At 41.7% G+C, this 72,089-nt stretch overlaps 2 protein-coding genes across 4 annotated transcripts in view; one reads left to right on the top strand and one right to left on the bottom strand.

The window, feature by feature from the left end:
• Positions 1-4,839, top strand: part of SERTAD2 (SERTA domain containing 2) — a 15,530-nt gene extending 10,691 nt beyond the window's left edge. Inside the window, exon 2 of the mRNA XM_048935872.1 lies at positions 3,423-4,839. Within this exon, the coding sequence (XP_048791829.1) occupies positions 3,427-4,377 (951 nt within the window). The 5' untranslated portion in view covers positions 3,423-3,426 and the 3' untranslated portion in view covers positions 4,378-4,839. The remainder of the gene's footprint in view (positions 1-3,422) is intronic.
• Positions 4,840-17,689: 12,850 nt separating this feature from the next.
• AFTPH (aftiphilin) lies at positions 17,690-61,657 on the bottom strand. Of its 3 annotated transcripts, none has more exons than XM_048934753.1 (10): positions 61,526-61,657; positions 48,247-50,053; positions 39,289-39,440; positions 38,643-38,769; positions 38,266-38,322; positions 36,196-36,318; positions 29,486-29,546; positions 27,818-27,901; positions 23,868-23,991; positions 17,690-18,889 (listed from the first exon to the last, which is right to left on the bottom strand). In XM_048934753.1, exons 2-10 carry the CDS (start codon positions 50,020-50,022, stop codon positions 18,745-18,747), a joined length of 2,649 nt encoding a protein of 882 aa, XP_048790710.1. In that variant the 5' UTR covers positions 50,023-50,053; positions 61,526-61,657; the 3' UTR covers positions 17,690-18,744. The 3 variants fall into 3 exon arrangements, with proteins under 3 accessions (XP_048790710.1, XP_048790709.1, XP_048790711.1); XM_048934752.1 differs by having other exon boundaries at positions 61,446-61,651; XM_048934754.1 differs by lacking the exon at positions 27,818-27,901 and having other exon boundaries at positions 61,446-61,651.
• Positions 61,658-72,089: the final 10,432 nt, after the last annotated feature.

Below are 72,089 nucleotides of genomic sequence, written 5' to 3'. Positions count from 1 at the left end.
CAATGCTAGCATTTCTCTGGCTCTGAGGCACGTGCGATCACCCTAAATGGGCAAAAAAGCAAACTGCATCTTTCTCAGCAACAATGGTTCAGCTTCTGGGTCTGGATCTTCCAACTCTGGGGCCAACTGGCGGATAATGTTGGGGAAAATCTCCAAGTCCTTTCCCACTCCCCTTCTCTGGATAAATTCATTTTTTTCCATGGCCTTTCTTCAGCTTTCGAGTTCCACACACCCCAACAACATTCAAAACTAACTTGTGTACCAAACCCCTGTCCCTGTTCCGTAGGACTCTGACGTCCCATGCTTAGAAGGGTGCAGTCTGGTCTGTTCTCACCCCAGTCTTTACCCAGCCAGCTCTGTAAGTTCAGTGCCTTCGTTCTCCTGGCAGGAGCTCTGGCTGGAGAGGTTTAGCAGTGAGAGTTTTGTTGGAGATGTTTGAGCTTGCAGCTTGTTTTTATGGCGTGTGATGCCTTAAGATGTACAAAAGGGATCTCTCTAGCATAGGCACGAAACTGCTGGTAGGAGGAGGTGGTTTGAACTGTAAAGAATAAACAGGCAGTCCGAAACTGCACAATTACAGAGATCCAGAGAAAAGCTTGCAAGGCTCAAAGCATGTCTGTTCTTACTTGCATCACTTGGTCTGAAAAGATGCGGCCTCCTTGCTTCGCTTGGAGTGAGTAAAGTGATTTATGGAAGCTGGAGGAAAATGTTTTTACAATTCCCATTTGCATGCTGGAGAAGAAGGGAATAAAGTAGAACTCTACAAAGCTGGGAGCACAGTGGAATTTGTCTCAGCCCCCACTTGGGAGAACAAAACCCTCCTGCTTGGGCTGCAGTCCTGCTTTGTGCCTTTAATAGTTAAATGTTTTTTTAGAGAGCTTTTCTGGGGAGAAGAGCACTGAAGACTGCGCTGGAGGTTAAGTTTTGAGTTCTCCAGGTCCGTTTTGTCTTTTCAAAGGACAAGCTCTGAGCTAAGCTACGTGAAGATCGAGTGAGATGTGAAAGCGTGACAGTCATACGTACAGGAAACCTTGAATCATTTCTGAGCTTCCTGGAACACGTCGTAGAGAGCTTATCGTTGTGTTTACTAATGATGATCCCATCGCTGTTGGCCGGCTTAGAAAATGTCCAGCTGTACCAGCACCTCCATCTTGGGCGCGCGCGGCAGCAGCCGACTCACTGGGGCTCTTCAGAGATGTGTCCCCAATGATACCATTCCGTAACCAACGTAGGGAGCAGAGCACGGCCACGGCAATGGTGTTTCCTTTATCCTGGGGAAAAAGGTTGGCTTTGTGCAATGAATATTTTTGTACATTCCTCGCACAGCCTGACAAGCTTCAAAACTCTCGCAGTCCCCGAGCCATTAACAAATCTCTCTTTAAATAGATAGGACGCTGCGGATGGAACGTCGGTATGTCTGTAGGACAGAGTCTGTCTTTTTTCAGGGGTGGAGAGAGGAGGAAGGGGTGGGAAGCTGCCGGCCCTCTTCGTGACCCACGGCTCCTTTAGCGTGTGCTGGAGCCCCGTAGGACCTGGGATTCGCGCTGGCCTCCAGCTGCCGCTCTTGCCGTGTTGGTCGGAAGTCACAGGAGGCGCGTTGGCCGTGAATGTTCGAACAGGAGATCCTCCCCAGCAGCCCCGGCACACGTGCGTGGCTCTGGAGTAGGCCGTGGAAGTGACAGCAGGGAGCGGAGAAAAACCAGAGCCCGGCAGTAGTGCTACATTTCAGAGGTTTTGCTCACCCGAGATTCCAGGCGCGGGGACTGCTGGGAGCTGGCCAAGGCGCTTGGATCGCAGCCTGCCTGTTCCTCAGCTCCGCCGCGCTGCTCCCTCCCCCCGCCTTGCTTTTTTTAATTGCATAATATGCTAGAAAATGATCTGGGTTCGGGACTTATTTTTAACCAGAAAAAGGCTCACTTCACCCAGTCTGATTTGGGATTTTGCATCCAGCAAATGCTTTCTGAACCTCATCCCTTTTTCCATCGAAACCCCGACTTTTTTTGCCCCTTTCCCTCTCTCCCATTTTGTGAGGGCTCTTCACTTTTCGGTGCTCCGCAGACGTTCCTGTGGCTGTCTGCATGTCCTTAGCAGTGCTGTCTGCTTGTCTGACTGGGTTGCAGTGACCAAACGCCTCACACCCGCCAGGCTCAGTCATTCTGTGGGCATGGGTCCTGCTGGGGGAACTGAGAATGGTGCTCCAATAAGGAAGGCATGTTGTGCCTTTGTATGAGAGCTGGGAGGCAGCTGTGTAATGAAGCTCCTGGTTCTCCAGTCCCCCCCTGGTCAGATGCACAACACGGGGCTATGCCTGTCACCATCCTGAGCGCAGAACGCGCTTTGGTTTGGGAGAAGAGAAGCCACCCGGGGCCTCTGGGAAGCCCGTCTGGAGGTGGTGAAGGAGGGGCTGAGGAGAGGATCTCAGCTGCCGTGTGACAGCATTTCCTGCCCCCACCAGCACAGCCCTCCCACGCTGCAGCAGGCAGCGGTGCCCACTGAGCCCTGTGCTGTGCAGCCTTCCTTCCACGGGCCCGTCCCCAGCGTGGGGCTGAGGCTGTGCCTCAGCTGGGTGCCCCGTGGCTGCCCTGCACCTGGAGGGCTCTGTGATGGAGGTGCCCGTGTCCCCACACCCCATGCACTGCACTGCACTGCCTGGCTCTGGGGCCCCCACTGCGGCAGCAAAGCTTGCACAGAATTAACTTGGCCATCAGGCTGAATGACCCGGCGGCTCTTCTTCTTTGTCTGTAATTTGTCTAATTCTGTGATGAAGGAAATAACTGCATTTCCTCCTCCAGACGTGTAGGCCGTATGCAGTCATTTAAATAAACCCACGAGGTCAGAGATGCACCTATCTGAGGAGCTCAATTCCCAGACTTCGCTGAGGTCTCTCTGTTCCCTGAGGACTCTCTCAGTGCATGACTGCTTGAGCCTCGTTCCCCTTCCCCCCATGAACACAGCTTCGAACGAAAAGGGAAATGACTTGCAAGAAGAGTGTGCCGTGTTTCTATGCCCAGCAGTGCTCCTGCAGCAGTCAGGAAATTCTAAGGTGCATTTAACAGTCTGTAGGTTGCAGATACGTGGGACCACGCGCTCCGTCACATGTGCCAGGGGAAAACCTGCCACCAGGTACACAGGGGCTGGAGTTTTCCAGGTGCTGCTCTAGTTCCTGCTTAGGATTTGCCAGCATAGCCACTCTTAAAAGTGACAGAGCACAGAGTTCAGGTTGCTTCCGCTTCCCCACTGTGAGCAAAGGGTGAGTTTTAAGCAGGCAGCTCTGTGTGCTCGGGCTGACGAGGAGGGCACGGTTTGTCCGGGCTGCCCACACCTGGACGGGGCCCAGGGATTGATTGGGTAACTGCTTGGGTGGAAAAGGAGAGCGGATTTCAGCTTCGCTGTCTTCATCAGTGCCTTCTCCTTCCTTTCAGATATATGTTGGGGAAAGGAGGAAAGCGGAAGTTTGACGAGCATGAAGATGGGTTGGAAGGCAAAGTGGTGTCTCCTACTGACGGTCCCTCTAAGGTGTCGTACACCTTACAGCGTCAGACTATCTTCAACATTTCCCTTATGAAACTTTATAACCACAGGCCATTAACCGAGCCAAGCTTGCAAAAGACAGTTTTAATTAACAACATGCTGAGGCGAATCCAGGAAGAACTCAAACAAGAAGGCAGCTTGAGGCCCGTGTTTGTGACCGCGTCGCAGCCCGCCGACCCTCTCAGCGACAACTTCCGCGAGGCCCAGCCGGCCTTCAGCCACCTCGCCTCCCCGTCCCTGCTCCCCACTGACTTGGTAAGCACTACGCCCCTGGAGTCCTGCCTCACCCCGGCCTCTTTGCTCGAGGACGACACTTTTTGCACTTCCCCGACCGTCCAGCACGACGGTCCGACGAAACTACCACCTCCTGCTCTCCAGCCAGTCAAGGACAGCTTCTCCTCAGCCTTGGATGAAATCGAGGAGCTCTGTCCCACACCTACCTCCGCAGAGGCAGTAGCAGTAGCAGCCGAATCAGCCGCCGGTGACTCTAAAGCCCACCCCTGCGAGTCCAGCGTTCCCAAGCCCGAGGGCGTCGCGGAGAGCAGAACGGCCGAGTCCAAACTCATGGAGCCGCTCCCTGGCAACTTCGAGATCACGACTTCCACAGGTTTCCTCACAGACTTGACCCTGGATGACATTCTGTTCGCTGACATTGACACGTCCATGTATGATTTTGACCCCTGCACGTCGGCCGCGGGGGCTGCCTCCAAAATGGCGCCCGTCTCGGCGGACGAGCTCCTAAAGACGCTGGCGCCGTACAGCAGCCAGCCAGTAACTCCAAATCAGCCTTTCAAAATGGACCTCACAGAACTGGATCACATCATGGAGGTGCTTGTTGGGTCTTAAAGCGTAGAAATAGAGCAACTCTCTCTCTCTCTCTCTTTTTATTTTATTTCTTTCGTTTTAAGTACCAGTATATACACTCGGTAGTATTTCCATCGTCCCTCCCACCCGATTCACAGCACTGTGCATGCGTCCTTGCTTGCCTTTTTGGAAAAGAAAAGGATCACACTAGTTTTTGCTTCAAGCAGAGTTGGAGTGCCTTCATCCATGTACGACCACTTCTAATGTATTTTTTTCCAAGTGGTTCCTCAAGGAAGACCGAATATCCGGTAGAGGAAAGAATACGTATTGTAGACAATGTTATGTTATTACAGAAAAAAAAAAGAAATTGTACAAGCTAAGCACAAGGATTATGTTGGGGAAAGCTGTAAATTGCATGTGCATATTTGTCTATTTTTTCTATAAGTTTTATTGCGAGAGGTTAAAAAAAAAACAAAAGAATTATTATTTAGATAATCTCAATACCATTTTAGCCCTGTAGAGGTTGACTCAGCAATTCAGCCTTTTGGAGGCATTAACCCGCTCCTCTTTAAGTGTTGCATTTACATGGCTGTTCAGAAACTGCTGCCCAAATTTATTTTATATTTTTGTACAGATTCTGCAGTTTATGATATTGTTTTTTCTAAAAACAAATGCTGTTTATACACACGGAAAAAAAAAAAATAGCTATTTTGATAGGATTTGCTCACATAGTTCCTGCATAATTCAGATGTACAAGAACCACTTGTACTTTTATACAGAGTTGTAACGTTTTATATGTGTATGGTGCAAAGAGAAAATTAGATCAAATAAGCCTGCGGTCGGTTTCCCTGAATGCAAACAAAACAAACCAAGTGCTTTAAGAAAGGGCTGGCAGCTGCTTCTGCAGGAGCCCCGCCAGCGTCCGCTCCCTGCTGCACCCACTGCGCACTACTGTGATCCCCAAACTCAGAGCCATGTCCTCGTCCAACACGGAGCGGTCGGCAGGAACCAGCTGTGGAACTGCACCCGGCGGTGCCGGCGCTGCTCTCCTTCCCCCCTTGGCTCCGGAGGGGTCGGTGCCGCCGCTCCGTGCCAGCAGCACCCGCGGGCCCTTTCTTGGAGCACCTCTCCTTTCCTCGCCCCACCTCACTGTGCTAAGTGCTGAAAAAGGCAACTTCAGTATTACTGCAGTGAAGCTCATCTCTTACCTGCACTGGACGGACTCGCTTTCGTATCCATTGCTGTTGAAACTGGAGCCAGTCGCGTTACATCGCTCGGCATCTCGTATAGGGTTGGTTTCTCGTATCGACTGCGTTACCTGCTTTACACTTTATAGACCTGTTTTACAACAAATAGACACAGCTTTCTATGCATGGTCCCGCCCCCCGTCACACCTGGCAAGTCTCATTACCGCACCGATTGCATTTTCTGGGTTCGTCGTGGTGTACATTTAATTTAAAGACAAAACGTTTGCAATGTATCATGCCTGTTGCTGAAGTCGCTGTGGCATTTTAGTTTTCTGATGGTACTTTAGCTGTTGAGCGCCGGTTACAACCTATATTGTTGACATGCCTATGGCTTCTTTAGGAATAACTTTTATATTTATTTAAGAAATTTTAAATTATGTTTGACGTCATTTGGCAATATTCAGTCAGCTCTGCTCCCTTCCTGTCATGGATGAAATTGGGTCTCGCTCGCCTCGGAAGGAGGCGGCTTTCTATAAATTGGCACTTTAAACCAGGCCACGTGTATTTATTAGCGTAGAGATAGGTAGCTAGAGCATAGATCTGCACACAGACAGCGTAGAAGCAAACGCGTTTTGCAATGAAGGAACTCCTGACGGAAGCAAAAGGCACCGATCACCGGCCGCCTCTGCGTTCCTCCGCCTGCAGAGCGGGGCTGGGGGCAGCTGCCCTGAGGAGGGTTTGCTTTCCTTTATTTCCGAACCAAACTCAGCGATGCTGACGGATCCGGCGGACTCGACACGTAGGTGATCGCTTCCACCGCAGCTGCTGACCAAGCACAGCGCAGGGACCACGGCAGCAGGAGGGCCCTCGCTCAGCCGCAGCCCCCCGTAGCAGCTCAGCCCCTCTCAGAGCAGCGCTGGGGACGCAGCGGTGCCCATTGCACAGACCTGGAGGCACGCAGCACCAGCAGCCATCTCACACCACAACGCGCCTCGTGCTCGCATCACCGTGGTGAAAAACCACTTGGGAGCACGCCGGAGCTGCCCTTGTTTTTTGGGGGTTATTTACACAGCCAAACAAACACCATATGTTAGGCAGCAGTTCGCATAGATGCTATTTGGGGAGCGCTGTGCCGTTGCTCAGGCGCAGCTCGCTGCAGTTTTGTGCTCACAGAAGAGGGGATGAGCACCAACTACACCTCACCCCACACAAGGCAGCACTGCAGCCCAGGTCCCAACAAGCAGGAGCCCTGTGCCAGGCACGGAGAGTGACATTAATGTGCAATGAAGTGACAAGAGGGGAGCAGAATAAAAGAGCTTTGGATTTGAAGTTTCTTTTTTTTTTTCCTTTTTTTTTCATAAATTATTTATTCTTTTTTTTTTTTTTTCCTTCCTTCTGTAAATATATTTATTTTATTGTGAAGCTAACAACATCTGGATTGTAACATGTACAGAATGTATGGTAGGAATGTATTCTCTTGTAGGAATGTAAATCTGTATGAACAAGGGTATGGGAGCCAGATTCAGAGCAAACCAATGGAGTTGCAGGCAGGACAGGGATGGGTCACAGGACATTTTTTTCCCCCCTCACTCTTTCTAATATGGGTCCGGTTGCTGGAAATCTGCAAAACAAAACAAAACACAACACTGTAAGAAGAAATTTGGACTTCAGGAGAGGTTTTTTTTTGTTTTTTTTTCTTTCCTCCCCCCTCAGTGCTGCATGATAACAGCCTGGGTTGGTGAACACCAATGTGACGAAGGCACAGCTGGCTGTTAGGGCAGTTACACAGCGAGCAGCCCCAGCCCATGGGACAGGCATTCACTGCCCTGGCACACGGTGAGCTGGCACCAGGGGCAGCTGCTTGGGTTCCCTCCCCCCCCATCAGGTTTTGGTATCCTGCTTCTGTGCAAGTTGCTTTCAGTGCTTCTGTTCATTAACAAGACCGAATGTTTTTCAATAAATTCGTTTTTTGGGGGGTTTCTTTTTAAGCACTTTTTCTTTTCCTGAAAAAAAAATAAAAAAATAAAAAAAAAACAACCCAAGCAAACCTAATGCAATTCTGGATCCTCTTACAATACAATCGCTGATACAACCCCCTTCAACTCCCACCTAATGCATACAGGCGTCCGTAAAGGCCAAGATTCTGGAAAAGGTGTAAATAGTGTGACATGTTCAATGCATGGGTGTTTGAACAGGGCTTGTTAGTGTCGAAAAAAAAAGAAAAAGACAAAAAAAAAAAGACAAAAAAAGGCTGTACTTCCCCTTCCCCCTCCCACAGACCTTAGAGCTGTGCCTTTTCTATGCAATATTACAGACATATACATCTGAAACCAGATTACTGTATTCACATGTAGGTATGGGCTGTAATCAAAAACAATTGGACAAACGTACATGGAAATGAGCAGTCTTACTTTTGTAGTTTTATATTATACAATAAACGATTAAAATAAACGCCGGCTATTTTCCTTTCCCTTCGTAAAAAGGCACGGCCGGCTGGGCAGAGGAGCAGCGGGCAGGGATCGGGATCGGGCCGCCTTTAATGCGCGGCACGCGCTTCCGTCGAGGGCACGAAATCCCAGCGGGAAGCGAGCGATACCTTCCGCACCGCCGCCTCGTGCGGCCCCGCAGGCGGCCGCAGCCGGGAGCTCTCAGCCCTTCGGCCCTACGTGCAGCAGGCACAGCGGTCAATCAATGCGATCCGTCCCCCCTCCCCACCCTCCCCCCCGGCAGACGCGGACCCGGCTCCGGGATGCGCGGACGGGGCTGAAACGCAGCCGGCAAGACACCGCGCGGGGGGAAACCTAAAGCCACACGTAATGCTTCGTGGAGCTCCTCTGGCTGCAGGGCTGGGGGCTGCGGGCTGCCCTCCTCGTGCCTGTGCACATCCCGCATCTCCTCTCCGGGCAGCTCTGCTTCCAGAGCTCCTCTCCTTTTGTAAGCGCCTGCCTTAGCTGCTGGATGCCCCTACAAAGCAGGCGAGAAGGAACGAGGACACAGCTGTGGCCACAGGGCTTTCTGCCCATCTTCCCTGTCCCAACGTACTCATCCCAAAAACCCACCGACTCCTCTCAGAACCTGGAGAGGCTGCCAGGGGAAGGCGCGTCACCAAGCCAACAGAAGGAGCAGGCGTTAAATCGCCCGTTTCTGCAAGGATTTCCTTCCATTCTTCCCCGCCATCACTGCCCACCCCATGCAGCTCTCTCCTGACCGTTTCCCCTCGTGCTTCCTCTCCTTTTCCCCCCATTCACTGGGCTTCCTCCCCCGCTCCTCCCCTCTCCTCCTGCAGCTTGGCACACAGCCCTCTCTACGTGCTGCCTTTACGCCTCCCTTCCCCGTGCGAGCGGGGATGACACGGATTTTGTGCCTGTGCCAAGGCCTGCATTTGTTAGAGGAAAAAAGGCCGTGAAGCCCTGCAAGCTTGCTAGGAGATTGTACCAACATCGCAATGGTTGTTTCTGAGCACAGCCCTCAGCAGGGCTTGGGAGCGAGCTCTGATCTCAGGGCTGAGGGCACCTTTCCTCTGTTGGAGGACACCTGCCCTGCAGCTCTCCACGAGAACCAGAACATCTTCCTTTCCTCAGGTAAACCCATAGCTGTGTCCTCCAGCACCGCAGTGCTTTCAAACCAGCTCTATTTGTTCAGGGTAACTCCATTGCAATCTCCTGTGCCTTCAAAATGGGTTCCAGAAAGCCTGGACACCACAGATCAGGTCACCGGGACCCCCAGGACTGCCTGCAGAAAGGAGGGCGGCTGCAACAAGTCCCTGCTGCCCAGCGGGGTCTCCTGGCACAGCACCATGCAGGATGACAACAAGCACGGCTGTAAAAATTGCCAGCTGCCGACAGACGCCATGGGAACAAAGCGAGGGCCGAACTGCAGCCGGTGAATCATCTGCTGCGAGTCGGTCTGACCAGTTTTCAGTCCCACACCCGAGAGCAGACACCCCAGCACCGTGTAATCCTAGGCAAAGGGGTGGGGGAGAACGGGAGCAAAACGCGCTAGGCAGGAGGGACGGCTCCCAGCGCGGCGCTGGGGATGAGCTCGGAGAGGCAGCAAGTCGCAGCCTGCTGCCACAGCCCTGCTCCTGCCTCCCCTCCCACGTCCCGTGCTCCTGCCATGACCTTCTGCTTCGCTCCCCGCAGCAGGGCTGCCACCGTGGGTGCAATGGGAACCTCAGCAGGTCCCCACGGGAAGCAGGGAAGGAGAGTGGGGCCGGCTGAGTTGCTGTGTGCTCAGGGAGGGATGGGGGAAAAAACAGACCTGGCTGCAGTGCAGGGGGACACAGGCTGCTTGGCTGTGAGTGCTGAAGGCCTTCACCTCAGGTGTGTGGAGACAGGAGCTGCTGAACATCGCTGTGTGCTGGGACTCCATTCTTGCAGCAGGATGGCAGGCTGCACCGGGAGAGCTGGAGAGCACTGTGGGCACCGTGTGTCCCTGTGGTGCAGGAGTGAACAGGCAACCTGGCACGGTCACTCCAGGACAGCCCTGTGCCACCCACAGATAACTTTCTGTTCCGGGGAATCATGCTCTGCTGAAAAGGGTTAAGGCAATCTGTTTTCAATAGCTGCATTTTATATTGAGTTTATCACCCAGAATAACCATAGGAAAAGCACATTTTAAGTGTGGTTTTTGACTGTGGTTAACCCAGAAATGGGGGACTTGATCTCTAGATTGCTACGCCAACCCGTAGCAACGCAGCTATCCCCACCGAGCAGGCTGACCCAGCTGTGCAATGTTAGCTCCTACCCAGCACCTCTTCCTAAGGCACAGAGGTCTCTGAAGGGCACCCGAAGGGCATCCGGTGTCTCAGAGAATCCTAGAATTGGAGGCAGACATTGTTACATACCAACCATTTTGTACCTGTGACCACATATAACTGTGCACGACCATTATTTAAAAAAAATAATCAGTTGCTCACAGCCAGCTCTAGGCAGGGAAAATGGTTTGGGGAGTATAAACTGCACAAAAGCAAACACAAAGACCCTATTTAGACACTTCAGCTGAAGTGTTCTGCTAGAGAAGCTAGTCGTGAATTTATCAGCCTATTCTTCGAGCAACCCTGAAGAAGCAGGGAACAATCACACCATGGCTGCAGCTGTAATCTGTGAGCTGCACTTCTGCAGCTACAATAGCAACAGCCAAAGCATCTTTTCCTCCCCCCTCTCTCCAGCTAATTAGGATTTCCCATGCGTTTGTTTTACAGGAGGAAAGGCCTTCCTTTGCCTTGCTTTCCTCTTTTCCAGTGGCAGCTCTCTTTGGGGGAGCCCACAGCAGCAGCAGGGTCTGCCAGGCTCCATCAGGCAGGAGAGCAAAGCAAGCCATGCTGAAAGTAGAGCATGAACTCCCCTGTGATCCCAGCAGAGCTCCCTTGTTCGCATCTACCTGTTTGGGTTGCTGAGAAGAAACCAGAGCCTATTATCAGGTCTGCTTCTTTGTCAGGTGCTTCTTTGATGTAAATTCAACCACGATCAAATGTGCTGATGGCAGCAAACAGCCACGGAGTAAGAAACATGCAGACTGCACAGTGACCTGCAGAGATTACAGCAACCAGGGCTGTAGACAAATCAGGAAGATTAAAACACAAATGAGCTAAGAGAGCTGTGAGAAGTACTCAGGGAAACAGAAATAAGCAATGCAGACAGCAAATAAGAGAACAAGGCAGACTAAAGACTGAGGAGACCCTATTGGTCCATAAATGGAAGCCTGCTTCTTCTCCCTGCCCCCCCAGTGCTTTAGTTTTACCCTAATGCTTCAGCAGCAGTCTTGCTGGTAGGAAAGTCGATGGAAAGAATGTCCTGGTGCATTTTAGTGCACTCAGTTCTGCAGTGACAATTGCAGAACCAATTCAGCCCTTGCAGAGAATAGGAGGCCTTTTTGCTTTTTTATTCTCCCTTCCCTAAAAACTTCTGGTGAGCTGCTAATAGGAATCAGAACTGCCCTGCTACTCCATGCATCTGCAGCAGCCACCTTCACCCACATCCCGTCCAAGTCAGGGAAGGCCAACCAGGAGCAAATGGCATTATTGCTTATCATCTTTCAGCAGCGTTAGCTCTTCCAAGCACAAGAGTTGTGCCAGGAGGCTTGTGAGGCAATAAATGGGTATTAGATACCCAAACTCATCAAGAAAACAACAAAACACCTTAGAAAAGCACTGTTCCCACTCACCAAGCTTCCTGCAGCTAAACTGTCCCATAGCTGTGGACAACACTCGTCTCCTCAAACAAACCAAAAGGATTCTCTGGTACCAACACTGGGAGATCTGTAAAATTCTCCCTGGAGACATCAGAAAATCCCCCTTGCTGCTGCAAACCTCTTTCACTACCCCTTATAAACCAGGGTAGTGACATTTTGCTCACGCTCACAAACGAATTGCGACTCTCCTGATCAGAAGCAGCCGAATGAGGCACCAAAGAGGAAGATTTTGGGACACAAGTGCTATTATTCAGATGAGATTTCAGGTATTCGCCACCCCTACCCCTAGGGGCAGCACTGCCCATGCAGGTCAAGGACAGCTATGGTGCTAAGAGCACCTAAGGGAACGTCTAGCACCCTTCCAGCTTGCTTTCTTAAAAAACCCATTCGAATCAGAGCTTTGCTAACAGGAAAGTCCTGATCTGCATCCTACATCCACTCCAATCTCAGATGAAGGAGGCTTTTATGATGAGGAGAAAACTCAAGCACACCCAGTGCAAAATGCTGCTCGTTTCCTGAGACAGACTCATCTCTCGTGCCAGCAGGGTCCTCCAGCAAACTGCAGAAATGAAACACTGGGAAGAGGAGCCTGTGCCAGCTGCAATGGGCCTACAAGCTGGAAAGGCCTGAACTGCCTACCTCCTCGGTCCTGGACTGGGGAGAGTTGGCTCAGGCTGCCTCCTGAATGAAAGAGCAGCTTTCCTAATGACTGAGCTCACACTGCCAGCCTGCTAAGGAGCTGCATTGATTTGAAACCTAAAGGACAGCTGTTAATTCCTCCCTTTCCACCCTGCTTCCTCCTGCCTGGCCAAAAGAGGAGGAAAGTTGCCAGAATGAGCTTCATGTAGGTGGACAAGGAAAGAGAGGGTTAAAAAAAAAACCCACAACAGAAAAGGAGGAAAAATTGTGTCCTTAAAAGCAGCCATATGTGCTGCTTTTTTCCACTGTCAGAGCAGGGCAGCTTTGTCCAAGAGACAGCAGAGTGACCTGTAATAGCCTTAAACAGCTGCAAAACACCCGTTACCAGCTGCAGGTGATTCCTAACTCCAACCAGCATTAACAAAGTGACAAAAGGCTTCAGAGCTCCTAATGAAAACTCAGTCCCTGCACTCAGTGGAGTAACACGCTCAAAAAGAAAAGAAAATCTACCAAGAAGGTTGGCTTTCTCGTGCAAACAGGTTTTAAGGCCAAGTTGCTGAGACTGGCACAAAACATTTTATGAGATTCAGGCTGGGGAAGGTGATGAAAGGGAGAGTTTGAAGGCACGTGCTGCGGATACTTCATGTCTATTTTCAACTTCCTTCCTGAACAGCCAAGTTTTTGTATCTGTACCATGACTCCTGGAGTGTCAGAACCAAAGGGGATCAGAAAATCCCACGGATCACGAGCCAACCTCTGTCCTTTTTGAAGGAGCTGTTAGATACTTTCCACTACTCAGCTCCCCTGTAATCTGCTCCCAGCTCTCTCCTCTGAAGCTGAATGAGGAGCTGAAGGGCCATTGGGAGATCCAGCTGAACTGGTCTTCTTTTCTGTGAAGTCCTTACACTGGTGCACCTACAGGACTAAGAAAGTCAGCAGTGCAGCTAGGCTTTCAGCAGCAAACTCCCCTCTGACAGCTCATCTAAATGGCTGCTCCTTTAGATTAAAACCATTCCCCTCGCCCTATCACCATTCACCCTATTTGCATCACAGCGAGGTTTGCTAGGCTCTCTGTGTTACAGCCTGAGGCCACAGTTACCTGAGCTGTGCTGGACAGTTTGCTAAAAGGCAGCCAGCCTCCCAGGCAGTAGAAGGCCAGTCAAAATTAAGGTCTGATCCAAAGCACTCGCTTTTCTCCCTTTGTTTAATGCCTCCCAAGCGCCGAAGACAAGCTCAGATGAGACAATACTTCCTGCCATTTATAAGATTAAGGCCATCTTTCAAACCACACCTGTTTCAGTAGCTGTGCTCACTGCAGTTTTTCACTGTCTGAAGGAAACAGAACGTTTGATGACTTGTGGGTTTAAAAAAAAGCTATCGAGACACATCTGACTGGAAAAGCTGAGACAAAGGCACAGACAGGGCTACTGAGCAGGGCTGAAACTGCCCCTCTGCTTCCCTCCTTCCCCATCTAATAACCTTCATTGCTTTAAATTGCTTTATGCACATGAAGGCTCACACAATGACAGCCATACCAGTAGGTAACCCACGTGTATTAGGAGCAGGTCTGCTTGCTGGAGTAAACTAAGCAAACACGGGACTGTGTGTGCATATTTACCAACAAACCCCTGCTGCTGTAGCCCTAAAGGGTAGAGAGCAGCCACAACAGCTGAACTGCATCAACGCAGGTGGAGCAGGTTAGCAGCAAATGCTCCCTCTGTCATACATCAGCAGGGACACAGGTGGCAGCCCAGCAGAGCACCTTGAGGCATGCAGGCCAGAAGGGTCAGCTTCATTTTGATGCCTCAGGCTTGGTTTTCTGCATGTGTGCATACAAATTCTAAACATATATAATTACAGCAAAAGTATCATTAAGCACAGGGAAAACGACACAAAAAGGACTAAGTCTATTTAACCAAACATTCAAAGTATCTACAGTACCCGACTCTCCTTTGAATTAGTCCATAGTTACTCATTATTTTACCTTCTGCAGGACCATGGCCTATTCCAGATGAAAGAGAAGTATTTTTCTGCCCCTTCATTCTACAAGTAGTCCCAAGCCTTATTTAAGGCACACAGCCCAATTCCTATGTGTGATATTAGGGACCTCTGGGGGATATTTGCTCTAAAATTAGGTGAGTAGAGTCCAGATTAACAGTGGATCCGCAGATGAAGATTCAGAATCTCTAACATAGGAATAAATCCCTTGGGTGACAATACAGCAAATCCAGATGGAAGACAGTGAGCATCCACTATGCCTGTGAGGTATTTTTGACACTTTTATCAGTTGAGTGCTTCCTAGGTATCACTGGCAAACTTCAAAAGATGATCACAGCACATCAAACAGAGCTGGTCTCCACAACCCTGCCACAATGCAGGGATAACAACACATCTTAAGAGTTTAAGAGTGAGATGACAAGATTAAAAACAAGAGCTCCAGCAGTTTCAGTATTTAGCACATGCTCCTAACACCGATGCTGCAGAGACCTTAACATATAACAAATGAGCAAACGAGGTGCTGCTTTTTCCCTGCTTTCATGTCCCACGTTCACCTAGGGGAGCACAGGGCTGCCTGCTGCCATTATCACCTGTTCAGCACAGGGGCCAGATTACAAATCAACCTCTCTGCTTTTGTAAGCAGACACTCCTAGAAGCTGCTGTACATCATTTCATGCCATATGTTATTATTAATTACATTCAAGTGTATCTTGCAGCTAGGTATCCTTCTTTCAGACTGCTCTGAAATCTAAAAGATAATTATACATAGGTACAGAAGTGTAGCAGAAGAGTTGTACCTGGAGATAAGCAGTTGCACCTGGGCTGATCCCCCTTATACACACTGAGTTAAACCTCCCTTCCATCCTATACAGATCTCTGGATATCCAGCTGAAGAGCAGTGCAGTCCAACAACTCAACAACAGTCACAGTGATTTCACTATCATGTAAAACTGTGTTCAGCAATCCAGCGTGACAAAAGGTTGGCTTCTGTACACACTAATTGCACAGGAGGGCATTTAGGTACATTACTCATAAGCTTCATTCTTGGGATCTCAAAGTGAACCTGTCAAACTAACAGTATTCTGAGGAAGACTTACAGCCTCAAGTCCTGGAGGCAGTGCAGCAGGTGGCAAAGCTCATGGTAAGTCAGCACTGAACCACGGAGTGTCAGAGTGCAGTCTTGTGGATAACAGCAGCACAGTTCAGCTCTTCTTTGCAGTTATTCAGGATCCTGCAGCTCTTTTCACACTGGGAACTTTGGACTTTTGCTTTATGGCCACGTTCCAACTCTGCTGGTTGCATCCCAACCAAGCGTCCTTTGCTGCTTCTGTTGGATGAGCACAGAAGTGCCTTGCTGCTCAATGACAGTGCTTCTCAAGTGAATGTCAGAAGGCAATGCACAGCAACACACGTGTGCAGAAAGTACCAATGACTTTACTGCCCACAGACTTAACCAGCCAGACTGAATTAGACAAGGGCCATGTTGTCAGTGGGAAGAGCACGGAAGGGCACCTGCGTATCAACTAGATATGCTAGACAAAACTGCCTTTAAAGGACAGGAGAGACGCAGAAGAATCTTTTTGTCCATCCCATAAGTGACAAGAAAGATGGGGTTACATTAAACAAGCAGCTGAAAAGCAACACTGCTTTTTGAGGCAAACAGCATCCGTCTCAAAAAGCTGAATTCAGATGGAAGATTTATTTTTTCAGCGGAGAGCAGGTCTGTGAGAGGTAATCTTTTATTTTTCATTTTTGGCAGAAACAACATCAAACCCCCATAAACACGCTGTGGGTAGCACCAGGTTTCACAGAGAGTCAGATTGGTTCATCACTCAAAGCAGAAATCCCTTCCCCTGCCATTTCTTTCCCTTCCCCCATTTACGGCAGGCCACTAGGACCGCACTTGAGGCCTGGTAAGACAAATGGGCAGCTGCCTCTAGAGGCAATTGTGAGGAGACTAAAGATCAACTTGCAGCTGGCACTTCCACCCCCACCTCTCCTTAATACTTCAGTCCATTCGCTGCCAGACAAGGATCATGAGTCAGCTCCTAAACATATTCTCCTTGGAACAATAGCTATAGCTCTCTGCTGCAGCTATACCACTGCTCCAGCTCCAAGGGACCCGCTACAGTTACAAGAACAAAAGGGCCGTTTTTAACCTACAGCAGCCAAACAGAAATGAACAATAAAATAAGCAGGCGTTAAAGAATACTATGCTAAACCTGTGAGAACAGCAAAGCAAATTTTGTGGTGAAACAGGCATGAAGTGAGCGCTGCAATGAAAATTTGCTAAAGCAAATGCAAGCTTTTTGGATGTATACAGTAAAGCAGCTGGCTGTTGCATAAATCTTTCCAACTACAAAAGAGTGCTGGTTGTATGCGTGGTTTTTTGTTTTGTTTTGTTTTTTTACTATAGCACTGGACATTGCATCGCTGACTGGAGGCAAGAGTCGGTTTCGCCTTTACAAATTAACTTTATCACAACTATATAAACTGCTCTTCAGTTCTGAGCAGCCACCACTCACTGGAACTCCTGTGCTCACGAAAGTAGAACTCCATCCAGTACTAATCTTTCAAGAGGGCTCCTACAAGAGAAAAGTCTGTGAGGACAACGTTTCAGCTTATCAGCTGGTAACATCAAACTCCAACTTTACCTGTTCTGATCCAAGCGCTGGCAGAGGATGAAGAATTGAAAGAAGAGGTAAGAAAAAAAATGCATTGGAGGTCTCTCAGAACTAGTTGTCAGCTGATGAAGTGCTGGTGACTAGCACTTAAAGAGCTGTGTGCATAGAAAAGGTTAGATGCACAGCCTCCCTGCCCACACAAAGCCCCATCAAAGAAATCTGCACCCAGAGCAGGCCTTACCTGCAGACTCTGTTCTGAATAGTTCACGATGCCCCCTGAACAGGACTTGCTGAAAGAGCTATGGTGCAAGTTAACACATTAGGAAACTTAAGTGAATGCTACAGTTACATTTTAATTCTATCTAGGAAACAGGCAAAACCAGGCGTCCCTTCCCACATCACCTGGATTTGTGTTTCTTGCAGTTCAGCACTGCCTGCTATTTTGAAGAAGTCTTTAATCTCAAATACCAACATGTCCTAAGCCATAGCATCCTCTAAGTCAGAGGCAGGAATAAAAGACTACACCATTACATACTCAAAGAGAGGACAGCTGAAGAGAAGTCTGCTTCTCCTTCTGCAGGACCCTGATAAATGTGTGTTGTGGGACTGTACAACGAAAATTAAAAGGCTCTGCTGTGAATGCAGCACATCAATTTTAGCATCAGGAATAATGTACATATTCTGGATAAAAAGAAAACAGGCTATATACATACATATCTTTTAAATTATTTTATTTTGTGTAAGCTAAAAGGAAATTTACACACTTAAATCTCAAAAGACCTTGGGCATGCACATTGACCTTTTTAGAGGTTCTTCTACATAGCTCTCTTTTTTCCATAGGAATTTCCCCAAACATTTACAACCCATAGTTTTTACTGTATATACAGCCTAAAACCATAGCAATCTATGATTATGTCATTTTACACTGTGCAAAATCAAACAGAAATAGTGGTACAACAAAACATAAGAATTTTTAACAGATAAATTTCATTGTAAGACATTCATATAGTTTTGGTCCTTCTTTTCCAAATCAAACTGATTAAAAGCAGACAACCTCCTAATGACCCCAAAATCAAGTGTTTAGACAAGGATCCCTAACTGGAATGAAAAGTTACTGACAGCATACCTTTCAAAAGGCTACATAGTGACAGAACCGTACCACTCCAGTTTAAGAACAAAAATTGATCAGCCAACCAATCAACCAGGGAAGGAAAGGGGGAGAAGAAAAGGAAGAACACATCCTAAGCTTGTTAAAACAGAAAAGATTGAGTTCTAAAAAACAACTGAAACCCCTCAATGTAACCTTCTGTTTGCCCATCAACAGGTATTTTAATGTATGCAGGAAAGAAAAAAGACACTCAATGCAATCTGAAAACTTTTAAAGGGGACTTCACGCATTGTGAAGATTGAAGTTTTTCCATTATGTGTTTCTAGGATATATATATATTTTAAACTTTTTGAAGTTTTGTAAGAAGGACACCACCAGTGTATTTCACAAAGACATAAATGTATACACCCCAGCACAACAAAAAGAATAGATCTTCAAAAAGATTTACCCCCAATTATTTACATTTTTCTCTAATATAAATTTAGGACTTCAGTATGTAAATAAATATACATAACTATGTATACCTTTCTAGTGCTGCTTACCAACAAATCATCTGAACTTGATTTTTTTGTTGTTGTTGTTTTAATTAAAGCAAGATTGCTTTTCATGACCCATAGAGGGAAGAAAAAAAATCAATAGAAAACGTCCAATTCACATCACTTTAGTCTACCTTTTCTTGGCAGCTTGTTGAAGGTGTTAATGTGGCTGGGAACATCAACACCTTGGCATGCATGAAAGTTAAGTCAGGAAGGCTAGAAATCACCTTGGCAGCCTCTTCACTAAGATGTTCTTCCTTTTTAGGCTTCCTGTTGAGAAGAAAAGAAAAAAGTGCATTAATCTGCAATCCAACAGATCACTGAAAGAATCGCCGATAGAAGCAATGTTCTGTCAGTTTGTCTCCCACAGACAGGCACTTCTTGCAAGCTATTTGAAGCTAGGCTAATGTTATAATACATACCTGCCTACCAACAGAACATTCAATGGGAAGTCAGCAAAACGTTCCTGAATACTGTTGCAATAAGGAGAAATTATTTCCTATTCAGATGCTAATTTATCCGGGGGGAGGCAAGTTCCAGTGTGCCATTTTGGGACTATTTGAAGAAACTGCCATGCTCATATTCTAGAGCTAAGACAAAAGGAACGTAAGCTTTAAACTGCCTAAGTTCAGCACAGTCTTTCAGTATCAAATGGCAAAATCTAGAAAGTTCATTAAGAAGTTCCAGGCATACTGCTTTAAAAATAAAAAGGAATAGAAGTGTACTTCAGATGTGTTTCCAACACAACTACACTCAGATTATATACCATACTTCTCTGCAGTGTGATCCACAAGCCCTTTCCTCCCCCTTCACCAGGGTCTCAACCATCAGCAGAAGGTAGCTCACGACTTGCAGCTAACTTGCTTTGAAGTGCAGCGGCACACGTAGCCATAAGGATGCACGCAGCAGCTGGGGGAACTGCTGGTATTTACTTTGCCTTTTGCATTATTCACCAGAATTACTGAGCACGAATGAAGAATCTGAAACCCACGGTTTGGTTCTCACTGTTCTTCACAAGGAACTCGCACTTCTTAAGTAAAATGGTTCAAACAGCCACAGAAGATCCCATCCAATGCCCACAGGGCCATACGTAGTGCTTTATCATGAAGAACCCTGGCCATCACTAAAAAAACAAATAATGCCAAGAAAGGCACTAGCTATACCCTACAGTGACATTACAAATCCTTGCTGAAGAAGCTCCTTTGCCACAGAGTGAAAAGCTGAGACAAAAGGCTAGAGAAACAAACTGCCTTTCCATAGAGCATTTCAGAAATTTCCTTTTCATATCTTATCCAATGCTACAAACTTTCAGCTGTGTCTGTGAGAGGGAAATCACTTCTCCAATCAGAAAGCAACATATAGTCATGCATCTTTTTTTGTCAGCACCCATCAGGATGGTTCCCTAAGATGATTAGAGATCGGGAGAAAGCAAGAAGCTACGTGTTTCCTTCAGCAGCAGTCTCAGAATTTCTTGGCTAAAGGAACAAGAGAAAAAACTGGAGTTAAACTCATCCTTGACATCACTGATCATTGTGTTGACACAGAGCTATCAGTTTTGTTTGCTACTTGAAATCTTTACTTGATGAAAGATCTCAAGATGAGGCATTATAGATACTAAATCTGACTTTTCTTTGCTAGAATAGCAATATTTTCTTTTCTCTGCTGCAGTGGAATTTCATGAGCCACTGACTAGGCAGATTACCAAATTCTGGAGGATAAACAAAGCTGTGTGCTGGATTTACTGATGGAAGAAGCAGAGAGCCAATATGCGCAGCCTTCTCTAACAGCTTCACTGTCAGTGCTGCACACACTCTAAGGACTATCTCTGAGCTGCTGAAATGTGTTTGTCACCCACCACTGTGTTATCAGTATCTGGTGCCACTATTAGTAATCACTTACCACAAGCCTCTTAAAGGTACAAACTCCTGGTGATCAAGGACTTACAGCTAACAAAGGAGCATTTGACAGAGGAAGCCAAAGGAAGAGGGCTGACTCAGAGATCTGCATTAAAAGGAGTTCCTGCAATTGTAATCAGGCACCAAGATGGAGCTCACACACTCCTTGCTATTTATATGCCTCTTCCTCCTCTGCACAACTGTGTCATGCGAAGAAATTGCACTGCTGGGTCTTGGAGGCAGTGCTGCATTTGATTTGGTGTAGGCTCCTCCAGAAGAGACTGGGCACTGCAATTAGCCTTTCTGGCTAACAGACTCGTCAACACCTTTGGTAGCAAATATCACAGGGCAACCCTACACAATTACTCATTATCTAAGTTTATAGAGAGTTAAAGCACCATCATCACTGCAGTCTAGTTTTACATTAACATCATCAACGCTTTAAAACTACCTTTAAGAAAACACTTTGCCCTCTCCTCCTCTTCTCTACCATCAGGTTACATTTCTTCCCAAGACAGGGAACTGAGGGAATACCTTGCCCCAAGTAATTATACCTGTTCTTCTACCTGTTGGCATGAAGTTTTTTTTTCTTTTTTTCTTTTTTCCTTTTTTAATGGCACAGTATCACCAAGCTGCAAGAAATTAGCCAGACTGACAGACACAAAAGTTGCTGGAAGAAGGTTCTGCAAGAAACACGTAAGGCTTTGCTGATGTGTCACTAACAGCCAACTGTTCCAGTTTACATTCTAACCTCTTTGTGCAGCATTCAGTCTTTCAGGATTTCAGTGATCACTCACATTTGCAAAAGGTTTGAAGGATGTCACCAAAAAGGCCAGGCTCTAATAGCAACAATGAGCCAATTAGAGACTTGAAAAATCGCTCTCTAATCAAGATTTAGCCTGCTACATCCAACACTACCCACATGGAGTATCTCCAGTCTAAATAAGGGTTTCAGCTATTTCTTGGAATGGCATCAGGGCTCTTTCTTCCTTCCAGAAGCCAGCAGGTAAACTTTAGATTGGGCAAGGCCGCAGTCTCAGTGGAATGCTGCCCCGTAGTGATGGCATTCAAAACTTACTGCTGCCTTCAAGGTGTCATACTCAAGCTGCAATGTTCCCCCTCCTCTCCCAACTCTTTCCTTTTGAGAAACTGATTTTCCAACTTCAGGCAATCATTTCACAAGCAAAAGATGGAGCTATTTCAAAGAAAGGTGGCTTCCTATAGCTGAACTGGTACCTCCCTCCAAATTTTAACCTCAAAGATCCTGAATTCAGACAATTTACAGATAAATACGGGGCAGTCTCAGAGCAAGTGAAATCGCCATCACAGCAGTGCTGTGTCACAGGCCACATCTTCCCCTGATTCACCAGGAATGGTGAAGTTTGTTTCCATTTTAGTGCATGTGGGCCGTCTTTGTTGAGCCGCCCTTGCCCAGCTACCAGAGCTATAGGTTCATTATGAATAAAATATTCAAAAGAAAAGCAATTCCACTGGACAAAGCAAACACACTGCAACATATCTAGCATACTGCTGAGATAAGACCTTATCTCTCTGAAGGTTTTAGGTTTTCAAGATACCGTTTCTTTTTTCAGAGCATATGATAAGAAAAAAAAATTTAAGATTCAGAGTTGACAGAAACACACAAATCATGTTTATCACTGAAAACAGCTGCTTTAAAGCAGCTCATCTGCATGTATCTGAACATAACTGGCACATTTGAGGCCTCCAACTTTCCCTACAGCCAGCTGTATTTCAATAGCACCAGTCTAGGACCTTTTCCCGTTACCAAGCAGTGATCTCCAGAACTAAGAGCTCTGATATCTAATCATCGAGCTTCAACAGAGCAACTGAAAGTTTCAAGTGTTCTGTGAAAGCATTTACAAACAAACAAAAAACTCACCCCCAAAGAAAATAACATAGAAAAATGAAGGTCAGCATTCCTGAGCAAAGCAGACTGTGCTGCTCATTTGTAAATACAAAGCAGACATATCTTAAAAGTCTGCCAAGCAAGCAGACAAATCTAAGAATGGAGATAAAGAGAATAGATAACAGTATTTGGAGTGTGTGTATCCTGCTGCAAATTTGTGGTTACTTTTAAGTTAGACTTTTGAATATACTACAAAAATACTTCCAACTATTTCTACATTTGCTAATTAGTTAAAGTCAGACTTTCCCACTACCTTATCTTCACAAGAAGTATATGCCCTCCGTGGGTAGAAACAGGCAATCCAAAAGTGGAGGAAAAATCAGCACTGAGGTATTGAGTTCCCTCTACTGGTTCTCTCTTGAAATTTCAGTGTGTTGGTCTTTTATTCAGCATTCACTTCAAACGTTTTCACTGCAGGAAAACTATCAAGACTTTCCTCAATGAAAGAATATGTTCTAAAAGAGCTGTGAAAATTTCAGTGTTACTTATTTTACACAAGGCTGCTGTATCCAACCATTAGAATTCCTTACGTACACTGCAGTTCTATTCAACTACACCCATGTGCCTTAAGTGCTATGCTGCATAGAAACTTATTTGTTTAGTTTTAGAGAGCTGAAGCTCAGAGAGAAGATATCTTGCTATTAGTTGCAAAGCAACTATAAAATATACTTCTATAAAATAGACATGTACCTCCTCAACAATAAAAGCATTTCACTGCTAAGAATCAGTGTCTCTCTAATGAGCACGATTGCTGACTATATATTAATAGCGTTCACAATTCTACTGTTAAGATGTATTTTAAAAATCTAAACCAAAGTATTCAAGCTTAAGAAGTGGAAGACTACCTATTCACCAGGCCAGATGTCAAGGAAGACATTTGACGTATAAAGCCTTCTTGTACTCTACATACAGAAGAATTTTGCATGAGCTCCATGAAGCAGAAAGGATATAATGAACCAGCCACATGAGCTGTATGTTAGCTCCTAAAAAGTAACTGGCAACAGCAAAACAAATCTGATGTTTGGTCATCAAAATTTTTACAGGTGCGGGAACCGTATCTGTATCTAGCAACTATGTAGGAGACCATCAAAGTCCTAGCAGCCCAAACTGGAAGCTTCAGTTTACTCTTCCACTCTTAGGAATCAGTTCTGTTATTCAGAAAGTCTTATCCTCCAATTAAGTCTTTGGTTCTACCTTTTGAAGTTAATTGTGGTGATTTCTGCCAGCTCGCAAGCTGTTTCCCATCTTCTTTTAGAGTCTTGTGATAAAACAAAATTCAAAGTACAGTAGTACAGATGTAATGTTTGTAACATGCAACCTTGGCTTACATTTTCAACATTTTCTTCCTTCACAAACAGCACACACATTCACTCCTCAGGGACAAAAAGAAAAGAAAAAAGAAAAAAGCATGACCCATGGTATTTACCTTGTAGACGTGCTTGCTTTCTCTACTGTGGACATGAGTCTTGCAAATGCATCTGTCACTCTGCTGCTTGCATTGGAAGTTTCCAGTTTTGACGTTGTCAATTCATACAACTCAGGATCCACACCTTATAGTATAAAATGATAATCAGTGATGGTTGGAGACAAGGATAGCCATAACTAGCCACAGACCAGCTTGCTAGAGACTTTTTTCTGTAAACATCTGAATCGTTTAAAATTTCAAGATACATGAAAAGAACTTGACAGAACATGTCTGTTTCTAAAACAGCATCTTTTCTCCCCACTATCTTTTCAGTAGCTTTCAAAGCTGTATTGCAAAGTACACGCACCTTGGATCAAGTCTGGCATACAAAGTCTCAGTCTAAGAGTAAACAAACTGATTTAATTTACCTTTTATAGAGAAGTACCTGTAAAATGCCAGCTGCGTTAAAAAGGATTATTTCGATTACTTCAGCTCAACTGCTGCTATTAAAAGAATGCTGATGGTTAACAGTGACCAGCTGTTTAGTGACAGATTACACAACACTGGCACATGTTACAGCGAGTTCAGCGTATTGCTTTTTTACAGGAGGATGTGATAAATCTATTTTATTTTTAAGTGAGGAAAAACAGCTTTTATGATGCATACAAGTGGAATGGCGTTTAAAAAAAGGTGCACAACCATATTTATACAGCTACCAAAACTGTTTGCCTGTGCTCCCTTTTCATCTTTCATTTCTAAAGCATCATGTATCCAGACACTTCAGCCTGGATTTTCTAGTTTCAGCTGTCTCAGATCAGATGCCGCATTTTGACTTTATGTATGTTGCACATTCATTTCAATTAAAAACTGTATTATTAAAGTCACCAGATGTCAACAATTGAAATTACTAAAATATTTCAAGACCGCTGTACCACATCTTGGTGCTCAGGAGCATTTCAATCTGTTGGTATTGCTCTAGTTCCATTTGCAGCTATTTTGTGCTTTCTGGTCTTAAATGAAGTGCACGTATGCATCATCCTCAACTACAAATAACTTTAAAAAACAGTGTCAAATTTGGACAGAAACATCTCGTTTTGCGGACACCTGCATTCTAAAAGAGTATAATGCTGGTATCAGTTGGTTTGGACAACACAGAAGCATTTTACATTACTGCAGAACAAATGTTGCAAACCCTTGGATATGATAGTCACACGTAGATATCTAACATAAAACTTGGTACGGTGGTGATTTTCTCAGTCTGCTTGCTCAGATTAAGACATATTTAGAAGTATTCCTGAAATATCATAAGCTGACTGAATAACAAAATAGTCCTGTGCCTGCTGCCCTTCCTTTTCCACCCAGTAAATACAGCACCATGAGGATAATAACCCTCATGCCTGCTTTACACGAATGCTTCACAAGCAGTGTTTGGAGCATTCCTTATTTCTATACACGTGGTCATACTTCTTAATTGTGAGAAAACCAAGCCAATCAAAAAGGAAAATTAAGAAAATAATCTGGTTAATCTGAGAAGGTGGAAGCAGGGGGAAGGATTTGGTCAATTTAATATGAGTTTATGAGAAAATAATCAGCTCTCCCTTCGACAGTGTTTCAGTCTGGATTTGCAAAAATGAATTTCAACCAGTTTCATGTGAAACACCAAAGTTTGTGCTGTACTGAGACCAGGATACCATGACTTTAAGTACCGTCAGATGTTTACAGAACATGGAAAAAGGAACAAGCCCAACAATTGCATAAAATATCCACTTTCAAACAGGGAGAGGAAGACTTGAAGATATACATTTGACTTGCAGAAGCCTGCGAAATCCCATTAAGGTACAAATTGTAAAACCAAATGAAATGAGGAGTTCTTTGACATGCAACTCTGAAACAGGCATTAAATGCAACCTTATAAATTACATCATTCAGACATTTACGGTCCTGAATTCACCCTCACTGCAATGTGATGCCTCTGCTCAATTTACTATTCCATTACACACCTTTTACTCTGCCACGTTTATGTTAAACTTTCAACGTGAAAAATAAAACAACACAGTAAATCTGTGGGAACACATGAAAAATGAGTAACTTCCAGATCATGACATAGAATGCAAATTTTTATGAAGTGTTATTTTGGCTACTGGTTAGATCAGACTGAAAAGAATACAGTATAGTTCTAGTATAAGTAAAACTAAGGTCTTCAGAGATGTAACAAACTTCTACAACTGATAAAAAACTTTTAAGCTAAAAGACCATAACAATTTGTCTTTTGATTTTTATATAGCTTCTTAATTTATTTTGTTTTAAATAAGAGTTGCATATTCTCCCTTTTATTCAAGCAATCAGAGAATAGCTAAGGAGAGCACTGCGAAACCTTAATGAGATATTGAAGGAAAGTGAGCCAACCAAACCCCACACAAAGCTCCTAAACACACACACAAACACATGAGCTGCAAGCCAAGAAACAAATGACTTTCCCAGAAACAAGTCAGGAGGAAAGAAAAGGAAAAACTAAAAACAGGCACTATAGGGCATACCAGGGAAGGTGATAATACCTGCATCTGATGAAACAACAGACTAAAGAAATAAAAGGCTGATATGGTAGTCCTCCAGCAGTGACTTCACGTGTGCACAGCAGCAGCAGGATAGTGGGACATATGTGACTGCACAAGCAGCACGTGTGCCAGGTACTGATGAATTACACGTCAATAGACTTGCATGCACTTGTGACAGAACCTTTCAAACTCTAGAATCTCCAATCTGCTACCTGTCGCTTTCATGACAGACCTGCTGCTCCCTTTCACCTGACAAGGACATTTCTCATGTGGAACAAGACCACATTTGGGGTGGGGTGCCATAAAACTGCCTTCCATGATCAAATGGCAAAAGTGGGAAGGCAGTTCTTTAAAAACAGAAAATACAACTATAATTAAAGTACTTCTAAAATATACTGGACAGCCTCAAAATCGGTTTGAAAAATTAGTTTCTTAAAATTAAAACCACTGAGACAGAAAAACACCAAAACCCCCAAAAATGAAATACTAACTAACAATCCATCCCTGTAAGAAATTTGATTATTATGGCTTCCCAACTCTGACAGGCACTGGACTGAAAGAGTATTTGCCTTAACTGCTTGGACTATGCACCCAGAGAAATCTCCAGAGGGTTCCCTTAAATTCCTGAAGAAATTTGTTCCAAGCTTAGGTTTTCACAAGCTCACATAAAATACTGAAAGCATGTCAAAACCATACGAAAAACAAACTCAATTACTTTCACATTTTATTCAAAAGATAAAGTGATATTTTCATCTCCTCCTTAAATTGCAAATGAAGAGCTTTAGTTTTATAATCAGCATTTATGAACTTCTAACACCCCACGAACATGCAGCTATCCTTATTTTTCTACTATGAATGCTGTTAAAACACTTTTTTCTCCTCCTATCTTTAACACTAGTACTTCAGACACGACAAAATTTAGTCTCCAGGTAGAAGACAATACCATATAGGTTGTGATTCATTAAGCCCTATACCTTTGTACTCAATGACTTCCAATTGACACTACAATTCTGTAATTTGGAGACATTCACTTAGAAGAGGAAACAAGCCTAATTTTATTTTTATTTTTTTTAATAGTCACATCCACATCCATTTTTCAGTTATTCTTAAGTACTTGGAAAATTTAACTTTCAAAATTTCTCATTTGAAACAAGTGTTTTAACATCTTAATTGCAAAAGCAAAAGAGCCATTCATTCCTCCAGTGTGACAATACAGAGCTGACAGTACCTTTAAAATACTTCGACTTGATATCAAACATCAGAAAATAGAACACAGATTAAAGGAAAAATGCAGTAGAGAGACATTTCAGAGGAACAGAAAGTAAGATTTCTCCTTGTTTATAGGAAAGTCAAGTGATGTGCTCATGCTTTTAGTAAGCTGTTACACTACAGTTGTGGTTTTAACACTCTGCTGACCTGGGATTGTGGTGGTGCTGTTAGAGCTACTGTCATCCACGGGCCCAAAGAAATCAAGGTTCAGAAGAGTGGAACCTCCACTAGCTTGAAATTCAGTGACCGTGTTGGTAGGCAGCCATATAGAAGGTAAGCCAAGGGAGGGGTTTATGTGTAAAAAGGGGTAAGACACACACTTGAACATGCAAGTTATAATTAGTACTCAGTACATAATTTAAAACTTGACATGAAAACAATGCTTACAGTATTAGTTTGTACCTTTAAAACGTTAACAACTTAATTCAGTGCACATTTCCTCATGTACAATGCAGCAAGGAAATCAACACTAGTAACTTTAAAATAGAAACATTTATTTCAATCTAAAAATGGAAGAAAACCAGCAAGACCCAGAGAGAAAGATGTGATCAATTAAAGGGAAACAATATATGCATCAATTGATAGCTAGGAAATACTGAGCTTCTTCTCCCTTTAATGACATTGATAGCCATTCTTTCATCAAGGAGACTTAGCAGGTCCCCAGACAGCAAAGAACCAAGCAATTGATTATGATTATCTTAAAACAATGCAAACACATCTTAATTAATGCCACTCTCACACCCAATTCCTCACTGGTGAATTATACTGTTCCCCTTTAGTACTGAAACAGAAATTAAGCCAAGATACATTTTAAAGAAGTTGCTTGTTAAAAAGAAAGCATGATGATTTGACTGAAGTAGTAAGACACTAGACAACAGCAAGAGGGTCCATCCAGGCTTTCCTTCAGCACCATGATATTGCTATCCAAACTGGTTCAACCTGCATGTTTTGAAACTTGAGGCATCACCAAAGCAGCAAGAGATGCAATTTCTTTCAGCCTGCTTTTGAACAACTTACACATTGTAAATTAACCGTTGTTAGCAGGTTCCTCTGATAGGTATTGTTTTCTTTCAAGATCTTTAGTCTATCATTCAAATAAGTTTCCAAAATTTGCATAAACTCATATTTCTAAGACTGGAGGTGGCAGCACAACCCTTTTTGCTATTAAAACAGAGATAGGTGAAGGGTTCTAAGTGATAATTATATACATTTACAGATAGAAATAACTTTGTAGCTACCTATTCAATATATTAGCTCTAATTAACTACTGAGTGCAAGCAAAACAGGTGATGTCACATTTTTGAAATATAAAAAATTATCTGTAAATCTGAAAACTTTCAGGTCAAGAAGTGCATCTTTCGCAAATAGTTTGCAGCTAAAATATTGTGCTTTGAAGTAGCCACTATACACAAGTTTGTCATTCAAAGGATGCCTAAGGAGAGTTCATCGGTGAAAAATACTTTTACAAAGGAAAACTCGTCACTCCAAAATGTTCATTTATTCAGGGTTTTGTTATAATCAGCAGTTATTTATAATGAAATGTTAATATTGCCACTGTGTCGTAGGCATATGGCACAAATCTAAAATACTTCACCCGGATTTTTCAGAATACGTAATTTTTCACATAGCAGCACAGTTAATCAGAAAGAAAGCCTGAATTTCCAAAGTTAAGAGTAAGAAATAAATAATATATATTTATATATGTATATGTGTGTGTATATATTTAAAAAAATAATCAGCAGATAGATGTTTGTCTGAACTTTGCAGTTTTCTTATCTCTAGCTCTGGTGCTAGAGGCTCTACGGAGAGACGTACCATCTAAAGGGTTAGTAAGGCCACTGCTACTCCAGTCAAACTGGACAGGTGGTAGAGATTCCTAGAGTTGAAAAGTCAGAAATCAGATTGTATAGTCAGTTCATGTTATAACAATGCAAAGCAGTTCAAACAACAGATTCTTTGGCATCTAAATACTAAAGAGACAACTGTACGAGGAAGCCCCAGCTTTTGCAAGGGGTGAATTTTCATAACACATGCTAGAGATCCAAAGATTTGTTCTTCTATAGCAAGTCTCAGTAAGTTCTCAACAGTACAGATTAGGTCACTCAAACAAGATTCTCAAATTAACTAAAGCATATGAATTAGATAACCAGTAAGGCATAGTTGAACATTAAATTAATATTACTTTCACAAAAGACAAAGCACTGGGCATACAATGGTGTATATGCAATTTAGAGGACAATTTTAGAAAAGGATTATTAGTGAAAGCTGTCTATATCCATGCTTTGACCCAATTATAGACAAACCCAGTTATTTACTATAGAACAGCATGATTGTTTTTGGTGTTTTGTTTTGGCTTTTTTTGGAGTTTTAACAGACAGAAACCTTACATATGAAGGAGAAACTACCCAAGAAAACCCTCACAAGAAAAAAAACACACCACCTTGTGATTTATTACCCTTTGGTGATAAAACCATTTCAATATTTAAACAAACCAGCGGTAAGATGAACGAGAGGAACATGGAATCTGACTCCTCTGTGAGTCTATCCTTGCCTTTCCATTTCCTCTTGTTCAGTCTTTTTGCATATGCAATTAAACAAGCAGCAGGGACCATATTTTACAAGGGATTGTAAGGGATTTTGCAACTTGCAAGTGCTGTCCTCCTGCATTCTCAGAACACAGACCAATAGGATAGTATCAGAAATTCCTCAAAAAGTAGATCTTCCTTCTAATGCACCTCTTTGTGCATTTCGTTTCCATTCTCTCCCCACTGAATTCAACTTCACAAGTTTGATACAACAAACACAAAAATAACACTTTGTGGAAGAAAAGCAATTGAAGTTCTCCACAACATTCCTGTGAACACATCACTAGTTGCCTGTGAACACATATGTGCCTCCTGTTTGCTTTTGTAGAAATTTGAACTATGTTCTTTTCAAAACTTAATATTACTCAATTTTGAAATAATATTCAGATTCAAGAATCAAGACTGCAGCAACCTGAGCTAGCTTTGTACAATTAAGCCAATTATAAAAGTTTTTGCTAGGAGATAGGTGATTACAGGAAGAGAAGGGAACTGAAGACTTCTGCATTTACTTAGAGTAAAACCTTGCCTAGAAAAACCTTTCCTACTTAGTTACTTGGAATTATTTCCAATACTGTGGAACACAACTAGAACAACATTCACTCCAAGGAGCCTAAGGAGCTGATACCACTTTTTTTTAAAAAAATTTTTATGATTTTATTATTATATATATTTTTTTTATTTTTATTATATATAATATGTTTTTATATATTATATTATATTATTATAATATATATATAATATAATATATAATTATATTATATTATATTATATATTTTTATTATATATATTTTTTATCTATATAAATTAGAAACTTTGTTCTAATAATGAAATTACTGGCACTGAAATGATTTGGATGGAAAAGTCATGTTACCAGTGTAGAAGCTATACCTGAGATTAAGTTACCATCTCTATGATCAGCAGCTTGTATAAAGTTTGTTGCACTATAATACATTGCCACTAAAAAGAGGCTGCTTTTTTTTTTTTTTTAATCAAATTAAGAAAGAAATGGATGCCAATATAATTTAGCAGTCTTCTGGAGTGAACACAAGAAACTCCAAGTGAAACAAAGTAGCTTCCTACCAATCCTCAGTTACTGAGGAACACCCACTACATTTCCTGTCAAAAGAATGAGTCAGGATTGATGAGTCCTGATGAGCCCACAGCAGTATTGCATGGAAAAGGTGATACCAATGGCTGGCTCAGCTTTTCATTTTTATGATTGCATGTTTGTCAGACTTGCTAAGGAGAGGGCAAAGGATATGATGAATTCTTCCTAAAATGGATAAGAAATTTATCTGACTCCAAATCAGTAAGTGTACTGCATATATTAACCCTTCTGTTCTGTGGGATGAAGCCATTACACTGATTTCAATTGCTTGCAAAAAAGAGGGTGACAAGTAAATCAGACCTCATCTATATAGGATGTTGGCAGGCCCTGGTCCACACATCAGCAAACAAACAGAAGTAGAGGACAGAAACAAAAGCCCATAAACCGGGAAGATTTCTGCTTCTAATGTCCTTGGCCCTAATAAAATTAACTACTCTGAGGCACCTAAACTCAGATAAGGGAAACATGCCCTGCAAACAGGAATATAAATGTTCTGTCTTTCAGAGTCTTCAAGGTTGCTAGACTACTGTACTCACAGCTACTATTTTAATAACACTTTAAAGAAAAGCACCCAACCTAGAAGAATACTGAGATTCAAAGAAAACTGCTCTCACTCCTCCCTCCTTTTTAGATTACAGGACATAGTACAGAAGAAGTACACTCAACATTCCAAGTAATGCTCTGGCAGATAAAGTAAGGAGCAGGTACTTTAGTTTTCATTTTACTGCATCGTATTTCATTTGGATAAAAGGAAGAGATGTTTTCACACAGTCATTTTAAAATAGCATTAAGTAAGATTTTTTTCAACATTCAAAAATCTAAAATGTGTTTGTTTCCATGTCAATGATTAGCCAAGAAAACTCCTCCCTTGCCCCTTCCCCCCGTCTAAAGGGAAGTACTTTGCTGTCTTAAAGCTGAAGGAAGACCTGTAACACAGGTGTATGACCAATCTCTAAATAGATGAGTACCATAAACATGGCTTTCAGAATAAGATTTACACAGACATAATTCATACATTTTGCTGTACATAGCCATTGGCACAATTACAAGAGCTCTGAAATGTATCTTCCCTCAGACATCACCTTTAAGCAACCTAGTTGCCTCTAATAGAATATTTATGTCCTGCATTATCTCTTACCTGCAGATTTTTTCTCTCTTACTCAGTCAGAGCTACATATATTCTTGGATCTTTCTCACATGTGTAACTGGAGAGCAGCTCCATGATGGAGTCTTTGGCTGGTGGCCAATTATATGGTAGTTTGCATCTGTCATTATTAGAAGTCCTGATGGTCCCTTATGTAATTAAGAGTGTTTTTAAAGACCATCACCCCATGAGGTTTAATTAAGTTTCAATCCCTAATACCCAGCAAGTGTAAGACACATATTCTGTTATAAGCTTCTGAATTAGAGATCATGTTACATGCAGGCAGATGTGCTGTAATAGGCACCTACAGAAAAGAATTACTGGCAATTTTCTTCTAGAAAAGACTGAGTCACCGTAGATTTCTATTCCAACATTCAGCTTAATAAGCAAAACTAAGCAGGTAATAAACCACAATTATCCTGTATGCTGGGACAAAGTTACCACTCAGCTCTACCAAAGATAAGTATTTTCAAACAGAAAAGAGGATGCTTCGAAACAATAGCAAAAGAGCAAAAATATTTATATATCTTTTTGCAAGAAAACCAAGAAAAGGTGGTAAATAAAATTTTCAATTACACTAACTAGAGAACAAGATTGAATCAAGAGAAATCAGAGAACATCAAGCCCAGATAATTACTTCTTTGATGAGCACATTTAGTTGCACTGACTGAAGACAGTTATGGACTAGAAGGCCACTTCAGCAGATGCTGTGAAACAAAAGAGAAGGGCACCTGTCTGTAGGCTTTCACAATCAACGTTGGCCTATTTGAGCAGCCTTTCTTTCTTACACTTGTGCTTTACTGGGGCCTTGTATTTCAGACTGGCAAAGTCTGCAGGATACTGTGCTCTTAAACACAAGTAAAAGCAGTTGGACTTATTTCACATTCTGTTCATCACCTTACAGAACAGACGAACAGAGAAATAAAATCCCCAAAGTCTTGAGAAACAACAGATAAAAACACGTCTAGACATTACCTTCAAATACAGAACAGAACAAGTTTACATATTATCCTTATTAAATAAAATAATGTGATATATCAATCAGTACCTTAACTTCCCTCAGATTTGACAGGTCAAAGCCTTGTCACTGCAGCTTGAATTGCACAGATGATGATTTGCTCACTGTATTTCCATGGCCTAAACAACCCAAATGATTTCTGATGTAGGGAATGAGGCCAGAATATACAGAATTTATATAATAACAAGGAAAAATTATTGCAGCTGAATCTGCTTCATTTCTCCTCAGTCAAATGATTTCAATGAGTCAAATGAAATCAAGGTTTCTCTTTGATTTCAAATGCTATTTTAATTTTGGTTTGCTTTCCTCCATTCATCCATTACCTAAAAAACTAAGGTGGTATCCCTATGCTTCTACAAATGCTCCTCCCACCTCCACTTATGCATCAACACAATATTTTTTTCCAAAATCTTATTTCATCAGTATCATACACACATGCAGACACTGGATCTATATGCAAGCCTCATAAATACTAGGCTGTCAACAAGAGACCTTTTCTACTTTCTGAAGCAAAACACAATCTATTACCTAAGATCTCTTTCAAATGAGAAGCCAACATTTTGAAGATTCTGCATACGACTGTGACCCATCACCATCATTTGAGAATGGAACAATTTAGACATTTCACCAAAATAATGTGTATTTATTCAGTTGAGCTTAAAGATGCATACAATTGTACCTAAATTGCCACTGTTAAGAATAAGTAATTTTGGGGTCCACTAAAATCACCTATTATATTTCCATTGCATATTAATTAATATTTATAGCACAGTTCATAATGAAATGTTTAGGAAAGTTTGGGTATGTTTTCTCAATATCATTAAAATGCAGAATATTCCTAAAAAGCAGCCTGTATGATGTGAAGCAAACTTAGTTTTCCAAAAGCAAGCTAAAACCACCAGGAATTAAGAGAATATAATGCCAAGACAGAATCACAATGTCTGAGATCACTGCTGATTGTCCACACCAAGAAGCTTAATGCCACTTAACTGCAGCCTCTTGGTGTTCTTAAAGGTTAGAGCTTTAAATCTTCTCTTTTCCAGAAGCTTTTTTTTAGTATTTGTCTCTGATGAAGGAAAATAATTTAAGGCCAGCAATGCAGACAGATGCCATGAAAGCTTTTTATATGTATTGATGGGTCACAACTATTGAACTGAAATGTACTTGTCAGAACAGTTAGCTAAGGGACAAGAAAATCAAGCAGCTGTGACAAGTATCTGGATAATCTGCTACAGAAGTATCCAAAAGTACAAAACACTCACGACTAAGGAAAATATGGACTTTGATAAGCAGAGGTTCACATTTTCAGCACTCAACACAAGGACTGCCAGGCAATGAAGAAGATGGGATACTCAGAGATACTGCTATCTCCCAGGCTCTTGCAGCTCTCTACGTTATAGGGTTTAATCTATGCTTTTCCCAGTAAAAACTTGAACTTTGTAAAGAGCCAGTGAAATTTTCTAAATCCATTCCAATATAGAAGCTAGACACGATTCCTTCAGCTCAGAGTGGTTGCAATAATCTTATCTTTTTTAAATATATACTTCAGCTGCTCAGTTCAATTACAGAATTCATGTGGGTCAGTAGATATAGGAAGTGTCACCAAACATGCACTTGATTATAAACAACCTCAGTACTGAGCCCACTGACACACTGCTATTCCACAGCAAAAAAGATTTTTCCACCGTTACAAGCACCTAAGTTAGAGCTCTGCACTACAGCAAAGCAGCAAGTGCAAGGAAATCACTCTACCCAGAATTAAGGTTAGGTAGATAACTCGTTCTAGAATGCCCTCAATCAGAAGTCACAAGCACAGCAAGTAACCAAATGGTGGGCAGATTAAACAAAACCTGTGCTAAGGACAGACACAGCTGACTTTCTCTGAATACATGCCAAGCATGATTGTAGCAACATGGTAAAAAGAAAATCAAATGTCTCTGCGCATCTTGCTAGCTCGCTGCCAACCAGGCACACTACAACACACCACAGAAAAGGTCTTCTAATATTAGAATACCAGAAAAACAGCAACAACGAAAAAAACAGCCACAAAATTTTGAATTCAGAGGATTCAAAACTTACTCCTAAGCTTCCCTGAACTCATTCTGTATCAGGCTCAGACAACAGAAACTAGAGAAGTACTTTGAGCTGTTCAACGGATAATTGTTCACAAAAATCTGACACAGAACTCAGAGAATGAGAAATATATATATAATCAGGTACTCAAGGTACAATCAAGGTGCTCGTAATGATTGTACCCAGAATCCCTTTTCCAGGCAACTGGGCTTTTTATGTCTCTCTGAAAGTGAACGGGAAAAGAAACACATAAACAGCGTATCTGCAAATACTGCCAAACTATGATAAGCTTAAGATAAAGGAAAGACAGAACATCAGCCAGAGGAAAGACTTTTAAACTAACTTGCTATATACCAGTAGATATCATCAGGACTCTTAAATTTTGGCCACCAAATGCTGTAGTCTTATCATGGGGATTCCCTTCCAGTCACACATGAGGAGTAGATCCAACAGTATGTCTTCAATCTGACGCAAGGAACACCTGCCTTTGATACAGGTGCCTTTGAAAACTTGATTAAAACATGAAGGAAGAGGCAAGGCATTCCATTATTCCCCTCATTCATTCTTTTTCTCTCTCCCTCCCTCTCTGGTTTTTACCTGGAACTGATCAGATGCACATGTGTTCATCTCTGGTGATACAGGAGGTGTCTGTCCTATGGAAGCTATCTTTTCTGCTGCAGATATTGGTTTCAAAGGTTCCTTGGTAGGCTCAAGCATACCCTAAAAATAAAATAAAATAGAAGCTCAGATGCCTGCAGGCATGAATACGCACACACATGTAGATTCCAGGAACTGCAGACACTGGAAAGGAATGCATTCATTCTGGTTCAACAATTAAGTAATTCAGAAGAAACCAGTCAAATTATCAGTTTGGAGAATGATCCTAAGAACTGTAATTATTGACATAGACAAAATGCCTTCAAAAGCATTAAGAAAATAAACAAATACAACTTCTTTTGTTTGCTTTAAGTGGTTCAAACTTCAGGTTTTTGTCCAGAAGCTGAAGAAGAGCTATACAGATGATGACTGATCTTTGATCTTCCTGAATAAAGAAGATCTATATTGAAAAAAGCAAAGAAGATCTATAGATGGACAAAGGCCCACCCCAGGATAGGCAAAGCACCTCTGAACAAGGAAGTATGAGAAAATAAAACCACTGCATTTGTTACTAGCATATTTTAAAGGAGATAATTCAACAGCAACAACAATCCATTGCAAAAAAAAATTGCATGTCACATTCAAGCAGTTACATGAAAAGAACAGCAGTTGCTCAGAGATGTGTTATCTCCTGGTTTAACAGGATACCGTGCTTACATCCAAAGAAGTGCATGAGGTGACCTTGATACATCAGAAAACAACTGCTCTAGGAATTAAGTACAGAAGTCACTCTAGAAAATTAACCCATGGATTAAATTATACTAAGCCAAAGAAAACTAATCCTTTTATATTCAATTTGTGAATGGTCATATTAAAAAGAACACACACTTTTTTTCTGAAAAGCTACACAAACATACATATATAAAATATATAGGTAGTACTAAACAAACAAGCAAAAAATGCAAATCTTATCTTCTGAATAATTTTGCTGTTACTGAAATGCCAAGCAAGAACTGCAGAGCAACAACTTCAGTGCAAACAGCTGATCCTACTACAGCAGGTTACTTGGCTTTCCTTCAGTCTACACAAATGTAAATTACACTTGCTATTTTTATTTAACACTAGGGGCAATACAACAACACTTTCCATATAATATGTCTTCCTGCCTAAACAGTCTATTGGCTTGGAGCAGAGTTTAGGGGCAGGAAGGGAAAAGGGAAGAAGTGGAAAAGGTAGGAAAAGCAGAAGAAAAACATAATTTAGAAGAACTGGAATTCTTAGGAACTGCAGACTCCACTCCTGCAGAATTTTTTTTATATACACATCCATATGTGGGTCCCTTATTAACACGTGTGTAGGACCTTTATTAATATGCCAGTAACACTATAAAGCATTACCATGCCTCTCTTTTGATCGGGGGGCATTAAGATGCAACCAGGTAATTAATAAGCAGTCTCACAGAGAAACAGCTGCATGAAGAGGAATGCTACAGAGAGTTGAGAACATTTCCTTCCATTACACAAGCAATGGAATACTGTAGCTACCTACCCGTTCTTAATCTTTCTTTAAAGCATCTGGTCTCAGTGCCAGGGCTCCCCACAACTGCTGCTCTGAATTGACATCTTGATTTATTGTCATGCTCATTCATTATTTCTAGCTACTCTTTAACCCTCTAGTTTCCTGCATCAAGTTTCAACTGACATTTTTACATCTCCCCTTTGTATTCAATAGTTAAGAAATAAGAACTTATTGCCACTTACACATTAGTATACTACTTTGATCAATTTTTCTTTTTATAAAACCCTTAGACTAGCTAGCCTACCATGTTAGATAGTTTGCTTTATGAGGTAAATCAATATTTTTTCATTTCAAATATTAAAATACGTGCTTACATGTATCACAAAAATTGTGCATTTAATTATCCTTTTGTACAATTTCAACTGATGCCTAAGCCATAACTGGACTTACAGACAGCTTCCATAATTACTTTATGCTTAGTGCTATTTAATGTATTTGACTATATAGTGCTGTGGCAATTATAAAAAAAAGCATAATACCAAGAAAGCTTACCAGTCCTGCTGCATACATGGGCACTATGACAGGTTGTTTCTTGTTGCCTGTAAAGAGCTGAGAAAACAACAAGAAAATTTTCTTAAGAGATTTTGCCATGCTGTTTCAGTGATCATAATATTGTTTCAATGTTGTTTCAAACTTACATGAGACTAGTATAAGAGAACAGACATTGTTAAACACAATGGTTAAAACAAATAAAACTTTTAATATTAACAGGAAGCATAAGAACTTTAAGTTGTAAGACAGTATGCCATGAAAAGCCATGCTTAGTGCAGCTATCCAATTAAGAAACAAGCATTCATACAGAACCACTTCAATTTAACACTGCCTTCAAAGCAGGCCGGTTATTTCAAAAGCCTTATTGACAGACTCACAATATTTCTTGTGTCGATTCCCAAGGAGCACAGAAGCTTTTTGTTGCTGTGGGAGCCTCCCCACTGGTATCGCAGTCCATACGCATCGTGGATATCCTGCAGCTCTGTCCACACATCCCTCAGTTCCCTACACGACCCATCAGAAATCGAACGTCACCAACAGGAACAGCACCTTACCAGCTTTCAGCTTGGATTCTCATTTTTAATACAAGCATCTTAATGTACATTCCAATTAAACTTATACCCAAGCATGGCACTCTGGGGAACCAGAGCTGTACAGAGCTCTTGTAACAATTATATTTCAGACTTCTAATTGGAAAATGATGTCCACAGCTGGCAGAACAAGGCCTACTTAGATTTCACCATCATACAAATAAATACAGCACTTTACAGCAAGTGTAACTAATAAGATATCTTCTGATTAACAGAGACATCACTTAGAAGAGATGCTGCTGACTAAGTAAAACACCCTGCTACAGTGTAATCACAGCAAACAACCATTCTGCTGGATGGCTAATCTTACTCAATACTTTTTCAAAATAATCAATGGAAACCACTCGTTTTGAATTACTACAGCGTGTTTTAAGCTCCCACAGAAGACATATTTCTAATTCACTTCAAATAAGCTGTGTTAGCAGTTTCTTACCCAGTATTTGCTAAGGTCTCCTCAGTTGCTGTCTGCTTTTCACCTGCTTCCAGCAAACGATTCAAGGAAGTTATTTCTTTTTCAATTTCAAGAACAGGCATGGAAGGAAAACAGACTTCAAATATTCGTTCCAGACGACATAACAATGTTGTCTATATCAAAGAGAAAGATATTTACATGGACTTTTGTTAACTGTTATTAAGAAAGCTAGTCTGAAATTACAAAATTACAACAGAAAACAATTGGTAGCTGATGCAAAGCTTCACTTACCTCAAGCTACAGAGACACCAGTGAACCACAGGACTTTCTTACCACTAAATACAAGCTGTTAGCTACTGAGAAAGGGTCTTATCCTCTCTACGATGAGCTCTTACAGAAGAGTTCAGAACAGATCTTGCTAGAGTTACTCTTTGTTATAAGTTAGCAAAAGATATAGATGCAAAAAGTATTAAGCTATATTTACTTAAAATACATGAAAGTCTCAATTTCTATGCACTCTAAGAGTTTTATTGAACACATTTTTGGTACTCAATGTTACCTGAAATGCAAATTGGAAAACAGATCATTTCATTTAAAGTCGGTGCCTTTCCATCCAAACTTGATACGTAATGGGGATTGAGAAGACAATCTCACTTGTTATAAGAAGTATCTGGCTGAAAGCCTCACAAAACGTAGCTTGAAAATAATGACCAAGAACATTGATAATGCAAAGACTGCACGCTTCCTAAAAATGTGTTAATATCAATCATTTGCATGTAGAATCACTTTTCTCCCAGCAGTTTCCCTTTCCTCGTGTTCACAATTCAGACAGTTGATGCTGAATGCTGCAATCCTGCAGGGCTTAAAAACCAACTTTGGGAATGTTTCTGTCCCAGCCAAATAACTTTAAACAAACAAAAAACAAACCACCCCCAACAGAAAAGCCCATTTAGTTGTATTTCAGCCAAGTAAGAAGCCAGCTAGAGCAGCACATGGTTTGCACAATGTACTTGTAGAAGTAGTTGTAACTGTGTCCTGATATCACCATCATTTCAGTGCCTGTTTGGGGGAAGGAAGCTCCAGGATACAAGGAAGACAGAAACTTGTTCCCAGTACAGGAAGCATCTCTCCTGCACTTCTCACCACTACAGAAATCTCCCAATAAAAAACACTTTTAAAAGCCCCCTTTTTTTGGCAAGCACAGTAAGCTGCTTTTCTTTTTAAGTTCAGAACTTCAACTTCATTACAGCTGTGTGAACTGACAGCAGATGGAGCACTAAAACAGCACATGTTTTTTCTCAGCCCTGTTCTACCAGTTAGAAACAGGTAACCAGCAATGTCTTTAAGACATCATTTAAGAAAAAGTACCAACTGCATCATATGCTCCTAAAATGAACCCTAAGCCTCTTGTTTAACGTACTTACTTTTAACAGAATAACATGAATCGCTCTTCTAGCTAGGATGCAAGCTTGGCATCTCCCTCTCTTGTTCACTCTCACCTGGAGCTCCTCAACAGGCACTCTGTGATAATCTGCTGCCCTGTATAATGGGCAGCACCCAGCAGCTCCAACGCCCCGCTGCTCTGCTGGGGATGTGGACGAGGAGCAGAGGAGGCAGCAATCCCACGGGCATCCATCCTTCAGCACGTGCCAGCAGAGCTGTGCCTGCAGAGCCCTCCCGTGGACACACAGCATATTCCAGCAGTAGTGCCACATTCGCTAACACAGACCTCAGAGTGAGGTTTCCTCTTACAACTGAAGTTCTTTAAGGTTCAGAGATGAGAGGGCTGCAGGAAGAAGTTATGTATTTTGACTAGACCAACCAATACAGCTGGGACACACGTTCAGGCACACAGAACATCAGCTTCACAGTGAGCATCTACAGTATTTCCCATCAGAATTTTTGTTTCTTTGCCTCATCTCATCGCAATGCAGCAAACCACTGAGCACATACAGCAGCAAACTATACAGATGCAAAGATCAAGCAATCAGAACACGGTGATTCTTTGTGCTGCAGTAAGATGAGGTCTCAGAAGTCTATTCTCCCTATCCAGCTCCTAACCACAGAAAGCAGGACAGTTAACTTGCTTACCACCTCATCAGTTTTCATACCATATACATGTGCATATGCCTGACATACAGGGACAGCCAGCAGATCAGTTATAAGACATCTGCAAAGCATTACACCAAAATGCCACTATTAACATATTATCAAATGATCTGAATTACACAGCATTCCTGACTCATTTTTTTCCCCTCCTCTTCATTATCCCACTGGTATTTTCTGACTGTAGTGAGTCACATTCCACAGTGTAGCACGTTCCTTTTAAGTTTAGTCATGCCTTAATGCCCAGCCACTATGGCCATACAGTACAAGTCACATTATCTGTTACAATACCCTTAGACTGTTTTGCATTTATTGATCAAAACAAAGACAGTAATTTAGTACAACTAAACATCATTCTGGATTCTATCTCAATGCTTCAGCATACAAAAGCACGCTCTCCTTAAGTTATTCTTTATAACTGTCTGCAATGAGTCAGTTGCTATTAATGCACATGAATGGGTGAAGTTCCTTTCATTTAATAATACAGCAGAGACATATATTCCTAGAGACAGGGAAGAGTCAGAAGAAAGGCACTGTATCATGACAAAAGCAAGGCATCAGGTTTCTTGAAAAGGAGAGACATTTGAGAACACACTAGTGACCAAGAACAGACTTAGATAATGAAAGAACTAAGAGAAGGTCTCCATGAACCAACTCAGAACTCAATCTCAAATTTGAGCTCAAAAATTGTGCCACAATTTCAAGCAGTTTAATTATAGCATTCTCTGCACTTCCCTTCATCTTTTCTAAGTCTCCAGAAGTACTTGGCCCTTACTTATATATAGTAGAGAAGAACTGTTTCCATAGCAAACCAGAAGAATTACTTCTATGTGTGCAAATAGACAGAGGGATGGATATACGTACGCACGTATCTCCAGCAGTGGCAGTGTCCTTCAAGGAAGTTTTTCTTCTAATTGTTAAGGGAATATTGCACTGACAGTGCCCAGCTACAGACAGCATTGGCAAGATTTTGAAATTAATTTAAACATTTCTCTCCTACAAACCTCATTCTCTTGTTTGCGTAAAGCAAACTAACAAAATGTAATTGGTGTCATGGACAGTAGGAACGGGACTTTCAGCAAGAAAAATCTTGTAAGAATTCAGTGTACTTTGAGGAAACTTCTAACTTCCAGTACCCACACACCACATCACCAACTAACTCCCCAGATATGCCTTCTTCACTAGGGAAAGGGCACTCTCCCTAGGCTGATATAGTCATAGTCTTGAAAGAAAAAGCTTTCTTGCACTTTCTGAGGTACTGAAATATTTGATACTTGAGAATTCTTCACTGCAGTTTGACAGGAATAATTCTTACAGGCACCTACTAAAGGTGTAAATGAAGGCCAGAGCAGCCATTCTAAAAATTAACTGTGATTCTCCAGTGACAAATATAAAAATCCATAGTTTCTGTGACTGCACAAAAGTTCTTGAGAAATATGTAAGCTATTTGGTAGCCGACACCTGAAACAATCAAAATATCACAGACATAACAAACTTTCAGGTGAAAGCTATAGCCACAGGGTTAGAACTTATCTTCTATGCTGTGTAAACAGAAGAAATAAGATCCAGACCTGTGAGCTGGAAGACCAAAGTACACGGTTTACAGAATTTGTTTTTCCTCTCCAAGACTACAAAACCAATGCATTCCTTAACATACTAAGGCTAACATGGCCACAGAGCAACATAAATCCCCCCCAGCTCTCTGCAGCAGTGATAACAGCTGTGCAAAGAGATGCTGCAGCTTGCTGTAAAGACAATATATTTGGGTTATGCTACATAAACAGTCAACATGAATCAAAGCTTTCACCACACAACTACTTGAATACTTCTCCAGGTGAAGTGTCACATTCATTTCTCTAACGTGAAGGATCTGCTTAGCAAACAGAGCACCTTCACAGAGCAGCAGGAGAAGAGCTGCAGGCATAAAAAGTCCTGAGCCACGAGAAGCAGAGCTTACAGAGAACACCAGCTTAACTTCTCACGATTCCAAGGAGGTGGCTGCTCTCTCTCTCCTCCCCTTGAAAAGCACTTACATTTAAGATAATGCCAGAAATTTCTTAAAAGGTAAAAACCAAAGGGAATTATTTTCATTTGTATTTATATTCATTTATATTATTCATTTATTACTAGATAATTTATAATGGAAATAGAGGTCCTAAGCTAAGATTTACAAGTAAGCATGAGAATGCTACTTAGTTATTCAATCAAGTATATTGCCACAAGAGCTAAACAAACAAACTCACCAATAAAGGAGTAAATTGTTAACTATATTGTAACTATAAGAGTTATAAGAGTGGCAGTTCTAAGTAACTCCCCAAAAAACATGTTTAATCAGTAACTATAAAGCTCCTCGCCTGGCTACAAAGCTCATGTAAAATTTTAGTGGCCTTGGGAAGAATAAGACTTCTCAGCTCTTTCACTGTTTGATGCAAGAGTTATACACCACAGGGAAGTTAAGTGTAGAAATGTGAATCTGTCTCCTTCCCCTGGCTGAAAGGCCTCTCCCTCAGCTGAGGAATGGAGCAAGCCTTGCATTTTCCATGAATGCAGAAAATGCTTAATGGTTCCCTCACTAGACTGCATAAAACTCACTCCTTATTTCAATCAGTCCTGCTATTCTGATCCAGTGGCAGCGTCATTTTTCAACCAGGCTTGGAGTTGCCCTGAAGTTACTTTTCTCCAAGAGGACGACCCTCCACTCACTGGCCAACACAAAGTAATCTCAACACAACAGCAATCCAAAGTTTGCTTCATCTTGAAGTACATTTGTGGCTTAGTAACTGTACATCGCCCACACTGATCAACCTGAAGAGGAAGAGCTCCAGCACACAGGCTCTCAAATCTCACTTAAGGGCCGTTTCTCTCCTTTTCTCTCTCTTCTAGATTTGTTAACTCTCAGCCGAATTGGGGAAGACTTTCAGTCTTCCAACGAAACCATTGCTCATCTCCTCCTCCACTAGAAATGTTTGTACTCCTTGAACATAGCTGTGCAGTCGTTTCTCCCACCCCCGTGACTACTGTAGGTAAAAACTGTTCTTGTGCTTTGCTTAATCCTATATATACTGTTAACACAGTACTGCAGAATAACCCCCTCAGCTGACTAATGCTCAGCACTATCTCATGCAAGAAGCTGCACTGTGAGCTTTATGTTCCCTGTAAACACATGCTATGTGGTCACATAAAGGAGATTAATGCATAAAGTACAGTATAGGTTTGCTCAAAACTCGTTAGCATCAACCAATTCACCCACAACTACATCCTAAATCAGCTTTAACAAACTCAATAGCAGGCCTAAACTAAACTCAAGCCTGCAGCTATACTGGAACAAACTAATGTTTATCTTCAGCTGAAGAAAAACACTGTGTGAGTAGGTACACAGTAGTATTAAGATGGCTTCAAACAACAGACTGCAATATCTGTGTTCTCCAGCCACAGAAGCTGGAATCTAATGGATTACATATTTCTGTAATTCTAACTAAATGTGATAACCCCATTTGTTCAGAGAGGTGGTGGATGTCCATCCCTGGAGTGTTGAAGGCCATGTTGGATAGGGTGCTGAGCAAACCAATTTAGTACTTGATCTAGCAGCCAGCAACCCTGCCTGTGGCAGGAGAACTGGAACTTGTCTGGAACTCCAACCCAAGCCATTCTATGATCCTATACTATTACTTACCCTACCATTACCTAACGCTATGGAAAAGAGCAGCTCAGCACACTACATACAACACATTTCCAATCATACGGAGGTTTCTGAGAGCCTCTAAGACCAAAGGCAAAGGAGAAAAGCCTAATGATCTCTTTGCCATTAGAAGTTACTACACTAGGTTGTTACTTGTGACCTTTTCCCCTTACTTTCTTCTTTTATATTCTATATTTTATGAGGAAAAACTAGGTTAATTAGCTGAATTCAAGCAAAGTCTACTTTATTAATTAAACATTATTCAAAATCTACAGCTTTTAAAACAGCTGGACTAACATGAACCTTATTATCAGAAAACACAACATTCTGCTCTATCCTTCATATCCAGCAAAAAAGCCATGCATAAACAGAAAAGAAAATAAGTGGAGACAAATGATGAGGAAACTTCAGCTACTGGTAAACTCTTTTCATTTGCTCTCTGGAAGGATGAACACTGCTGTGTACATCACTTCCACATTTATACAGCAATGTTGCTGATTAAGCATACTTTTCAGTTTTCTGCTTTTGCAAAGGTCTGTCATTCTGTTTATACACTGTTTAGCACTATTGCACTACCACACCACAACGAGCCTTTTAGCCTCAGCATTACAGATTAAGTGTATACAGTATCTTGTAAATGATCCCAGTACACCTGCAGCATATGCCAGAGTTTCAATTTTCACATCTATCTCCAGTATCCAGCACATGCACTATTTCTCTCTCTTAGCAAGCAGTTCAGAATGGCTCTGCTTTGTGGTTTGACCTCAACGACATCTTTTAATCTTTAGAAAGAAAAATTAAACTCAGATTTTGATCACTTTTCTATTATTCCTCACTCCAAATACTGGGGCTGCATGTTGGCTCATGTTGACTCAATTCATTCCAATAGCCAGAACACACAAAGCAGTGTTTCTAGTTCCAAAATACCAAACTGCAGCTCTTTGGATTAAAACAGAGCATTTAACATAGGCAGATTTGGAAAGACCTTTTGAAAACCTGAAGAGATCGCAGAACACAAAACAAGCTTTCAAAACATTTAACTATTGCTTTTAAGAGTTAATGGATAAATAATGTAGCAACTAAGATTTGTTGCAAGGCTGAGGTAACTGTTGCATCACTGAAAACTCATCCAGCTCAACTTCCTCTGCAGCTTGCTAGAGCAAGTCAGTAAGCTCTGGGTTGTACTGCCTCACTTGCAGGAAAGACAGAATATCACTTCATAACCAAATAGTCCCTGCTGACTAAAGTATAAATCATACAATGGTCTGGGTTGAAAGAGACTTCAAAGATCATTCTACTTTCAACCCCCCTTCTGTGGGCTGTGTTCTGCCAACCACTAGACCAGGCTGCCCGGAGGAAGAATGAGAAAAATCTTTAGTTGGTTTACAGTCCAACCAAATTCCTGTATGACTTCATGACAGCCCACCCAAGAGCTCCCACTGCAGCTGAGCTTGTTTGTTGCTACCATAGATGTGGGGAAGGGAAAAAAACACTACAGAATCTCTGAAGATTCCTTTTTCATAAGCATCAGCATCCAGAAGTGTTTTCAACTGAAACTCTATCATAGAAGTATGGAAAACTGTAAGAAAAAATAAATGTTGGAAACTTTCTGATTAGTTCTTGAAAGCATGATAGTAAAATAACCTCCCCACCCCTTGTCAGATTCAGAACGACTTATTTCAAGTGGAAACAGGAACAAGTTAGATTAATTGTGCACTAATGACACATGCACTCTACAATTTCATAGGTGAATGAACAACAGAGCAGGTAACAATAGGTTTGTGTCTTGAGAACGGGACCTCCTCACTCAGGTAGCCCCCTGCAATGAGGAAGGTTTTGCACAGACACAAGAATCCATCTGTAGGTTCATTTGAGACTCTTTTTTAGTGTCTCAAACTCAATCTGAAATTTGGAGTCTTAGTCACTGAACAAAACAGGAAGCAGGAAGTGCCAGGAGCTGAGACTCATACCTTTTAAAGTGACAAGAACTCAGGGATTAGCCCTAGAAGCTGTTTTACTTGCTTATGTTTGCAAAGCTCTGGCTGTCACAGCCTTCCTTTGAAAACCCATTTTGTCTGTCATTGGTAAGAAGCCTAAAGAGAGAGGGCTGTCATCAAGTCTACAGGAGCCTTACAGGGACTTACCTCATTTTCTCCTGTTGTCAGAGAAGTTTCAAAACTTAGATACTTACTATCACCAGCCCCTTACTGCTGGTGCTGCTACATGTTTCAGAAAGAGAATATATTCTAAACTACTCACCTGGAATGACTTAATTAAAAAGAGCCAGAATTTTAAAGCCAAGTTGCCTTAAATTTTGTATAAGGTAGTATTAAATCCTTATAAAAATGTATCTATCAGTGAACAGGCACAGATCTCAAAGATGACTTGTGAAAAGACCTAAGAAGGAATTAATACACATTTAGCAGCTAAGGCAGAAAACCTAGGAGGTAAGAAATGATCCTACTTCACTCCTGGATACAGCAGCATCTTCAAGAAGTTATCGATTTGCAGTGTTGTGGAGTTCACCATAACTGACATAACAGAGTCTCCCAGGAGTTGGACTATTAGGGACAGAACAGGAGGCTATATTTGATCATCACCTCACTGACTATTTTGAAACAAATAGCAACAGCGCTGGCCCGCAAAGTCAGATGCCTTCTGATCATGCTCTCTAAGCAAATAAGCACAACTATTAACAAATTGAATCATCATTTTTAATCAGATACTTGCAAACACAGTACAGAATGGTGCTGAAAAAAAGTTGGGAACTAGTTGCCCCAGCTTTCAGACGCTTATTTTACACCTGTTTAATGAGAAGGAAACATCAGAGAACTCCCAAAAAAGCCATAAACTACGAAGCAAAGGAAGAGCTATCGCAGACTCTGAAATGCTGATGATGGCTTATTACTTTGATCAGTTTATATAAGGACTGCGTATAATTTTCAGAACAAATGCATACAAATTTCGACAGACCCAGCTCTTTTTTCCTGCAGGAAGTAATAGTGCAGAAGATAAAAGAAGTAAATGCAGCATACTATTACATGCCAGCCTTTCTCACCAGCCAAATTAAAACTCTCCCACAAGACAAATAAGGACTATCCAAACATCTGTTCTCTGCAGAAGCAGGAACCAGGAAGAGCTTTATGCAGAAAAGCAGAATAATTCTGAGCAAGCAAAATCAGAAACACCCTTACCTGAACTGAAGGTGCTGGTTCTTGAGACTGCTTACTGGTAGTTCCCTGGAAAGACACTGAAGCAAAACTGTCAGTCTTGTGCAATACTGGGCCATCACTCCTTGCAGATGTATCTGTCCTATGCGACTGCCACGTCTCTTTTCTGTGATGAGACTCGCCAGCTTGCTCATCTCCAAAGGCAGCCCAAGAACAGCTGTCCTTTTCTTCATCTTCAAAAGCATTCCAGTCGGTAGCCTGGTTACAACCTGCTGAACTGAAGTCCGCAAAGTCGTCAGAGTCCTGAAAAGCAAGGCTCTCATCTTGAGATTTTGGCACGGAATCAAAGTCTCCAAATTCACTATCATCGCCATTTTCTACCTCAGTAGTATGCTGGAAGTCTAAGCCAGAAGTTTTACTGGTAGCATCACATTCTAAAGTATCAGCAGTCTGATTTAGGTTAGCTTGATCCAACTCTGCTGGCAGCTGAGAAACAGTACTTGTGTCCCTGAATTCACCAAATGCATCATTATGTTGGCTAACAAGTGCAGGCTGTTCTGAAGTTCCCTCTAAAGCTGAAGCATCTGTTGATTCTTGAGCATTAATGAAAGCAGAAGACGCACTGCTGACTGAACCAAAATCACCAAATTCATCATCCTGTGTGATGCAGCAAGCTACAACTTCAGCACTGCTTCCACCATTCTTAACTTCTTCAGAATCGCCCACATTTTCTCCTTGGAGATCAGTGCTTAAGGTTTCAACCTCACCAATTTTGATGTCCTCTGTTCCTGAAAAACCATCAAGCTGAGAAAAATCTTTGCCATTTTCCTCATCACGTTGTTTTCTCCTTCCATTGTTTTCTCCATTTTCAGTAGTGCATATTGAACTTCCAGTTGTTTGAAACGTACTAGAAATAGTAAATTGATTACCTTCCAGTGCTGAGGAATCCTGTTCACAGCTAACTTCTGCAGTACAAGTCTCTTCTTCAGTATGAATTGCTCTGTTTATTCTGTTGTTTTCCTGAATGTTCAGAGAGTCTCTTTCACTAAGAACGCTGCATATTGTAGGCCCTGTTCCCCCTACATTGATTGTTTTTCTGTTTGAGAATGTAGCAAAATCTGCAAAACCTTCACCTGAGCTAGGAATTGAGTTCAAACTTAGCTCAGTACTATAGCTGCTAACAGTTTTTAGTCCCTTTGAATCACTGATGTTGTCTAGATCTTCTGTTCCCTGAGGATTTACAGGGTCCAATGCTGCAAATCCATTTGTTAGAATCTCTAGACATGGAAGTTTTTCACCATTACAAGCATCTATTTGCTCATCTTGGCTTTCAACTGTTATATCAGTTCTAACATCAGAAGAAAACCCCTCTGACTTCCCAGTGTTCTCTCTTTGTTCCCCTTTCTTGTTTACGTCTTCTAAACTTACATCAAAAGCAGTACCTGAAGTTCTAAACTTAGATTTTTCTTTGCTGGTACTAGTAGCTAACGCATCAGAAAGTTCCTTAGGAGAAGTAGGAAGCTCTGCAATGCAGTCTTTAACATTTTTAACAGATGTGAAAGTTGCAATGCTAGCTACATTGTCAGAATAATCATGAAGGGGTATAAAATGATTTGTGGGTATAAATTCCTCCTTTGGATGGCTGTAGTCTGCTGCATCAAAATCAGCAAAAGCTACACCAGCAGTGCTCACACCAGAAAATCCTCCAAATTCTCCAAATTCGTCTTCATCATCATCATCAGCTCCATTGTCAAGCGGTGGAGGGGATGAGGAGTACATTCGAATAATATCTGGTTCCATTGTTTAGTTCCAGTCCAAAGTCAATATATTTCTGTAAAAGAAAAAATAAACTGTTGGAATTCTGATCATGGTTTTTTTTTTGTTGTTAAATGTTTCACATTTTAGAAGTTCATGTGTAGGTAAATGTCATTCATATTTGACAAGAAAGGAAGATAAGATACCACTATGTAAAATATCTGCAGAATGTTTATGCATAACTTGCAATATTTGAAGATACTGTTTTCCTTCTCTACAAAGAAGCCAAGCAAGGCTTACAACATAAGACAGGCAAAAAAAAAGGATGGCAGCCTCAGCTCAAGCCTAGGACAACTATCTTTCAGCAGCAGTTCTACAGGATACATAAAGCACATTATAAAGGTGGTGCCAAGAATTCCTCAGACTCATTTTTAAGCAATTTTCCTGTTTTAGAAGTCACAAGGAAACTACCGAGGATGTTTCAAGACTCTTGTAAACAACTACATGACTACACTTCTCGGCAGACAGCACTGAAACACCATACCATGAAATACATTTATCTTAAACTGTTGTGCAGTATAATAATGCAACCAAGTCGAGCTTTAATCCACCAGTTGCCAATTTGTTGTCACCAGCAATTCATGAAATAGCCACTTGCCCTGGTCCACTTTCTCCCACACACAGCTGTGCCTTCAGTTGACTGTGTGACAGTAATTAAACTACCTGATGGACAGCCAACAATCACGTACTTAAGACACCTTCAGACAGCAGCTTCAAAGATTCCTAAAGCTATTTCCACAAGCACTGAAACAATGTAGGAACACTGGGAGAAGCTACCATTATAATTCTAGCTGTGATTTTGACTGTTTAAGTCTCTACCTGTTCATGGATTTCTATCAGGTTCTTTGGATTTCATAACTCCAAGCCAAAGCGTGCTGCCCCCCAACTGCTGCCGCCCGCCTGCTTTTGTCCTACAAACCCCCAGTTGGAAAAAGCCACAGTAAGCACCTTCCAAGCCCAGAGCAAAGCTAACTTCTCCAGCAAAGTTTATTCTCAAAAGCAGAATGGAGCAAGATTTCCCATAAAATATTTAAATGCAAAAGGAAAAACAAAGTATGAAAGCATTCCCATGGCCTAGATAGACAGATGGAGACTCAACATTGCAAACTACTCCAGGCACAGTCAAGATATGAACTGTTTTCCCCCAACCTCCAAAAAATAGGCTGGACTTATTCCACTATTGCACATGATTAATGACTAAGTAGCACCATCTACATATTTACAGCTGTACACACCACTTAAGTGGTTTATAACAGAGAGCCCATAGAGGGAGATCTGCAACTGGGTTCTTTCCATTCCAAATGACATTCATATAAATAAATTGCAACAACATACTAAGGAATACCTATAGAAAAATAAGAAAGTGAAACTGTTATAAATAGCAAGTAATTGAATTTCTAATTACTAAAGTGCAGACTTCACAGCACTCCTGAAGTGAAAATAAAACAAGAATCCTCAATACCAAAGTATTTGGCCAAGGACTTAGCACAGAACCTAAACAACAGCAAGCCAAGGGCATAACAACAACAAATGAAGCTCTGCAGTTCTTTTCAAGTACAACAAGCCACAGCACTTCAGCCCAACAATTCTGTGCATTTGTCAAGGAGGCCCGATAACTTTAAGGTTATCGATCCTATCTTTGTGTTTTGTCTTCCTTTTTTTTTTTCTTAAGTTATAAAACAGCCTGCTTATCAAAACGAAACCAAGAAGTAATTTGTAACATAACATGGAAACTGAAGACTGCAGAAGTGTTGTTTGGAATAAAGCTTAAGTTGTCAACAAGCTCCCACATAGGCTTACTCAGCACCAGCTGCTCAACAAGGTATTTGTGAGAAGCTTCACTCTCACATCTCAGAGGCTCCAGCAGCCAAAAGCACTGTGTTTTACATCAAGCTTTAGCAATTGCTGTTCAGTGTCACACGTGAACATACAGATCCATTCCAAGATGCCTGTGGAACATGAGTTTGAGTTCACATTGAGATTGCTCCAACCTGCTTACTTCTAAAACTTCTGGGTTTTCCATCCACTAAATACCATAACAGCATTTATTCTTTGCAACTATCCAAGCAGTCATTCCCTCTTTACTTCCACATTTCCAAAACTCAGTGCAGTCAATCATTAGCCCCAAGATTAAACATCCAGTGCACCCAGACTACGACTGTATCCTGAATATTTTACTGCAGAGGAAGAGCTGTCAGTTACACACAAAGAAATGCCCTGGACAGTGGAAGTGCTGACTGTTCTTTTGTAGGCAAAAGATGTGGGGGTTTACCAGCTGTGCTCATCTCAAGGCACCAGATTTTGGGGAAAGTGCTCTTCAGGGCTGCAGGGGACACAGTGCACCAGCACTGCATCGGGAGCTTGCAACTCCTGGGGTCACAAATCAGTAGCTCTTCAGTAACATAATGACAATAACAGGAAGGGACAGAAAACGGCGTCCATCTGCAATGGAATTCCCTCATCCCAATTCCTGCCACTGGTCCTGGAAAAAGGAGGGTTTGGCTTTTTTTTTAAAACTAAAAAAAGTAGATTGATTTGGTTATATACACACACAGGTGTATAGGAATATGTGAAATCATCTTTCATAACTCTCAGCTAACAAGCGTCCAGCTTAATCTCAGTAGAAATTCATTATCAAATCTCCTGGAATTTAACAAGAGTATTTACAGTTATTTGGAAAACTCAGTTGACATAGCATTTATTATTCTACACAAAGCTGAAGACACTACAAAAGCAGGAAAACACTTATTGAAATGAAAAAATCCTCAATGTTATTCCAGGGATGGTGCTGAGAGATATAAACCAAAAGAAAGAGGAGCTGGAAGAGAAGCAGAGAAGCCATGAAATGGTTGAAATAAAGGAAGGTGAAAATAACAGTTCTGTCAAACAAACAAACAGAGAGAAGAAAAAAAGAAAAAGAACAACAAAAAAATCTGCTTCTGAGCTCCATGTCCAAGACCAATTAGTGTCACTAAAGCTAATGCAGCCTCACCACTAAATTTTATCACATCGTCATGTGTCTTATTTTTTATTAGGCAGATTCACAAGCCCTGCAAAAGACATCTCTAAAGCTTTTTGTTAAGATAGAACAGATTTTAAAATGGAAGATGAGTGTTCTACAGACCACTGATTTATACTGGAAATAAAGATTTATGTGTGCAACTAAATCCACAGGAATTTAAGCAGAAACCCAAACAAAATCTCTAGATGTTTCAATTACTCTCAAACAGCTAGCCTATAAAAGATAACGTGTTTTAAAAGGTCAGATGCTTGTGTTAACACAAGCTGAAGTTAGAAAGACAACTCACTTGATCTAGAAACCAGATTCCTGAAGTCTGCAAGACCCAATGTTGAAGTTTTCAGTGTGGTAGGAGCAATAAAGACCAAGTATCATACACATTAAAGAACTCCAAATGGATACAATCCCAGACTTTCCTTCATTTGAAGTAGTTTTAGAATAACCAAATCACACGAGCAGTTACAAAAGGACATAAATCTAGGCAGGCCAGCTTTCCCAGTCCCAGAGCTCTTACTTTTACTGATGAGAAGTCACAAGTAGGGCAGGAGAAAGTACACAATACAAATAGGAATTTGCTTCCAGCTACCAAACACACGCATTTAGAGCTCATAGACAGTGATGCCAACGTACAGTTTTGTTGGTTCAGTAATAAAACAAATTCACATTGTATTGTCATGGCTTAAAGATCTCAGAAATCTCCAAAGAGACCTGGTTCATCTGCAGTTCATCTGCTCAGCTAAGAGATGTCAGTAGCTCAGCAGCCAACCCAGATTGCTGTAGCTTGATGTATAGGAATTAGATGGGCAAGATGCTGAGAAATCTCCTAAATTATGCATAAAAAGGTTGGCCCATATCTTCCCCCCTTCCCTCCCATTTAAATAGCACTAATCATAACCCAAGGCTAAAGGATGTACAGGATGAAGCCTGAACAACTGAAGCTTAAAGTCGTATCATAACACAGTGAGTCAGAGACCTTGAAAAACTACTTTGGAGCTTACCCACTAAAAAGAGAAGGTATCACAATTCGTATCAATGTAAGTTTACTTTTTTCTTCTTCTTCTTCTTCTTTTAAAGCCTTTTTACATTTATAGGCATATACAAGTTGCTTGTCACTTGTGTTATTTGAAATATCACGGTCAATTCTGTGTTAGTTACTGCTCCACCATCTGACATCACAAGTTCTCATGCCTGTACTGGAACTAATTCCATGCATTATATGTTGTAACAACTCTACCCATGTTCTTTTGTTGATGGTTTACTTTATTACTCTGTTCACCTCACCTAGACATAAATCATAAAAGAGTTCAGAAAATTCTTAAGGAAGAGGATAAACTTTAAGAAAAAACAAAAACAAAAAAACATGTCAACATTCAGGAAACAAAATGAGTAACATGGGGGCAACAAGCACCACCACTGACAATACCAGGGGAAAGCACAGCTGAGGTGACCTGGGGCTGAAGCAGACTGCCAGAGCCCAATTAAACTTGCAGGAAGACTTCCGATCACCCAAACATTTTCCCTTCTGCACCTTCTGCCACATAGAAGACGATTCCTTCAATTTTTCATTTCAAAGCACTTTGAAAACATCACGGGCATCATTTACACAACAGCAGTCTCACTGCTCAGCACTCTGCTCCACACATTTGAGGAGCAGTTGCCAAAACAGGATCTGCAAGGAGTGTTAATGTTAAACCATCAAAGCTCTGAGCAGATTTTCAAATCCACATCTTCTGTTAGTTCAATCAGTTTAACCCCTATGAACCAAATGACCAACCACTTGCATGGCCTTGCTTATCAAATTCTTTTTGAAAGCCATTACTTGCCATGATGCTACAGATGCATTCTAAAAGTTCATGTTCAAGAGTCTGTATGAATCTGTATTATGCACGAGCATAAGGTTACGTTGATACAATTTAATTGATGTTTACTGCACCTGAACAACTATCAAACTACATGCTTATCAGAAGGAAGAAGAGTCAGACCAGTCTTCCCCCGCCCTCGGGCTGACTAATTACTGATGAATTTTTTATATGGGGGTATACTCCCAATTCTCCACACAACAAAAAAAAACAGCACAGGAATTCCTAGCCTTCACGTGGTTTCCTTCAGAAAGGATTTAATTATGATCCCCTTTCTTGACTTTCTAAAGTGTTCCACCCACCAACCACAGACTGATGAATCCAATTCATCACCATTCACCGAAACATTAACTTGGTGATAAACCATAGGTCTCACAGAACAATGACTTTGTTCCTTAATTCCCTATGTTAATCCCTGCTTTGTCTGGCATCTCAACTGAGGGCTAAAAGCTGGAACTGTGGCTTCATCTTTTGTAGTGCAGAACTCTGCACCCAACTCAGAGCTCTATCAGCGGTGCTGTTAGGCTGTAGCATTTTGTAAAACCAGTATTTCAACTGATTAACCCGTTCACTTGCAAAACTGTTTTACTCAAGAAGCAGAATTTGAAACAATGACAACAATCTCAACGACTGTGACACATTATTTTCTCCATATTTCCGAGGGAATTGGCTCCCAGATCTAAAAGTCAGCTAAGTAGTTAATGTGCACTTCAGTATTTACCTGGATGGACACACCAACTTTTCCAACATGCGACATAGTAAGGATTATTCTTTGAAGGAAATTGGAACAGCTTTTATCTGCACATAAGAGAACAGCTATATTTCTCCTGTTTGTAACATGCAACAATCCAGATTTTAGCCAGCAGACCCCACAGATAGAAGCAAAGAATCAGAACACATCCAGCTGTTCCCGTTTAGATGGGATTCATTTACTCCCGGTCAGTGTTGACAAGTGTCAGCAAGTTTCTCTGAATCATACAGTTTACATTCTTAGAGTGATAATGGATTGCCATCGGTTTCTCATGCCATACTTTGCCCAACATCATAAAGAATCGTCTTCTCCATTTTCTGTTATCTTTTACTTAGTACTAAGAAACAAACAAAAAAAACCCACCCACCTGCTTGGAAACACTACTTCTTAATTTCATGTGTTTCTTCATATTTTGAGAACTCATTATGAAGCAATTTCACAAGTTTTAGCATTTCACTGTTAGAGTCATGCTGTCAATGTAATTTATCAGTATACCTATAATGGCATATCAATATTTTATTTTAAAGAAAAGACAACACTAATCAATTTGGTCAGATTAATTTCTGTTACAGCAGCTCTTGGTTTAAAGCTTTTTTTTTTCTAAAACCAAGGACATAAGCATTTCAGCACATAATTTGACTTAATTTAAAACAATGCAATAGAAGGAAGAAAAGAGAACTCTGTAAAGCTGAACAAGATTACAGTAGTAGTTGATCTAAGCTTTGATAGTGCTTGGATTTATAAGAAGAAAATTCACACGCTGCTTTTACCTCAAGTCATTAATTCGGTTTTCAAAATGCTGTCAAACCAGGGTATCCCATTATTTTCTTGTAGGAAATAGGGAACAATATCTGCTTCCCTCACACTGAGCCACATCACTGTTCATTACCTTTCTGTAGATTAATAGAGAGTCTAACAAAGAAACAGCAGCAAAAAGCACAGCGTAATTACACTACACCAAAGCAGGTTTAAATAGCTCATTGTCTGTGTACTTTCTAAGGCAAAATTTGAAATAGCGTGTTTGGTTCTTTTATAGAACCAAAAAAAAAAAAAAAAAAGGGAGACCACAACGAATATTGCTAAGTAAAGAAATAACTGAGATTTGTAAAATTTAAATAAGGTCGTCATAGATTAGAATGTTTCCTTGAACTTAAGGGGTACATTAGCAACACAATGAATAACCACTCAATTGTGGTTTATTCTGAAAGCAAAGCTGAGTTAAGCAACCCATCAAAACCCATAAAGAAACATAAAATAACAAGAGATGGCATGAGCAAGATCCTCATGACAGAAACAACATCACTTGAAATGCCTGGCAGTAAAAAGCTTGCAATGCCAAGGAGGTGGGTTCAAGTCATCAGCTGTTAGAATCTGTTCTTTCCAAGAACATTCAGCTCCTTTCTGCAAGGGAATTCCTCAAACAAATATCAAAACTATCTTGGTAAAGACTAGATTTAGACTTTGCAAGACATTGCCTTGCAGTAGGAAAAGCTGTCTTCTTTTATAACTTTGCCTTTTCATTGCCTTGTTAACAATGGAAAATGGATTTCCGGTCTTTCTGTAATGCACCTGAGAACTCATTTCTAGAAGGGCAGCTGTAAATGAGGGAAATCTGTTAAACTAGCATTCCTACAAACAGAATCCAATCTAGAGTCATTTTCCAAGCTGCGGTCAATATGTTCCTAAATTGGTTTATTAAGTTTACATTTCTTTTTGGAATAACTTACCAGCAAATAACATACAGAAAGAAAATGTTTACTTCATAAAGCCTCCAGAAATCAATGCTTTCGATTTTGAATCCGATGTTGTTACAGCCAAAAGGTCCATTATCCAGCACAAGAGTTTCAGGACTCTGTTTTTGCTCGGACATATATAAGTTGAGAAAACAACGTTCTCCACCTCCAAACCATCCTGGATATCTAAATATAAGCCTTATTTCTCATCACCCAACATTTGGAATTAATCAATACCGCTATGCATTACTGCAGTTTCAACAAACACTGAATATGCCAGACACCTTCTATTAGAAAGCACTGTACGTAAGAACAGCATTGAAGTAGCAAAACTCAGGAGGCTTCCATCAGGATTCAGGCACTCATCTCAATCTTCCTGACCTCTTGCCTTCCCCAAGCAGGCAGTGAAAACAAGGCATCCTCAGACAGTTCAGCCTCTATCAGAATCAAACCTCTTGGCCACTGCTCCTCGTCACAGATGATAAGAACAGGGAAGGTGATACAGATATGAAATGTAAATAAGGCAGATGCTGCAGACTTATTAAGAAATGATTAAAAAACAGCTTTCGTTAGCTGTGCTGTTTCACTTCTCCTTATTCCATCTAGACTTAACTATGGAATCCAAGAAACATTTGAAAAACATGAATGTGGACATTGAGTTCATTCATGACATTCTTCTTAACCAAGAACGGCATCGCTTCCCCAAAACAAAAAGACCAGGTTATCATTTATGAATTACAATACACAAGAAAACCATGTAATGTTTCCACTCAAAATCAACTGATTTTGCTTCAACAGCTGCAGATAAAGACACTGTCTGAATCTAAATCTGCAAATACGCATTGGGGAAGATGTTCTAAGAACAGGCATGCTTTCAACTCATGTAAGCAAACATGCCTGGCTGGGAAAGTCAATCAAATTTAAAATCTGGTGCTGTGGGAACACTGCATTTGTGCACAATGTACTGTACACATCCATAGAATGTGTAAAGTGAGACAGATTGCCTAAGTCACACATAACTGGGATGTTTTCATTCTTATCATTTCTCAAATTCGTTTAACAGCGTTCAACTCTGTGAGAAAATGTGTTTCTGGATGTTACCCTGTAATATGTTCTTTGGGAACCTGTTCCAAATCAAGATCAAAAGACACTGGATTAAGAAGTATTAAAAGTAAATTACCTAAGCTCAACTCTTCCTAGAGGTTTATTTACAGAGCAATACGTTCTCCATTACATCTAAAACCTTCACACTTCATCGATACTACAATAAAGAGCAGATTACTACAGCCCAGAGGTGCACTCTTACAGAAAAGGGTCTCACCAAGCTCAGCAGAGGGAACACTTCAGCACAAGCAGATCAACCACTGTTCTCCCCTCCATTACTATAAACTTCTGCTTGTTTTCTTCAACACAAATAGCATAAGTAGCAAGAAAAACGGGCAAAAAAGTTAAGCACACTTATGAAGAGCTGACATTATCAGCCATTTATCCCACCCACTGATATTATGGTATATTAAGAATACAATACAAAAGGGCATCTAATACTCCAAAAGAATAAGATCTATTTTCCATCGTGTTTCAACAGATAAATGAACTTAAGGTTTCACATTTCCTTTCCTCATAACTTTGTAACATAGCAAAGAGAAAAGAGGATTTGCCATCCTTGTGGCTCTTCCAGAACAGGACTCTTGGACTTAGAAAACCCAAAATTATTTGCTGTACAGAAGCAGACTCGTTAAGTCATTTTGCAACCAGTCCCACTAGAGACGTTTGCATGTGAATCTAAAGCTTTACCTGATGAAGACATAAGCATAGAAGAGAGTCTACTGGAAAAAGTCTACTGCAAACAAGACTGTCAATTTTCAAACAAGGCACATTTCAAGGTTTTTTTGGTTGGTTTTTTTTTTTTTTTTTTTTTGTGCATAAGGAGCTGCTTGCATTGTGTTGTCTATAAAAAGGAAAAATAAAATTAACAGACAAAATAGCAAGAAACTTGACGGTAAGCGGGATCTGAGAAAGGCAATTCTCTGAAGAGGACTATCCAGAAAAGTCATAAATGAGTGTTTTGAATCCCTGTGAAAAGGTTAGCATGCCTTCAAAGTGAAACAATCACAAAGACATAGTTTAAGTTGTCAGATAATACAATGGCACAGAAAGAAATGAACATTTTGTAGGAAAAGATAATAAGTATCTGAAAGATGATTATGCTGCAGAGCATAGTGAAAACCAGATCTAGCATCAGTTTCTTTACCACAGATTTTCCAACTGATACTGCTACCTTTCTGCAAGGACAGCTCTATGAATATTTCAGAAGGAAAGGGCAAAGAGTTGACTGAAGTCTGTCTAAGCTGGTTTATTATTTCTGCTCTGAAAGACAAGTCTTTTGAAAGTACTTGAGAGCTTCAGAACGAGTTATTTTGATGTAACTAAGGCGTTAAAATGCTGTCATTAACTTAAAAATTGCTTCACTAGTTTGACTCCTACTTACAAATATAAAATCATGTCCTGCCTTAATCAACAGAAATACATATCACAAATATCAATTCACTGTGAATTATTTTAAGTCATATAGATTCATGAAATCTTTTGCTAAGCGAAACCACGATCACAGCAACAATAAAATCAAAATAAAAGAATTAGATAGCATTTACGTTCAGGCTGAGATCCTTTAGCTGCTTACTAATAAACAAATTAAGGAAGTCAAGAGAAGAGGTCATACTTTCACATGACCTTAGAAGGTCACGTAGCACATACTTTATACAAATATCATGTGAAGTGGAGCCAACATAGCACGTTACTTTTTCTGAAGACTATTTTTTATATGGTTAATTTATATTTAAGTCCTCCTACCCGCAAATTTGTGCTAGTTGTTTTCACTTACGTGAAAGGGATGCTTTCTTAAAAAAAAAAAAAAAGAAAAACAAAACACACCAACCCCCATAGCTGTCATAGGTACTTCATTTCTTCCCCCAGCTCTCCCAGCTAGCATTACATTCCTCCACATATGCCTCCAACAGTGTTAGGCATAGGAGTGTGCATACAGACTTCTGGGTGCACCACCAACAAAATGATTTTAGGCTTAAAACAGGCTAATTGGCTTTCCAAGTCTGGCTGATGCATCCAGAGAACAAACCAAGATGGAGGTACTTCTAATTATGCTCAACCTCTGAGGATGAGCCCAGTTAAAAAAGCAACATCCATCACACTCACTTTGCCACAAACTTCACAGCTGAAGAAATCTGCTGTGATGAGGCACAGCATGCTGTAAGCCACGCACAAAATCAGAACTTACACGACCACCACAGCACAGCTCTTGTTGATGAAGCGTCTCCTACTACCTAATGAGCAGAGGTTCACTTCACAAGGAGCATTAAACTCGCCAAAGTTTCAGTTTCTACGCAGTGCTTAAGCTGGATGGAGGGCTGCCACCTCGGTGACACCCTGAAGGAACGCCTGAAGGCGTAATCCCTGTTTTAAGGAATCGTCCCCTCTGAGAACACCGCGGTCTATTAGGGAGCCACTTACAGCAGCAAACCGAAGCATCAGCACTGGAGCTTCACCAATTTTGCCCCATTTTAGAACAGCACTACAATAAAAATAAAAATCTTACGAGATAACTTCCCTCCAGCACATCCTCTTCAGCGACTGACACTCCAAAAAGTGACCTTAGTAGCTGAAGGCAGGTCCCCGGCGCCCAGCTACACACCCTACACGGCCGGGAGCCGCCTCACGACGGGCCCGGCCCGGCGGCTCCGCACCCGCGGGGCTCGGCGAAGGGCAAAGCCCCGAGGCGGCCGCCTGCTCCAAGGCGGTCCCGTCCCCCGAGGGGATCGAAGGACGGGGCAGCACCGTGGAGATTTTCTCCTCGCCCTCCTCCCGGGCGCGGGAAAGAAGGACGAAGAGGCGATGCCCTCACGGGGCCAGGCACAAGAGAAAGCCCCGTCCGCTTCCGCGAGGCACGGGGGTACCTTCCCGGCCAGGCCCGCAGGCGGCGAGCCGCTCCGGCGCGGCGACCCGCAGAACGCGGCGGTGGCCTCGCGTCCTACCTGAGGGCTGCGCGACGGGCGGCGGGGCCCCGGCGGGCATGGCGGCGGCGGGGAAGAGGCGCGGGGACGCGGCCGGTTACCTGAGGCCTCCCGCGGCAGCCGCCATCGAGGGGGAACCCATGTCACAGCGACAGGAACCGCGTCGCGGCGGCCCGGCCCCCTCCCGGCGGCCACCGCCTCCCGCCCCGCCGCCACCGCCCACTTGGCCCCGCTCCTCCCGTCAGGCCCCGCGCTGCCACCGCCCTTGGAACCGGCGTCACTCCCAGCAACAGCCGCGAGATCGCGAAGAAATAAATAGGCGAGGAACGCTGCCGCGGGAATGGCTGCCCCGCTACAGGAAGCGGCCGCCATCTTGAGTGATGGCAAACTGCCTCGCTCGCTGTAGGTCGGCCATCTTGGACGAGGGGTGAGGCGGCTGGCAGGAAGGTGAGGCTACAGCTGCCATGTTGAGTGAGGGCAGCCCAACAGGATCTCGGTGGTGCCGCCTTATGAGGTGGTTCGACTTCTAATTCTTGAGGGCCAGGGTAACGCTTTTTTGCATAGGAAATTGTTTATCGTAAGATTTTGCTCCTTTGAAGTTTACGGGGAAGCAGTCTGATCCTGTATTTATGATCCCATAATCCTGTTTTCAAATCCGTCTCTGGAACAGACGGGGCGATTACCGTTCCACCTTTCACGTCTCTGTGTGACCAGAGGGTAAACATCTTGAACTTCAGAGTCTGCAAGCCACCTGATCCCGGGGGAGTCCCCAGGGCCTGTCTGCGTCCAGCTGAAACCTCAGTTCTTAAGCGTCGGGATCTGCCAGAGTTCCCTCCTTCAAAGAGTAGGTTGGTAGAAATTTGTTTCTGGAAAATGAGATTTTTAAGTGCATACATCTGGTGGCAAGGATACGTGCAACATCAGCCAAATCGTGCTGTAGCTGAACTGGCTTTCTCAAGCTTGTGTTTTCATGGTTTTGTTAGCTTGTGGGTTGTGCAAGCTCTTTAGAAAGTAGTAGAAACACGATAAATAAAGCATGCAGGGAAATACTGTGTTCTTTATACTCAAGTAGACAGTGGTTTGACCTCATAGATGAAAGAACACTTACAGCAAAAACACTCAGTGAAATCACAAGAAATAATACATTCATGCTTCTATTCCTCAAGTGTGTTATTGTTGTTTTCTATGACCTGTTTACATGGTATTGGTAAAAAGCATTAGAACTGCAAACACATCAAGTATTTAAAAGTGAATAATATTGCTTTAAATAAAGTGCTATGCCTGCTACATTTACTGAACACTGCAGTGGTTAAAGCATACTAACAGATTATGATATTTAAATAGTGTATAAATATAACTTGTTCCTATGGAGGTTTGAGCATGTATTTAGGCAGTTTTCCTGAGGGAGACGCAAAAAGGGGTTATACATAGGATGTTTCATGTTTGAGATAGGTTTGTGAATAAAAATGCCTTGAATACTCCAAAGAGTAATTATAATTAATATGCTAATTTAATAAGTCACATGAGTCCTCTAAGAAGTATGGGAGAACTGTATTGTTAATACGCTATTTCAGTTGCATTAGGAATCCTGGTACAGTAGCTGAAAACAATCATAGGTTAAAAGAGGCTGTGTGACTTCTATTTTGCCACCTGGTGGCTGTTTTTTCAGCTTTTTTTCAGCTTAGCATCCGAAACGGTGTAAAGTCTCTGCTGACCTGGCAGGACAGAAAAAGCAACAAGGGAGCTGGGAAGTAAGCAGTGTAGCAGCCAAAGAACTTTGACCTTCAGCCAATATATAGCACCGTGGTATACAATTGTAAGGGTGGAGAGAAGAATCTGTACAAGAAGAATGCTCATTAAGCACCAGATAAACTAGGTCAGTTCTTCCCACATCGGGCAGCAGGCTTTAAGTTGCAAGGGCCCAAAGTATATTTCAGTTTTCCATACCAGTTGTGTTTGGTTAATGGCCATTGGCTGTGAGTGTTCACCACCTTTACAGCAACATTGTAAATAACATAATTAGAGGAGTTAATTTTATAATTATCTTCTACAACTGGTGTGAATGAGTATACTAGATAAACACTGTGCCCTGTGAAAACCTAAACAGCAACCTGAGCCCCAGCACCCTAAAACAAATGTAAAACCCTTTTGTGGAAAAATCCAAACCCACAAGCCTAATTGCATGACAGGGAGAGAGCTAGAAAGATTGGCAATGTCAGTAAATGAGGTCCTAGAATAGAAGGAAAATGGTTAAGTAAAATTCCCAGATGATTTGAGGAAGTGAATCATATCCTAAGCTACAAGGAAAGGCAGAAAATCTGTCCAAATGGTCTTTGCCAGTTTGACCAGAGGGAAGCTTCCTTCTGTTTCTTGGTGGTATTCAGTAGTTCCTAGGATCAGAAGCTTTAATGGGTGTGCAGTTTTGCTTCTGTACAATTCATTTAACTTGAACCCAGGATCAGATGAGAGGTAAGTGTTCCACATGAAAAAGTGAAGGTGATCTTTACTTAGGCATAGAGTGAATGATTGGCAAGGTGTGTGGGATTTTTTTAGTCACTCCTGCGTAAGCTTTGCCGATTGAGGGAGATTACATTTACTGACGAAGGCAGACTGACTCTTTATAATAGCATTAGCCATGTTAAGTGTTTGCTATGAAGTGAAATCCATTAATTACAACACTAATTTCAAGGTCGTGTTTTCCATGTAAGAAAGTTTCCTCTACAGAACTGTATGGATTATGGACACTATGCTATTTGAATGTTAGTCTTGAGTGATGTTCTATAAATCTTCAAATATTTTAAAGAGTTGGGTTTTTTTTAGTCTTATCTTTAGTCTTTCATATAATTTTTTTTTCAGCATAGAAAAGAAACGTAATCTTGAGATGTTCATCTCAATGTGAAGCTTCTTTTACATAGTGCAATAGAAGGTTTTAAGTCAGGTGGGACTAACCTTGTAAACTCCAAGGTCTGGTCTTAGCAGCAGGAGCAAAGCAGCTTTATCATGTACTGCTGCTGGATCCTAAACTGTCAGCAGAGGGCGCAGCACTACTACAAGTCTTAGATGGAAAAGGGAATCTTGGTGCGCCAAGGTGATACAGGAAGACTCGCAGAAACCATTATGTTCAACAGACTGGTTCGGGAATTGAGAATAACAGGGAGGACTTATGATCTGCAGCCACATTCTTCATAAAACTCGGTTGTTAGCAATTCTGAAGAAAATTGAGTGTTTGTTGGGAAATCATGTAGCTTTCTATTTTTCATTTTGGAGTTTAGTATGTAATTCCTAACTGTCTTTTGGCTTTAGTATACACTATACCACTTTTGCATAGTATAGTGCAGAGTATCTTCTGAAAGATGTTGCTTTGCTAGCAGTGTTGTCTTTTTTTTTTTTTTTTAATAACTTAGTATTATTTTCTTATTGGCAAAATATGTACAGTACAACATGGCTCCTGGCAGTGAAAGCTTTTTCTGATTTCACTGCCTAGTGTATGGGGAAGCGGCTTGCTCTAATCAAAGACTTATTCAAGTCTTTAAACTTCAGACAGCGTGCTTCCTTCTTTGCTGGGGCTGGCAGTGCTGTAGATCAGAAAGCAGACGTTCTGTTTCCTGAGAAAATGTGGTGCTTGATTTTTTTTCTTTATTTTTTTTTATTCACAATTAAATCAGACACTTGAAGATTTGAGGTTATCTACAGAATTAATTTAAAATGTTATTCACCTGCAGGAATGATTTCATTTCACTAATGTCTTTCATCTGTGCTATTGTTAGTATAATGCTAAATAATTTAATATCTTTTTCCTGTGGAAATGACTTTAAAAAGTAGAAAATCAAGCAGATTGAAAACAGGAAATGAAGGCACTGCATTTTGTCCTCACAGAATGTTTTAATTTTTTTTTTTCCATCCCGATTTGAAACTGAATAGGCTGTGAAATGCTTTTAATTCAGCAAAGCTGCATTTATAGCTGAAATAACCACTGCTACTACATTATCAAGAAGAAAGACCTTGTCTGATTGAATTCACCAATCAGCCTTGAAAGCTTTACGTGAAAATTGTTTGTGGCTGTGGTTTCATAAGGTGGATATTATCAAAGCTGTCTGAGTGAATAATGAGTCTTTTCCTCTGGCTTCTGTGTAGGCAAGAGTTAGTGACAGAAAAACTGTCACTGTTAGCTAACTTAAACAAAGCTGTGTATGAGGATGCACTAAGCAGCTGTTACTGAACTGCACTGCTGATCTGTCCTTCAGCATCAAAAGGTGGTGAAACAGACCTGTGTGCAGTTGTTGCTTTTTACCTTACACAGTGGTTGGTGCCCTGAGATCCATCCAGAATCAGTGCGAATTTCCTGGCTCTTCCACATGACAGTGCAAGCCTCTTCTCTGTATTCAGGAAGCCAGTAGTACTTGGTCCCAGGGCATCTCTCAACTACAATGGGGATCCCCTTGTGAAGGGCCCAGCAGCTGTACCCTATTTGTCTGTGAGCTGGCTGTGCAGCAAGGAATTTGAGGATCCATGTGCCCTGCACTTCAGACAGTGTCTCAATTCTTGCTCTGTGTTGTCTTGCCTCACTTCTAACGGTGAAAGGAATTTGCTGAGGCTGGCCTCTCCATGCTGGGAGTTAGCTATTAGGACTACTCCTGTGTGGCAATCCCTGTTTCTTCCGGGGCTGTAATACTTCTCAAATCTCTTTAGAGATTTCCGAGGGACTCTTCAGAATGTTTTGAATGCCTGCATCTTCTGTATCACTGCTAATTCTGTTAGCATTGACCTGTGGGCAAGTAAAATAATTAGGCACTCATTTAGTTTGTTTTAGGTATTCCACAGGTGCCTTGGGTTTTCCCAGGTCTGCGAGGGACTGCCTCCATTTGTTCTAGATTTAATGGCATAAAATACAGAGCCTATCACTGTTGCTTTACATGCAACGCACAAAGACTCTGTGGTGCGTGTTTGTTACTATTTCATACAAATCACACAGATCTCCCTAGCTATCTTCATTGGAGTCATAGTTACAAAAGCTAGACAGCATTGCTACATTAGCAGCCTGATCTCTTGTGGCTCACAAGCCACTAAAAGTCCCAAAATTGTCTTCAAACAATTCCAACTGTGTTAAATACAAGGAACCCTATGTACAGAAAGGGGGGGTGGAAGAAGAAATGGCAGTTATATCAGGTGGGCCTTAGAAATCTCCCATATCTAAAGGGCCTGCAGGTTCTTTGATTTTTATCTCAGGCTTCTTTGAGCAACAATAGCATTGAGGACACTCAGTACTGGTTTTGGGAAGTATGGGGTTTTGTGTTGTTTTTTTGTGTGTGTTTTGTTCGTTTTTGTCTCTCAAGGAGCTCAATTCTAGGTCTCAATCATGTTTTCAGCTGTTTTGGAGCCTTCAGTGAACTCTGAGAATCACGTTCTCTCCACATGAATGCTATCCAGTGGATTAACCAGCTCATGAATGTCAAACCAGCCTCATTCTTCCTGCCATGGTTTACACTACATCCTCAAAGTAGCAGAAATTAATGGTACTAGTGAGGTCATACTATCCACCTGGTCTCTACCTAGTTATATATGTAATTCATTAGCAGTATAAGCAAAACATATTTTTATGCATTTCAGTTTCAGTTCATTAAGGTTTCTGAAGAGAGGCAGTAGGAAAAAACAGAATTCTCAGAAGAGAATTCAAAATTATTCACTGAACAGCAGTACTTTGTCTTTTAGAGGCCTGGCTTGTGAATTTTGTACAATTTAAGTTGAAAAAAATGCTAAAATGATTGGAGATCATTACTCTGTTTTAGTGATTCAATTTACTTATTGGATAAAAGCGAGTTGATTTCCATAGCCACCCTCTTTCCTTGTGTGCTAGCATCTCTCTGATGACAGGAGTGAAGGGTCATCAATTCCCTCACAGATAAGCTGATAGAAAATTCTAAGCTACAAATTACCAAGCCTGTGTTTGTGATGAGCACTGTTACAGTGCTCTCTTGCACATTGAGCTGTTTGGAGTAGTGCAACTCATGCCTATAATCTCTTAACATCTATTTTCAGACCTCTTCATTTCCGAAGGCATTTTACCTTTCCTTAAATATTTAGGAATATTGAAATATACCTCTGCAGCTGCTTTTAAAAAATATATTGCTGTTCCTGTACTTAATAAGACCACCTGTAATATCTTTTCGTAATTGCACAAGGTCTTTTCAGATGCATATCAATTCAGTTAGTGAAATTCAGATGCTTTGGACAAGTTTTCTCCATGAACCAATGTTGTGTCCCTGGAAGTCTATCATGTCCATTAGTGTAAGTGGAAACAGGATTACATTCCAGCTATTAAAATGGAAGTGACCAAGTTTTCTCTGGGTTAATCAGAACTGCTATCTCAAAAATTCAGTTTCCATGGAAGAAGAGCAGGTCCTCCAAATATTTGTCAAAATCTTTCTCACTGTCAAGCTCAAGTCTGATGTTTGTTTCCAGTATCACATATGTTAACTCTATCCTTGTACCTTTATGCAGTGGGTTTGCTTTTTTGATCGCTGTTCATTGAGTTGCAACACATCTGGAAGGTTGGCACGTAGCAGGGGCAGATCTCATAATAACAGGATTGTTTGCTGGGAATTTCATACATAGAAATACATGAGATTTGTGAAAGGTGATCCTAACTGTCAGAATTTTTGTCATAGGGAAATAATGAATAGCAAGACAAAACCTAAAAGAATATGCCATGTTCCAATCAGCCAGTCTGCTTTTGAATGCTAACAAGAAGTTTGTCTGCCCCAGTTTTGTTGGAGTACTGCAAATAAGGGCCTTAGGCTGCACCAGCAGTTATAGTGAGACTTGCTCTGCAAGGCTGAGACCCTAGCATGTGTCTTTGGGGTGTGTCATGGTAGTTTGGGATGTTCTTAGTTGATTTTATTGCTCCTCTATGGAGGCAGAAGTGGTTCCTGTGTCTCGATGACTCCAATGCAGAATGTGTTTGCAAAAAGCCCTCTTTGCTGGTGACTTAAAATAATGTGCCATGGCAGGGAAGAGCCAAGTGTTGCAGTCAGTCTTCCAGCTTGTTCTAGATCAAGTGGCCTTAAGTAGTGAGAGTCAGGCAGCTCCTTAAATTGCTTACAAGATTCACCCAGAGGGGAATGTTGATCTCTATGATGTCCCATCATTTTTTCACAAACAGAAAAAAAGTGAAATTGAATTCTACATATCTATGGCAAGAAAAGGGCACAAACAAGCTCAATAGTGGGAGCAGACTGTGGGAAGTTACAGGCAGAAGAGTGCACTGAGAGCTGGTGTGTGAAGGGAACAGCGCGGTGACAAAGGCAAGCACAAAAACAGCTGGGAGATGAGAAGCCCAGCCCCTGCAGCCTTCAATATTCAGCATGACAGGGAGACCTCTTGAGAGTGGCTGGACCAGCTCTTGCTGCAAGAAGAGCTGTGAAAGATGAGAATAAGTGCCTGAGTCATCTTAACATTCACCAGGCTCTTATGTAGGAACTTTCTCTTAAATTATGATAACTGCATTTCAGCTCTGGGAAAAGGGTGCTTTCTCAGAGCTAGCTCCTTGGTTCTAGTAAACAAATACAATCCCAGCAGGCTTAAATGGTGTCACTGATGTGCTCTGGAGGCATCCTTGCCAGAATGTGCTTCCCCTCGTCTCTGCACCACCACTCAATCTAAGTGCAGCCTACGTTATTTCAAGGGAGATGTATGTGCATCTTAGAGCAATGAGCTACAGCCACCCCTTCTCTAATGCTGTTGTAGCCAAGAGATTTGAGTTACTGGTGAATTTGGCTCATGGTTTTCATTTTGTAAGCAATGAACTAAAAATATTTTAACAAGCATAATAATTCTGTAAATTTATATGGTCTATCCTTTGTTGGAAAGAGGCTAGATTCCCACTGTAGCCGAAAGAGAGCTATTTTCAGAGTAGTAGACTGGGCTCTGTGCCTTCATCTGGCCTAACTGGGATCTGACGTATCCAATGTAGATGTTGAGGAATTCTCATGCCTCTGTTCTTCTGCATATCCAGTGCTACTGAGTTGGAAACATGGCTCCAAACAGCATGAAGAGCCAAAATTTGTCTTCCTAATGCACGCTGATTGTGAAATACTCCAAAGGAGCAATTTTGTCTCAATTTTCTTGCATTTATGGAACTGTTTATAACGTAGGCCACAGGGTATTTGCTGTCTACTTGGTCAGATGTAAGTCAGCAGTTCAGTGGATTTACATGAAAGACTGATGGCGACACACAATCAGTTTGCATGCAAATGGCATTGATCCAGTTGCCCAGTTGAGGAATGTTACATGATCAGTGCAGATATAATTATATCCAAATTTGGCTACAATCCATATTTTATCCATATTTATCCATATTCTGCTGCAGAGGGGCTTGTCTCCTTTGCCAAGAAATCCCCTGGGCAAGAGCATATCTCAGTGTCTCACTGTTTATTCCATATTGGGTGGAATTTCCAATAAAAACTCCTCTGTGGAGAAGCCAAGATGCATGACCCTTGTTAGTAATGCAGCTATCTCCAAAAGTCAAACTTCTGTCTTCTCAGCAGTCTAGCTCACTTACGAAATGTTGTATCTTGTGAGATCATTTGCACTTCTTTGAGCAACTAGTTCCTCATGTGGTGGAGCAGAAAGGAGTTTCAGGGGTACAGCAGAGCTCTCCTGCCAGTCAGATGCTGCCTTTGCTATTTTGAAGAGGTGGTAGGATGCAAACCAGCTTTTGTTCAAAAATAACATAGACATTTCAGCATGTGACTGCTCCCCCTCTAGCACGTCCTCTTGTACCTTCTGGGATCATTTAATCTGAGCTGTGCTGATGTGGCTCAATTGCTATCAGATGTCCTTACGCGGGGTCGCTGTAGGGATGAGGAACATGTAAACTGAACCTGCTGGGGTAGCTGTTACAAACTGACTTGTTAACCTCTTGTCTGTAGCCAGCCACTCTAAGGTGGATGGGGCGTCTGCTTCCTGGCTGCAAAGTTATGAGTCTTCAGATCTTTTTTCCTCTATATAAACATCTTCAGATGCGGTCTGACAGCACGTTACACTGAGATTTTTCCACTCTGCAGTTCTACGCCATGACGACTCTTAAATTACCCTACAGGCTGTGCATTAGAGAGATCCATGTTACTCGCACATCTCTGGCTTTGGCTGACTATTTATATAGCTGGGCCACTTCTCTGGAGAGCCTCTCAATCTGATAGAGATGAGGGCAGACAGAACTACACCTTTGTGCTACCTAGAAAGCCCAGGACACTAACCCTCTGCTAAGTGTAACAAGGAGTCACTGTATTCTTAGGTTTGCTTTAAGGCTGGTTTGCTTTTACAGAGCTGGACCAGTTTCTCCTGAGTCAGATTCTGTTATGTGCAAGCTATTGTGGTGCCTTCAATTCAGTTAAGAGTGGATCAGATAGTTTTTTTTCTCCCTTCACAATTACCACCTTATTGTTGCCCTGTTATTGTGCATTATGCCAGCATTACACAGCTACAAGTGTGCCTCAGGGCCCCATGCAGTATATGTGGTAAGGTTTTCACTTCTGATTGTGTAGACAGAGCAGCATTACAAATTTACATCTGCAGTTTCTTGGCACTCATTCTGCCTATGGAAAAGCTTCATGTGTGGAAAGTGTCGGGCCCTTGGGACAGGCTGGACCTTTTCCTCCACCAATGCAAGGAGGCAGATGGCAGTAGGTCAGAGCTGTGTTGGACCTCAGTCTAGCGTAGGCCCAAAGTAAGGCTCCACTGCAGCCTCTAAGTTTCCCTTGAGAGTCATAGGCAGTGATTCTGGTAGTGAATGTGAATCCCATGAAGAACAGAATATGATCTCTGCAGCTGTAGCAGATACTGCTGATGTATGGGAAATGGACAGCATATATGTGAGCTTTTGAGTACTTGTTTTGTTCCCATCATTCTTTCTAGATGATTGAATACCTTGATTTTGAATCCAACCATTTCATGTCCCAGAAATCAAACATCACCACCACCACGTGGCCTCCTCCAGTGTACAACGGTGCTGTTCCTGTTTCCCATTGCACTGGTATCACTCAAGTATGAAGAAACAGAACCGCTGTTTTGCCAAGATTGTTAGAAGGGAGGGATCTCCTGAAGGACTGTGTGGACTAAATTGCTCTTTTGGCAAAATGGAGAAACAGTAGTGAAAGCTGAAGTGTTTGCATCCTGCATGCATTTACACTTTTCTCGTAAAGGGCAAAAAAAAAAAAAAGTAATAATAATGTGATGCCTGTTCTGTGGTGATTAATATTTTTGTCTGCATGAAGATTGCTTTCTCTGAGGCTTTTGGTATATGGTCTCATAAAGTTAATGGGCTGCCCTTGTATAAAACTCCTTCACAGGATAATCCTGAAGCCTTGCTCAGTCTTTAGCTAGGCAGAGCAGACGAGGAATTTGAAGAGCGTAAGGACACGTCGGGACTCCTGAGTTTGCCTGAGACTGCATATAAAAAATAATATTGTCTTAGAAAACAAAAAGCATGTGTCCTGCATCTGCTGAGCAAGGGCTTTCATGCCCATGGTTTTTCCCTGGCTGCTGGCAGATTCACAGAATTGAATGTATTCTGACTGAGGCTGAATAAGCAGCTGGAGGGCTGTTATCTCTGTGTAGCGGCACGGGCCTGTTCCCTTTTCTGTTTTCAGGCAGTCTGCCCGTTCTCTC

The sequence above is a fragment of the Lagopus muta genome, chromosome 2 (assembly GCF_023343835.1).
Source record: "Lagopus muta isolate bLagMut1 chromosome 2, bLagMut1 primary, whole genome shotgun sequence".
NCBI classification, from domain to species: Eukaryota; Metazoa; Chordata; class Aves; order Galliformes; family Phasianidae; genus Lagopus; species Lagopus muta.
Note: the sequence above shows the minus strand (reverse complement) of the source record. Positions and strands in the feature narration are given on the sequence as shown.

Coding starts and splice junctions, on each gene's coding strand:
- AFTPH (XM_048934753.1), bottom strand. CDS start 50,022: ATGGAACCAGATATTATTCGAATGTACTCCTCATCCCCTCCACCGCTT. Junction 38,770..39,288: donor GAGACCTTAGCAAATACTGG/GTAAGAAACTGC, acceptor TGGGTCGTGTAG/GGAACTGAGGGATGTGTGGA. Junction 23,992..27,817: donor CAGCACCACCACAATCCCAG/GTCAGCAGAGTG, acceptor TTATACTATAAG/GTGTGGATCCTGAGTTGTAT.